The sequence below is a fragment of the Crotalus tigris genome, unplaced genomic scaffold (genome assembly GCF_016545835.1).
Source record: "Crotalus tigris isolate CLP2741 ecotype Arizona unplaced genomic scaffold, ASM1654583v1 scf7180000017536.10889498, whole genome shotgun sequence".
NCBI classification, from domain to species: domain Eukaryota; kingdom Metazoa; phylum Chordata; class Lepidosauria; order Squamata; family Viperidae; genus Crotalus; species Crotalus tigris.
Window position 1 is genome coordinate 4,992,957 of NW_024096460.1, and position 72,089 is coordinate 5,065,045.

The following is a 72,089-nucleotide window of genomic DNA, read 5'->3' on the forward strand; positions in this document are numbered from 1 at the left end:
TCTAAAAGTGATGAATATTGGACCAGTGTCTGGAAAAGATTTATTTAATATTGCAATGCAGAGAAATTTCAACTTGCTACAATCATGTTAAATGTGAACCTATGTTTCGTTAGCAAAATGCATATTCTGGACATATTCAGAAAGCTGGAAATTGAGTCTGAACACATACTTGTGTTGATAGGGCCAGCACAGAAAGGTAGCATTTTGTCATCATAAGAAATAGCAAAAATAAACCATGTGTCTGTCTACATGAAAGAAATGGAAAAGGAAAAACTGAATGAAACCCAGGCCAATGTGGGTTTTGTTGCCACTCCATTTGCAGCCTTGCTTAGCTTAGCAACAAAGACCAAGGCCATGAATCAATTGAACAATGATCATTACATAGTATTAGCAAACACTCTGTGATTAAGTTGTTTGGAAATAATCCACCCATTCACAATCCAAATTACAATTACAATTTAGGTAACGTCCTTTTGTTAGACATGTGTGCTTGTCCATTCAGTTCTTGTTGACAAATTTTATTCTGGGTTGCTGTGCTAGAATCAGTAATATGTGTGTAGTGGACAAAACGGGATAGGTAGTAAAACACTTTAGCATGGCTTCTACAAAGATCCATTTCCAGAGTTTCTAGAATTAGGATTTTAAAGGCGAGCATCTATTATTTTCCCAACTGTAGCATTTACTTTTTAACATTTTCTTTCTTGCCTGACACTGGCCATGCCTTTTTAAGCGTGGCAAGCATAATTTCTTATGCATATAACTCCACAGGATGTCCAGTTACAAATCTCAGGCTAATGTAAAGTTAACTTCAAAGTTCGTGGCTTGCTGGTAGATTTTTGTTAGGGATTTGAGGATTACCTTTCTGAGTTGATCCCTACTAACAGAACTGAAGAAACAGAGAGGTGCTTGATTTTCTAACAGGCTAGCAGGCTTTGCTAATATAGCAGTATGGCAAAGATAAAAACAATGCCAATCTATCAGAGTTAAAATAATATCTTCAAGAGGAGCAAGCTTGGTAAATTGGCATAGGGGAATATAAATTGACACATTTCAGTTATTCATTCATTGAGTAGTAATGGCCTAGTGGGCACAGAGGCAGGCAGTAGGTGAGAAGGATCTGTCTCTTTATGGTTCTTTATTCTTAGTAAAGCCAACTTGTGTGGCCTAATCTAATATTAGCCTTAATTCCAGAGGGAATAAAATGAATGTGTAGGGCTTGGTCTAAATTAGCTTTGGCCGCCTATTCCTAGACATCAAGCAATTATTAGCTGAATTATGGATTTCATTCCAAAACAGTAATCTTTTCCTTTTCAAAAATGTGTTTCATAAGATCCTGATCTAACCTTTGGACACTTGGAGACACAATAGCCACTGCATTGTGGCTACTAAAAGAAAACACACTATTAGGTCATCAACATCTTTCTCTTCGTCCTTCCTGTTTATCCTTACTGATTGAGCGTTGAAAATTTTTATGCCATGGCTTTTACTCCACAAAGAGTAACACAAACTTGCAGGGTATCAGGTCCTGGACTAGTCTGCTTTTCCATGAAAAAAGTGCCAAGAGGTGAATTGAATTCCCAGTTGTGTTGACAAGAACAGCGGAGAGGTGTAAGCACAAGACAGAATAAACATAAACATTGTGTCAGCCCATAGTAAAGAAAGGAAAAGCTGAGAAAGTGAATAAAGCTGAAAGCAATGTTTGCCTTGCTATCCCAAAAGAGCTCTGGTGGACAGAGGGTTTAAGAAGTTAATGACTCTTGTTGGCCAATTTTTCATGTCAGTGTAAGAGAGCCTTTCACAACTATTTAACACCCCCTCAGCATTTTCTATATATGGTATTAAAGTTGTAACATTGCCTATTGCCAGCTAGTATTCAATCAGCAGCAGAATAGCCATTGTATGCCCAAATCATTTGTGGGCAGTGGCCTCCATAGCAAGTCATGATGATAAAAAAAATGTCCATACACCAGTCTTGCCTTATGTACTTTGTTCCTGATGTCTGAGAAAAGTATCTATGTTGTGATATCTATTTCACAATGTTGTGAGGCACATTTGGTGTCCCTCCTTTCCCAACACATATAATTGCTCATGATTGTGGAGGTCAACCAATTTGATTCACTGCTTTGAAAACACTCTTTGCTTCAATTCACAAATTTGCTTCAAGGGATGATTTGACCGAAGCTTTGTTAAATCAAATCACCCAGTCAACATATCTGATTGGTTAAAAATGCTAAAAGATGACAGGATATATAAGAGAATGATGTTATCTCACATTCATATTTACTTTATGAAAAAGAAAAGTTTTGACTTTGGGGTGATGGGATCATCTTCTTTTTCAGTGTTGCAAATGTTTCTAAAGTTCAACAAACTTTAGTACAGTTTTTTTTCCTTTTCTAGTTTGATTTTTGAAACTGAAAATTAAGCTCATGTTTTTCCAACTGGCAGGAAAGTTTTGCTGAAAGTAACATGGCAAAATAACAAATTCCTATTGTCAATTAGAGACAAAGGAAACAAAGCTACTAACAGAACTGAAGTCTACTACTACAAATTGTACTTGAATTACCATCACAATTTAGCCAAAAATTTCTGTTGCTAAGCGAGACAATTGTTACATGAGTTTTGCCCCATTTTACGACTTTTCTTGTCACAGTTGTTAAGTGAATCACTGCTATTGTTAAGTTAGTAACACAGTTGTTAAGTGAATCTGGCTTCCCCATTGACTTTGCTTGTTAGAAGGTTGCAAAAGGCGATCACATGATCCTGGGACACTGCAACCATCATAAATATGAGTCAGTTGCCAAGCATCTGAATTTTGATCACATGACCTTGAGGATCCTGCAACGGTTGTGTGAAAAACAGTCTTAGGTCACTTTTTTTCAGGACAAATTTCCTTCAAGGCATGATTTGACCGAAGTTTTGTTAAATCAAATCACCCATTCAACATAACTGAGTGGTTAAAAATGCTAAAAGATGACAGGATACATAAGAAAATAATGTTTTCTTCTTATGTCACATACATATTTACTGTACTTTACTTTGAACGGTCACTAAATAAACTGTCGTAAGTCGAAGACTACCTGTAATTGTTTTAAAAAGCCAGCTCGATAACTGCTATTTCCTTTTCGAAATATGGCAAAGCAAAAAGCACAAAAGGTATGGGTTCTCCTGCTTGAGCAGGGGGCTGGACTAGAAGGCCTCCAAGGTCCCTTCCAGCTCTATTCTATTTTATTCTATTTACATTAACTGGCTTGCTATGCAATGAGCTACACTGGCTTTGCTAGCTGGAAAAAGCTGGATACTGTGACTGGTTGTCTAGATATATTTGTAAATTACAAGTATAATAGATGACTGAAAGAATAACAAGAGGCTTATTAGTCTCTTCCTGACATCTATCTATATCAAAATGAATCTCTTTCACACCTTAACAGGACCATCTGCTTTCAAGGAGGAAAAAAATGCATATGTACTATAATTAACATTTTATATATCCCACCACTTACCTCAGAAACTGGTACAGAATAAGATTTTTCTTCATGAATTTCTTTTACATGAGAGGCAGTGTGAGAGTTTTAATTATCAGATTAAAACTGCAAGAATGTAGCACAGTGTTACTTTTGAAACAAGACTGTACTGGGAGTATTTTGGTTTCCACATTGTTGATTACCTGATAAAGTTCAGCTAATTTAACCACATCTCTGTAGTACACACATCTATCAAAGGAAAAAAAAATTCATTGCATAGGTATAAAGTTTCATTGAAGACAAGACTCTTACTCCCCAGTAACTGAAAGCCAGCTAAGGAATCATAGTGAGACTGGTGAAACCCAAGTCCAAGTTATGTCCTTGAATTATAGTTATCACAGGGTGGCTGGGGGTCACTTACTTTTTCTCGTTAAATTTATGGTTGAAATTTAATACCTACAGTATGCTTTCTTGAATTCCTTAAAGAAAAGTTAGATAAGCATCTGCCACATAACACCACAGATCTGACAATTATTCTTAATATGAAAGACAAAAAAAAAGTCTGGATAGTGGACAATGCAATACCTGGACTCAGGAAAAAAAAGAGAAACAAATGGAGAAAATCACAAAATATAAAGACCTGCAAATAGAGGTAGAATGACTATGGAAAAAGAAAACAAATTTAATACTAATAGTAATAAGTGTCTTGGGTGCAATCTCAAACATCTGGAGTAGCATTTGAACACCATCTGCATTGACAAAATCACCATCAGTCAATGTTGCAGAATCCAATCAGCTCTGGGCTGTTCTGTGTGTGGTATTTAGGTTGTGGCTGTTGTTTGTAGCTTTTTAAATGTAGATTGAGGATGGGCTCCAGCATGAGTCTGAAAGTTTGGAAGACAAAATCTCTGCTCCAGATTAGATCCTGAACATTATCTGGAACATGTATATTTGGCTTCACTTGTGACCATCACTCAGCTTCAAAGGCAGCTTTACTTGGACAGCTTATATCCCGTATCAATACCTTTAATATTATTAAACAACATCATCTGCATATCCCAGATCCTTGCCAAAGGATTTGATAGGCAGACAAAAATGTCAAATCCCGTCTAAATGTCTGTGATCGACCATAATAACATGCCGCTTGTGGTAGGACTTCATTTTTGATGTAGCATGGAAAATTGTTTACTTTATTGGCACCTTTATCTCTGGGTTACTGTTAAAGCCATTGCTGAAATCATTTGCTGCTGAGTGGAAAGCTGCTTAACACCTAAGGTGTTATAATAGGTAAAAGAACATCCTGTCAGATTATACTATAATTATAATTATAAGACTCTTTTTATGGATACAATACTTGCTACACTTTGAAAATGCCAGGTGGACAATCTTATAAGAGTCATGGACTCTTGAACTACTCTCACATTTGTAGCTATTCATTTGCTGTCCTGCCAGGTATCTGAGAACTCAGGGATATGCATGGATTAATGGAACACCCACTCACTGTTTCAAAATGATTTAATGAGCAAAAGACACTTTCCAACTCTTGCCCAGCAATCAAACATTTCTGTGTGTGATTTTAATGAAATCCAGCAGGTTGAGTTCTTAGTAAGATCTCAGGAGCACCTAATTAATATTTTCTGCTCAATGCTTATAAAATATTAAAAAGAAAGAAATTGTTAAAAGCAAGTTTATACAGCTGCTTTAGTCCAGGTGGATGTTCACCTCTGAGGATTTATACCATGTTATGGCTAAAAACATATTAATCACCTGATAAAATCATATTTGTTTTTTTTAATGCTCCTCTAACTTCCCTATAACTAAAAATAACCTCTGCAAATGTATTAACACAATCACTTCTGATTTGTTCTGACCTTTTAATAAACCTGTGAGTAAAAATAATAGGTTAAATCTTGGCGTTCCTTCTACCACCAACCAGTATGGCCTCTGAAAAGGCAAAGTACTGTAGGGATTCTAATAGAAAACCTTCATATAACCAACTTCTTTCAAGTTGGTTATATGATTGTTGATTGCTCCTTAAAACCAAAATATGTATTTGCAAAATGCACATGTACAAAAAATGAACAAAAATACCATTTTTGAAAAGATTAATATGATACAATTGAATTGCTTCTATGAGTGATTTGTGATTTGTGATGAGTGATCAGGGGAAATACAATCCAATACCCTCCAATGTACATTTGCAATACATTCGCTCAACTTTAGAACGTTAAACAAGGAGAGAGTGAAGAGAAGAGATGTCTTGTTGAGTATTGTCTGTGTTAGAGCACAGAAGAACTAGGAGTTCACGTGAATGATGATCACCTCATGTTGGAGCATTGAGTTAGTAACCCTGATATTATTTATTTTGTTCAAGGCCAGTGGTTCTCAGACATTTTAGTCTCAGGATTCCTTTACATTCTTAAAGGTAATTGAGGCCCCTTCTGATCTTGCTCTACTTCTTTGACACTCTGCTTGGTGTCCAGCCACCATATTCTTTGGTGGCCTGGTTTCCTTTTACCACTAACTCTTCCAAACAAAACTGCTTTCTTCAAATGAATTCCCTCACATAACATGATCAAAATTAGAGAGACATAGTTTTGTGATTCTGTCCAATGGTCACTGAATTAGAAATTTAAACTAAGACATTTTTAAACTATTTATTAATTTGACTTTGCAGACTTCCTGAAAGGGTCTCAAGGATTATTATTATTATTTTTTATTATTATTTTTAAAATTTATAAGCCGCCCCACTCCCGAAGGACTCTGGGCGGCTAACAATAAAAAACACATAAAACATAACAAAACAAACAATGCAAAGACAGTCATCCAGGGGTCAGGTTTTATAAACCCCAGGCCTGCCGGAAAAGCCGGTCTTAAGTAGCTTACGGAAGACCAACAGGGTGGGAGCGGTCCTAATCTCTGGGGGGAGCTGGTTCCAAAGCGTGGGCGCCATCACAGAGAAGGCCCTCCTCCGTGGCCCCGCCAAATGGCACTGCTTGGCCGACGGGGCCTGAAGGAGGCCCAGCCTGTGGGATCTAACCGGACGTAGGGAACTATGAGGTAGTAGGCGGTCTCGCAAATAGCCTGGCCCCCAAGGATCTCCACCATATTATGAGAACCTCTAGCCTAGACCAATTTTCTAATCCTAGAATAAAATTTGCAGTGGTATCTGTGTTCTACTCATCAGTAGAAGCACCAAGTTCTGCAGAATATTTTCTATCTAATGATAATCTTATTCTTAAAATGAGAAGTAGCTTTTCTAAGCATGGAAATGTCAGTATGCCTGATCTTCTGGAGAGTTTTAGTATTACAGCACAGGTTTTGATATTATCAAAAGGCTTTAAAAAAAAGTGCTATTAGTTTCCAATACAGGAAATTGCACTATTTTTAGCAGTTGTAGATCTGGGGCAAATACTTAGCTGTTAACTTGTGAATTATGGATAACATACACTTAGATGTTAACTTGTGAATTATGGATAAAACAATAAAGCTAAAGATTCTGTTTATCATTTTCTGCCATAGAAAAGATGGTCAGCTTTTAAATCATTACAAATATTTTAAATTGTGGTATATCCAATTTTAATAATTTTCTTATGAGAAAACTGTTGATCAATTTAAATTTAGAGAACAATTTATAGAAAAGTCAAAGAGAATGATTTTCTCAGTCTGATGTTAAAAATGTTAATTTCAAAATTAGTCTTTAAAGCTTTGAATGGTTTACAACACAAACACACTCAGAAGGATTCCACCAAGCTTAGTTGATTTATTCTTTGATTGGTTGAATATCATGAATAAACTAGATCTTAAGAATATCTGTTATGTATCAGACTTTTTTCTATAATTTTATTTCACTAGAAACAACTAAGGCAGAAAACCTTAATTTGAAAATATCAATAACTGCAAAGACAAATTCTTTGCATTTTGCTTAGGAGATGTTCTGTTAACAAACAAATAAATTGATCAGTTAATTTCACATTTCTTGGGGCAAAGGCATTCTCTGCACTGCAGAGTTAGTATTTAAATGCCATCTGTTAAGAAGTTAAACTAATATAGTCTGCATAATATAAACTGCTGTAATGAAAAGGCAGTTCATTAAAATTGCTTTTTCAATTAATTGAATGCTAGTTGGGACTCTTTATGTTACCATGATTTAGAAAAAAGAATTCTCTTGGTCTTGTGATAAATCCAAAATTAATTACAATTTTGGGGAGGATAAAATGATAGGATGAGCAGTGTCATTAGCCAAATGACTCCTATTGTTATTCTATCAAGGACGGGTTAGTTCGAATATACCAATACACTGAAAGTGCACATTAATTAACAGGTTTTTTATTTTTAATAAAGAGAAACTTATTCAGATTATATTTGCTTTGCTTCCTTGTGGCCTCCTTTCAGAGCTGCTGGTCTGCTGATTCCAATTGAGGATCTGGAAATGACAGCTCTGGTTCATTGTTATATTAATTAATTCAGCAACAGTGCTCATATCATAGAATAGCAATGCAAATGAAATTCCTTAAGCTTTCCACTAATGGTGGTGCTCCATTTCTATTTCCATTGCAGTGTCTTAATGATGCACATTATTATCATGGGGCTAAAGTCTGATATCTGGTGAAAACTTTGTGTGAGCTTGCAGAGTTATTTGATATATAATCAGGGATTATAACTTCAGCTATATAGCAATTGATTCAAAATTTTTCCTTTATTGTCACAAACTTTTCAGGGACATAATGTAAACTCTCTCTCTCTCTCTCTCTCTCTCTCTCTCTCTCTCTCTCTCTCTCTCTCTCTCTCTCTCTCTCTCTCTGTGTGTGTGTGTGTGTGTGTGTGTGTGTGTGTGTTTGTATATGGGGGGGAGAAGGGGTGGTGGTCAGTAATGGAATACTTAGGTAACCATAGCATACATGACCCCTCCCCTGGTGTTCCTGAGAGCCAAACATTTATTACATGCCCATTTAGGGAAACGTTGCCAAATGTCAAGATTAAGTTCCCGTTTGAAATTCTGCAAAATGTTTGGCAAAAATGCCAAAATACACAATTGAACACCAATATAAATAAAAGCAGAGGGAGGTTTTATGTTCTGCACAATGTTCTCTGATTAAAAATAAAATAAATTTGATTTTATGACCATATAAATAATGCTGATGACTACATTGAAGTACTTGAACCAAAAGTTAGAAGAGCAAAAATGAACTTTGATATGAGATACTCATGTTTAAGACATATGTTCTATCCCTTCTTCAGGCTACATCTACCCTATAGTTCTTATATAGAAGCAACAAGCAATATCCTAGCTTGATAGCTTCAGGTTAGTGCTGCAAAGGCTGAAGTTGACAGGTGACTAATACATTTTTAAATGTCCTGCAGGAGACAGAAAAAAAAAAACAGACCTCCTTGTTTTAAGGGAGATTCCTTCTTCCATTACCATTATCCTACAACCAAGATGGATTTTCTTACTGTTTAGAAGTAAGCATGGGAGAAAGCTAGATCCTTTAAAGTACAGATTTGATCTCTGATGACACCTAGCAAACCTATTTCAAAGAAAAGCAAAACTTCAAAGCTGTAATGTCTGTAATAAAACAATCCATTATATTGTATTTCACACTTCGATGAAAAAGACATTTTTAAAATAGAGGACCCTGGCATCTTTTTAATGGAGCAAGAAAAAAAGTATATAGCTAATCTAAAAATTTTCCTCCTTGTTGATAAGAAATGTATTTTAGAAACATATTTTAATACATACTCCTTTTTGGAAACAAAGTCAAATTTAAAATGGCAATAAAACATCAACAAAACAAGGGTGAGATGAGAAAGAAGAAAGAGGAATTACCTCCCCATTAGTGACTTGAAGTATATTCTAGACTCATCTGCACATTTTGGCTCAAAATAATTGTGCTGATGACAATTATGGTTGGGTGAACATATGAACACATTGTAAGTTGTTATTAGAGGATAAATGGTCAGAAGCAAGACTTGGTCCCACTTGCACTTCAACAGTACACAATTGTTCCTTAACAATAGCAATATTCTCCTTGTTCTCACATTTTGAAGATATGGATAGAGATACTTGCATGGTTGACTTTTGCCCTTCCTAATTGATTAAAACAGCCAGGTTGGGCCTGGCCTCAAGTTTAAGACAGGTGTTATATCCTTTCTTTTAGCATACATGCATAATGATTGTTTTCTTAGAGCTGAAAAGTGAAGTAATAAGACCATTGTTAAAAACACTCTGCCTTGTTCCAGATTATTTTTCTAATTACAGGCGAGTCTCAAATATTCTTTTCCTTGGCAAGGTGATTGAAAAGGTGTTACCTGTCAGTTCTAGATACAGCTATATGAAACTGATTTTCTGCACCAATTTCAATCTGGATTAATTATTAGTGCAGCTTGCTTGAATAAAAGACAGATGTGGGGAGCACAACTCTGGTGGTTCTCTATCTTCTGTACCATTGATCAAGATATTCTTTTCAGCTGTTTTGCAAGATTGGAATTTGAAGGCACTATTTTGTTGGAGTTTGAGTACTTCCTGTTGGGATATGCCCTGAAGGTGGTTGTCAAGGTTCCGATTGACAGAGACAAATAAAACAGAACTCGAAGGCTTGCAAATTCCTCAAAGAACATGTTTATTGATACAGAGTATCAGTACTTCAAAAATGAAACCAAATCTGATGCCTAACAATTTCCCAATACAGAGTTAAGAAATCTCACCCCAAAAACTATGCAAGCAACTATGTTTCCCCACTCAGTTTGTTAGTGGGCTTTTCATGAAATGCCCAGCCTGCAGTCTCAGGAGCAGCCGATGACCTTGGTTCCCATGAGAGAAAGTCTGAGAGAAAAAGTCTGTTTTGTCTAGCACCTGCCAAACCCCCTCCTTCCATGCTATGTGGCAACTAAGAATGAGAAGGAAAAAGATGGCTGTAACCATGCTCATTCTAAAGTTGACAGTGGTACTGGATGACTACTATTCACTATTTGGGCTGTTCCACAAGGTCTCTTGTCTTTCATGTTGTTTAACAGCTGAGGAAGGTAGTTCAGACTGTTGAGGGAGATACCATCAGAAGGCTGATAGTGCCCAGTTTTACTGTTCTTTACCACCCAACTCCAAAGAAACTATCTGTATTCCAAAATGTTGCTTATTCTCAAGAATGGACTGCATGGGTGGACAGCAAGCTAAAAGTAAATCCAGAAAAGATTGAAATATTATTGATAAAGGAAAAACTGGAATCTGGAATTGAAGTATATAACCAGTTCCAGATGTTTTAGCAGAAAGAACAAGTTAGCAGTTTGTGAATACTCCCTAAGGTCCCATCATTATACTAACGAGTAGAGTAAGGGGTGTGTTACATAATTGCCAAAATACAGCAACTGTATTTCATCCTAAATCAGTCAGACTTAAGTAACAATTATCTATATCTTGGTTAAAACTTATCTTGACTGATGCAATATACTTTAAATGAAACCTTATTTGAAAATTATCTGGAAAATGTAATTGATGCAATTAGATTTTTGATTGGGATAACTTATCTGCACTGCCTGCCTACCAGTCTGCTGATTTTGCTGATTTTGACCTTTAAAACCCTAAAATAGCTTAAGGCTTGATTATCTGCCATGAACCTGGTCAGTTACTAAGATCAAAAGGAGAGGGCCCAGTGCCAGGAACCCTTGTCTGGCAAGAGATGAAATGTGCCTTTTAAGCAGACACACTTGGTTTCTCTTCCCATTTTACAGAAATGGGAAAAGGTGTAGAGACTGCTTGGGGCAAACAGGTCAATATAGGAGAAATCTAATTTAATGAAAACAGTTCTACACAAAAAAAATAGGGTATTGGGAGCCCTGGTGGTGCAGTGGTTAGAAGGCAATATTGCAGGCAAACTCTGCCCATAGCCTGGAGTTTGATCCTGATGGGGCTCAAAGTTGACTCAGCCTTCCATTCTTCCAAGGTCATTAAAATGAGGACCTGGATTGTTGGGGGCCATATGCAAATAATGCTGACATTTTAAACTGCCCACAGAGTGCTGTAAAGCACAATGTGGCTGTATAAGTCTAAGTGCTATTTCTATTAGGACAAGGAATTGGAATAAAATGCAATATTGTTTATTAATGTCGGTGATAAAAATTAATATGCCCTATCTCTATCAAAGTTCAGCAAGGATATCTAATGCATGCATTACCACACATAATTTTATATTGCTCAATGTACATGTTATGCTGTTTCAGATATAAAAACGTTTCTTGTTGTTTCATGCATGAATTTGTTCAAATGCAGAAAAAGAATTAATTTCTCCTTATAGCTTTAGTTCATACAAAGGCAGAAGTAATCTAAGATGGTTGTCTAAGTCAAACTTTGTGTTGCTGAGCAACCAGGTAGAGATAAGTTTTTTTTTTTTTGAGCTTCCTTGCCGCTGCTTTCCTTTTGCTCTCAGTGCTATCTTAATTGTTGAATTTTCAGAGGTTTTAAAAAATGTTTTTGTGGAAACTGCTTTTGTTTTAAAAAAGGGGGAAAGAATTCTTTCAAATGACTGGATGTGATTGAACTATATTTCTGGTCTTATTAAAAAAAAAAAAACCTACAAAAGTAGATAGCTCAGAAAAAGAAAAATAACAGTTCAAAACAGGTTTTGCCACATTTTGAACCAGCAAAGATTCTTGTGCTAGATAACTGTTAAAACAATTGCACTATTGTAAGACTATTAGTAAAGGTGGTAGCTCCGGAAAATATTAGACATAATGATAAGCTGAGCTCCTCTGTCTGCAAAGTAGTCAATCAAAGTGCAGGGACTAGCTTAGAAAAAGAAAACAATCACTGCAAGCAAAATTAACAGCAGCATTTTAAGTGACAAAAGCAGGATAGCAGAATAGGAATACATACCTGGATGCCATTTTTTCCTGCTATAATACTAGCAATGGGGCAACCTGACAGAGTAGATAAGTCATAAGAAGCTAGTTTATATTGTCATACAGCTTACCATTGCCAATACTGGATTAAATCTAGGTCTTCTGTATGCAAGGCATTCACTGAGCTACGATCTTTCTCTTTTTGCCAGTTTTCTTTACTGCTAAGAAAGAAAGTCTATTTATTTGGGAGGAACAACAAGTTGGCAGGAATATCATCATTCCAAGGTTTTGGTCTGCAGCATTTACCAGGCCTCTAAAAGATAGAGGCAACTCTAAATGGTTGAATTCTTGATTATTTGCTATGAACCTAGCCAGTTTCTCACTGAGAAACTTCACATTATTTTAAGTTCTTGTATGACAATTTTATTATCTGAAAGAGATTTCTCTATGGGGTCAACCTAAAATGTTTGGAAGGTTGACACTTCCTGATATTTCTTTTTTATCCTTGTTTGGACAACATAGTTGATGAAGGGAGCCTTGGGGGTGTTTAAGGCTAAGACTAATCCCTTCTAGCTTGCTACTGGTTATGTTATGATGTTCATAGGATCTACTGCTGCAAACTCACGTTCTTACCCAGTAAAGCTGTTGTGCAAACAAGTTCAATTTTTAACTTCCATAGGTGGACATGAAAGGCCTGTGTTGGATTGGATCAAAGAAGCAACTCTTGCATTCCAGAAAACATCTGATGCAGCCCAAAATACAAACAGCAAAGCAAGCTATGTAAGAGCCAGTTCATTTGAAAAACCTTGCTGTCAGTTTCTACAGCTGCATATACACCCTTTTTCTTCTTCCTTCTTTTAATAAGCTGGCATTAAAGATAAGCTCCAAAGTCAGGGAATTAATTTAGTACCTGTTGGATTGTAATATATTTCTTGGGATAGTGTGTATTCTTTCATGTCCTTTCTATACAGAATTGTACACTACAGTCTAACTTACTCTAAAGTCAAATGTTCATTTCAATGAACTTCTGTCCTGTAACTGTCTGGTGGCCAGAAAATAAATAATTTATTATTCATCAGACAGGATAAGCATCACTTTTAGAATGATGTTTATCTAGTTTTAACAACATTATTTTCCAGGCTTTAACATGATGCACAATTTTTTTTCTTCCTGTATGTATGAAGAATTGTGCATGGTAAAATGTCATTCAAGTCAAAACACTGATTTAGGTTACTTCAAAACCCAGTGGAAAAATGTGAAACCAGCCAGAATTCTGAGTTTCTGAAAAATGTTTGTCTTGGATCTCCTTACCACTAATGGAAGAAAGATATTTCTAAAATTACATTTTCTCTAAGATGCTGCGGAATAATTTTAGTTAAACAGGCTAACTGCAGGATCACTTAATTGAAAGAACATCCTAAACTGTCCATCTTTTTTTTATCAGAAACATTTGCAAGATGAAGTAAACATATGTTTACTTTGTGCTATCCTTTGCCTCAATACCCCATTTTTGGGGCTACATCAAGAAGTTTCATTCCAAAAAGAAAAGTTTTGTTGCTAAACTAAAAGCACCACAAAGCATACATATGGTTTTTTTTGTCTATAACCAGTAACTATTAAGCTTTTATATTTTAAATTCGTATCAGCTTCAGTTCTCAAGGTCTCTGATACTATATCACATAAGTATGTAATTGAAACTTGGAAAACCATAAATGACAGTAGATGTAGATTACAATAGTCCCTTGCAGTATTCAGCAGAGACACATATTTGTCAAAACATCCGCTCAACTGCCATTGATTGACATTCAATGAAGAGACACATAGCTAAGAATCCAGGAAGGGTTAGGGTTAGATTTCCATGAATTTGAATAGCAAAATAGACATTTCCAATGGATTTTTCATGTGTCAGAGGAAGGAAGAAAGGAAGTAAGGAAAGAAAGAAGTAAGGAAAGAAAGAAGGAAGGAAGGAAGGAAGGAAGGAAGGAAGGAAGAAAGAAAGAACTTGGAAAAAAGGATAAAAGAAATAAATGCTGTCCACCTAAGAGCACATACACATGTCCAATACATAGCCCACAATTTCATTTATCCAGACAAGCCCCTTTTATCCTTTTTTCCAAGTCCTTCCTTCCTTCCTTCCTTCCTTCCTTCCTTCCTTCCTTCCTTCCTTCCTTCCTTCCTTCCTTCCTTCCTTCCTCCCTCTGACACACGACAAATCCATTGGAAATGTTTATTTTGCTATTCAAATCCAATTATATTTCATCTCTAGTTATCAACTATAGAAAACCCCATTTCTGCCTTCCCTGGATTCTGCCATACAGTGAAGGGAAGGGGGTGAACAAAGGGGCTTTATGGCCCTCACTTCCTTCAGTACACTTCAAAGAGACTGAATGTGGATATCGCCAAAAGGACTAACCACAAGAATGGGGCTATTACCTTTCATGTAGTTCTCTCTGAATTCTCCATCCAGCCGGCAGTAAGGAAAAGGGGGTGGTAGTGTAATGCCAGAGACTGTCGCTGGAAGAAGGGGGTGATTGGGTGGGGCTACTGGGGAACCCCTTAAAACCTTGAATGGGAGAGCTTGGATCCCAAGTCCTGTCTAGAACGCCTGCAACCATTTTCTCTTAATAAAGGATGCCTGTTGGAAGAATTATTCCAAGAGTTCTGTCTTCTTAAGATGCAAAGCGGGGTGGGTCCTTACACCCTTGCTGGATTCTTAGCCATGTGTCTCTAGTTCTGAATGTTAATTAGAGAGAAATATAACCTACCTTATTTTGAATTTGCAAAAAACAACTTTCTGGAGAAAACAGAATGACAAAACAAAACAAAAAACCCAACAACTTTGCATCCATCAATTTCATTTAATACCATTGAGCCCAGAATTTATGTTGCTAAGTGAGAAATTTGTTAAGTGAGTTTTGCCCCATTTTATGACTATTTTTGCTACATTTGTTAGGTGAATCACTGCAGTTGTTAAGTTAGTGACACAGTTGTTAAATGACCCTGGCTTCCCCGTTGACTTTGCTGGTCAGAAGGCCGTAAAAGGGGATCGTATGAGCCCCCCAGGACATGGCAACCATCATAAATATGAACCAGTTGTCAATCATCCAAATGTAAATCACATGACCCTAGTCATAAATGTGAAGCATGGTCATAAGTCACTTTCTTCAGTGCCGTTGTAACTTCAAATGGTCACTATAAATAAACTGTTGTAAGCCGAGGACTGCCTGTACTGTTTTAAGCTGAATTGTTTAAAATGAATCAAAATGGGATTAATATACATGTCATCTGAATGTGAAAAAAGATAAGAGGATGTGCCCTTTATTTCTACTGCTGCATTTCTCTCCCCCTCTCTTTCCATCTTTCTCTCTTCATCACAAAGGAAATAACCATGTAATGCAAGGGATAAATATAGCAGCCCAAAGAAAAAAGGAAGAGCAAAACACAGATTAGTCATTTTCTCCCATTATGGCTATTTTAAGAAAGTCTGTTCATTTAGAAATAAAAATTAGCTATAGTCCTTGCCACAGTTTTCGTTGGGTCAGCCCAATTTACTGGGGTTTATTTTCATGGAAGTTAGTACTCCTGATATGTGTATTTATAGATATTTATAAATTGCTATTCAAGCTTTTAGGAAAAAAAACCAGCTTTCCCAAATGCCTTTTTTGGGATGTCAACATTCCACATTTCTACTGTAATTGTAACTCTTTGAAGTGCTTTAAAGCTGAACTATTTGTCCAGCTGGCGTTTGTCCATGCTCTTTCTTTATAATACTTTGAAGTAGAGAGCCTGAATTCTTTCCTGTTTCATTTTGTCTTGTTTATCACTCGTTATTTGGTCTTAGTAAAAAGGGACTTGGAACCAACGTTACATTCCAGATGTTGCAAGCATGACTGCATTTTTATTCTTTTTTATTTGCTAATCTTCTTCCCCATTTATATTTGTTTATGCTTCCTAAGCTCACAACCACTAGTCCACTCATAATACTTCAGGTTAGAGAAAGCTTACATGATTGCTCCAAGTTCGTTTCAGGTGTGTGAATCAGAAAGAAGTGAAACTGCTTTACTCAGGTACAAATAAAACACATTTGTTATAAGTGTGTGTGGATGTGTGTAAGGATAGTGTGTGTGGATGTGTGTAAGGATTTTATTTGTTTCCAATAAAATAGAGGATAATTTTAAAAATTGATGTTTTTAGTTATCTCCTAAATGAAGAACTACTTGCCAGCATATAGAAGAATTCATATAATACTTCAGTTGAACTTCAAATAGTCCTTGACTTATGACCACTTATGACTACTTATGACCTATTGAGCCCAAAATTTCTGTTGCTAAGTGAGATATTTGTTAAGTGAATTTTGCCCCATTTTATGACCTTTCTAGCCACAGTTGTTAAATGAATCACTGCAATTATTAAGTTAGTAACATGATTGTTAAATGAAATTGGCTTCCCCATTGACCTTGCCTATCAAAAGGTCACAAAGATGATGACATGACCCCTGGGGCAGTGCAACCAAATATTGTCAAGTGTCTGAATTTTGATCATGTGACCAAGTGTGAAAAATGGTCATAAGTCACTTTTCCAGTGCCATTGTAACTTCAGTCACTAAATGAATGGTCGTTCATGTAAAGTGTTATATTTTAGGTCATTCCCAAAAGGAAGGCCACAAACAAAACCTTCCCTATTGATCTAACACATGCTGCTATTGGAAAAGATACTATATGAAGTGTCTGATTCATAAATCATTGTAGTATATCAGACAGTGACTTCCAAAATACTATTTTCTGATAAGATTTCTGACATTTTATTCATGACCCTACCTTCCTATAGGCATGGGTTGTTATTGTTTACTGCAAAGATTCTCAAGTGATAGGTCTGTAATCTGGGGACTTTTCTGAACTTACAGCTCTGGTTACCATTTGCTTAGCTTCCCCTGGGCCATCTGTTTTGGTGTTTGTGGATCAGAATACACTGACCAGAAGAAACTCACTTGACAGTGTAAAGCACCAATGTTCTGGAAGCTGCATTGGTTGTTGGTAAGTCCCACAGGCTTAATTCAAGGTGTGGGTTACTATAAAGCTCTTTATATCTTATGATTTTGTTGCCTCCAGAATTATCTATTCCACTGCTAAGATTTGCAAGTTGAGATCACATGTCATGGGTTTCTACCTCTGGAAAGTTATAGAGTAGAAGCTTTCTAGAGGCACCCCTCTCATGTTATATAGCTCCCCCTCCAAAATTAGAATGCTACCCCACTTATTTTCCAATTCACTTAAGTCAGGGGTCTTCAAACTTGGCCCTTTTATGACTTGTGGACTTCAACTCCCAGAATTCCTCAGCCAGTGGGCCTGGCTGAGGAATTCTGGGAGTTGAAGTCCACAAATCATAAAAGGGCCAAGTTTGAAGACCCCTGACTTAAGTGGGCCTTTTCATCTGAAGGAATGCCTTTTGTCACACCTTCTGCACTTTCCCTCAAACAAGTGTACTGTCCTTCTTTCCCATTCTGCTCCACACTACTCTCAAGATTTCCTTATTTGGGGACTGATGGGTCATCTTTTCTTTGTTTGTCTCACCAGGACAGAATGAATTTTGCTAATGTCTTTCACAAACATTCATTAGTCTGGCTAAACCATTAGTCTGGCTAAACAAGAAGGGGTCAGGGGAAAGAATGGGAAAGTGGTTTCAAGAAGCAGTGGGGAAAAGACAAGGCCTCTACCCATATAGGAGAGCAATACAATGATCTACCACTGAGTGACCATATTATGATACTTGGACAGTCAAAGCACATGCAGCAGATCTTCCTTTAATTCTCTTCTTTTGTGATAGGTCTTTATTTGCAAAGACGACCTGTTGAGCGTTTTGATGTCAAAACTATTAAGGGACAGAATCAGAATCTTTGTATCCTAATTCAACAAATGATTCATTATAGTCCTTATTGGACACCACTTTCCTCCTGAACTAAAAGCTCCCTTGCAGATATTCAAGGGCATCCTGGTGAGAAAGCTATAGATGACACAGTCACGTTCAGCAATTTGCTCAACTCCAACTGTCCCAGCAAGTCTGCTATGGAAATGCTTCCTCTCTGGGATGGCTGGGTATTACTCACTCATGCCTGTTTTGGCTTCAGTTGCAAGAGAGACCAAACACCTGACCCTCTTCTCTCTATCTTGGAATGTGGAACCACTGGGAGTTTGATAGAGATATTAATCAAGGGATTCTGCTATTTGACATTTGTGTATAGGATGTGAGCATGTGTGTGTGTCCATGTGCACACATGTGTGTGCTAAGGAAATATAAAGTATGGAGAGCATCACATACACCCGGTTGTGAACTATAGTGGATGAGAGAAGAAATTTTTGCTGGATAAAAAGATTCAAGGGGGAAATCGGCTTCAAGAGGAAGACAGGAGAAAAAGACTGAGAGGCACAAAAGCACTGAGAGTCCCCTGGTTCAGCTCTTCAATAATCTGAAGCAGCTCTTCAGATTATTCAGGCAAATCAGTTGGGAGGGGAAGGGAAGAGAGGGAGGGAGTTGCTTGACAGATGTTTGGCATGTCAATTCTCCCAAGAAAGCCTTACAAAGCAGTTTCCTGAAGGCTGCCATCTACAGATTGCTGTTGAGGTCCAGCAAAGGTAGACTATGGGCCAGCACAATTTGCCGCTGCACACTTCTGGATTAAAGGAGGAGGGAAAGCACATTATCGTAGCCTTGTGGAAGAGGCCAGAAAAGCACAGATTTCAAACCCTGCGAGTTTTCTTTTCTCCTATGCGGGACATATTCACTGAGGCATCCAGTATTCCAGGTTTGTGGGTGCTGGAAAAAAAAACAGAAAGAAAAAAGACCTCAAAAGGAAGCCCAAACTGTGTAAACTGCTTTACATTTTTACTATTGTGTGATAAAATGGACTTTCCAGATAATACTGGGAAAGAATTTTCTCTTTTCAAAGAGCCCAGTGTTGTTGCTGTGCTGGCCTTTTTTTGTTTTTAAAAACTAAATTAACTTTTAAATTAAAGAGAATGTTCAAGCTCTTATAAAGCCTCCATGTAAGTATACATGGAATAAAATGTTGCTCAACTCTCTGAAAATATGTCCAAACATCCAACAAATGGAATATGTACAAACCTGTCCACTAAACTCTTTTCTAATCTCTTCCACCATTTTAGCTGCTGCTTTTTCGCTACTCAGATCATCTCCTCTTCCAGATTGCATGTCAACTTCTTATTATTTGGTCAGCTGAATAAAATTTTTTGCCAAATTCTTACAGCCTGATCCTTTGTGCCCTAAATGATAGTTTCCTCATCTTCAATCATGAAGTATGTGGAGGTAAATTGTGTTCATCCATGCCTACCTTTACTGCACCTTAGCAACAATCAGTAGATGGCAGACTTCAGAAGGCTTTTTAGGGAAGTTTCTCTCCTCCTCCTCCTCCTCCTCTTCCTCCTCCTCCTCCTCCTCCTCCTCCTCCTCCTCCTCTATGAAATTAAACAACTAGTATTCAGAAGAAAGGAAAAAATAGTGTACATCATAGGAAATCATATTTCCTTTTGCAATAAAATTATACATGTTGTCCTTTCTGACAATGCAGAACATAATTTCTCATTTAAATACTAGTCCCTTAAGAGAACACCTAATACTTCTACCGAGTTGATATAAATAGGTTTTATGTCTATGTCTATTCAGTGACTATATCTAGAAAGTCTATGTTCATAAATTGTACAACTGGAAATGAACGCCTTTCAATACCCCTCATTAATTATATGGAATAAAGCTTCAACAATGCTTAGAAACTGTCCACAGGAAACAGCTCTGCTTTCCACCCCCACAGATCCATCTACAGAACATTTCCTTGTCAAAGGTTTGTGTGGGCAGCTGTTGTATTTGGATTAATTTGATTTTCAAGTCTTTCATAAAAGCCGTCAGGCAAGGACAAAAAACAAACAAGGGCAAAACATCTTCAGCTATTCCTTGCATTAAAAAAAAAACTCTAAATGATAAGGAGATATTAGTAATGTACAAGGACAAAAGATAAAATGTAAAAAACCTACAGCACTGCTTCGGTGCTCTGAAAGCTTAATAGTGCAGCAATCAGATCACTTTAATATAGAAGGCTCTTGGTTGAGATGAGCTCATATTGTTTCTGCTTTCAAGATAAGAACTGAAGTTTCAAGGAAAACATTATAGTATAGCTGTTGTTTCTGTGCCTGGAAAAGGCTCTCTAGCCTGCATTTTATCCAACAGTTCTCAGATGGCTTAATCTTCAAATAATGTAGCTTGAAATAAATGTTAGAAGAAAGCAATGTTCATCATAAGCAATGGAAACCCAAAGGGCTCTAATTCATTATCATCATAAAACACATTTATAGGGCACCTCATATTTATTTGTCAATCTTGCCTCAGCTTGAACCTTTAAACAAGAATGATCCTTGACTCCATTTGTTGAGAAAGTGATAGTTTATTAAAGGTCAAGTGGATTATAGTAAAGCAAAGCCAGAACTGAATTTCGCCCACCAAAACTCTAGGTGTAACTTTCCTCCTCTTAGGCACCTTCCATTGCTAGTCCCACCCACCCCCATTGTCCAATCAATTTCAAAGAAGATTTTTTTTGTAACAGTCACTCTGAATGTAGGCTGTCTTGCAGCTGCATTCTCCTCCTAGGGAAGTGACCTTGAAGCGCTGTCTGGGAGAGGCATATTTATGTCTGTTACTTTCACTTTCCCCCCAAGCATTCCCTCTCCCCTTTACCCTCCCCCCCCAGGATTCATGACAGACTGGCACTGAATGATAGGAATACGCAGGCGTGGGGTTACAGTTCTGACACTTTTCTTCTATCTGTGAATTTCCTAACTTTCTTGCCAATCATAAGAAAGTTCTTTGTTCCTCCACTCTCAGATCAGTCATTTCCCTGCTACCTGCTTTTTTCTGATCACATGCTTGTGTATATACAGAGCCTTGATGCACACAACTTTTTTCCATTGTGGTGGGTCTCTCCCTCTCTATCCCTGTCTCTCTGTCTCTATCTGTCTCTGTCTCTGTCTCTATCTCTCTGTCACACACACACACACACACACACACACACACACATATGCACACACACACAGAGCAAGCGAGCAAGAGAGAAGCTTGAGAAATATTTTTCCTATACTCCAGCAATATGATTTATTAACAGTTTTTCTTGTTATAATAATAGCAGTTCACAAGCTTTCTTTCTGGCAAATAAGTCTATCACCTAGATCAGACATTTCAAACACAAGGCATGGGGGCCGGATGCAGCCCGCAAAGTGGTTTCATGTGGTCCGCGAAGCCATCCTGGAAGCAGTGAGGGAACGGCCCTCGCTGCCTTGGCCCTGGCCCAGGCCAGCTGGGAGCCAATGTACAATTTTGTGGTGGCCATCTTGGCACTTGCCCCAGTGGACCATGCCTTGGCATTTGCCCCAATCCCACCCCCTTCTGCCAGAGACCCTCAGATCTATACCACTCCTGCCCAGGCCCCCCTTGACGCGAATGGTGTAGAACTTGCAATGCCCATCCAGTAGGCCACACACACACCATCCACACCCACCCAGTAGGCTGCACCCACTCTGGCTACACCCACCCGGCCCCCCAAGGGCAACCGCAATGTTGATGCGGCCCTCAGTGAAATTGAGTTTGACACCCCTGACCTAAATGTAAGTCTCATTTATCCATATCAATATTTGCTATATTTATGTCTCTTACATAATCATTTTCTGTTTAAAAGCTCCTTAATATTTCTGGCCATTAAATTTATCAGTAACTGGAAAATAGAGTCAGATGGATTTGGTTACTTTCTTGAAGATTTTTTTTCCTCCAAAATGGTGCATTAGCATTAGTACGATAAGGGAATAGATAACTTCCAAACATCTCTTTTGTGGGAGGAGTTAAAAACTTTCAAAGTCAGTGCTGAAAGATGTGGGAGGGGAGGAGCCTAGATATTAGGATGGGGAATGGACCCACGACTTCAGAATTCTAAATGACAGAGGGTCTTTCCATAGCACATTTAATCCTTGAAAACATGTGTTTCTAAATTTTAAAATCATGCCACCAGTTCCCCAAAACTGGAGAAAATTATACGGCCAACCAATCACCACTTAGAGTCTGAATCAACAGGAGCTCTCCAGCAAGACTCTTATATCATCTTTCTTTCTCTTTCTTTCTTTCTTTCTTTCTTTCTTTCTTTCTTTCTTTCTTTCTTTCTTTCTTTCTTTCTTTCTTTTTCCTTCCTTCCTTCCTTCCTCTCTCTCTCTCTTTCTTTCTCTCTCTCTCTTTTTCTCTCTTTCTTTCCCCCTTTCTGTCTCTATCTCCCTCTCCATTCTCCTCTTCTTTCCACTTTATGTCCTTTTCTCTCCTCATTTCTTTCATGTATCATCTATCTTTTATTCTCCCTACAATCAACGGCTATACAAACAATTCAAATTTCTTTGGGAAGACCCATAGGTTAGTCTGCATGAGTTAAGCAACTGCAAGTCATTTTTTTAAAAACTTGAACTCTGGGACAATCTGCCTGATGATTTCCCCTTCCCCTTCTTTTATAATGAAAGTATTTTCTCTTGCATGAAAGAACTTTGAAATTTACTCCAGATTATATATTTTTGTGAAAATAGCTGGCACAGTGAAGAAATATATATATTTATATAAACTAGTATAAGAAATGTGCACTGGGGGATGCAGAGATGCAGCAAAAAAAAAAAGATGGAAAATCAATCATGCCAGCAAATCACTACCAGTGTGTACACTTTAATCCATCAATGGGAGATATATCTGTGATCATAAAAGCAGGTTAGAGTCAGCCTGAAAGCTTATAGGTGGGCGGGGGAGAGTGAGAGGGAGAGAGAGAGAGAGAGAGGGAGAGAGAGAGAGAGAGAGAGAGAGAGAGAGAGAGAGAGAGAGAGAGAGAGAGAGAGTGAGTGAGGGAGGGAGGGAGGGAGGGAATAAAAGAAAATAAATATACTTGCTGAATTGCTGAGAAGCATTAGGACCAATAATGAGAGATCTCAGAAGACCTGCTGCTCAGAGTATTCTGCTTTCTTTAGAAGAGTGCCTTGGTTCTGGATGATCCACACGGTTTGTTTTGTGTTTTTTTTTTTTTTTTTTAAATCACCCCCTTTGTAGTTTAATGGGCATTCCCATTGCTTTTTGTGCCTCTCTCTAAAAAGCATTGACGTGGAAAGAAGCAGCAGCAGGGGGTGGGGGGACTGCAGCTCTTCTAAAAATACGGAGGGCATGCAGGAGTGCGAGCAGGCTGGGGAGGAGGAGGAGGGTGTGAGAGTGCCTCACACCATGTTTTCTGGATGCCAGCTGGGTGCAGTTTTGGAAATGTTCCTCCTGTGAATGGAGGCATCATGAACATTTGGGAAGTGATCCTGGCTTTCTTGATTGTGGTGCTCATCCTTGTATCGTTGCTGTCCAATGTTTTGGTGCTGATCTGCTTTCTGTATAGTGCAGATATCCGCAAGCAAGTCCCGGGATTGTTTATCCTCAACCTGACCTTCTGCAACTTGTTGATGACTGTTTTGAACATGCCCCTCACTCTGGCTGGGATCATTTACAAGAAACCACCTGGAGGAGACCATCTTTGCCACATAGTGGGGTTTTTAGAGACTTTTTTGACTACCAACTCCATGCTGAGCATGGCAGCTCTCAGCATTGACCGGTGGATAGCAGTGGTATTTCCTCTGAACTACCATTCCAAGATGCGCTACAAAGATGCTGCCCTCATACTGAGCTACACGTGGTTACACTCAGTATCCTTCCCAATTGTGGCAACTTCTCTTTCTTGGGTAAGATTCCACCACCTTTATGCCTCTTGCACCCTGTGCAACAAGAGACTGGAAGACAGGACCCAGTTTATGATTTTCACAGGAATCTTTCATTCCTTTAGCTTTCTTCTCTCTCTCATAGTCTTGTGTTTCACATATCTGAAAGTGCTGAAGGTGGCACGCTTTCACTGTAAAAGGATTGACGTGATTACTATGCAGACCCTTGTGCTCCTTGTGGACATCCATCCTAGGTAAGGAGATGCCTTCATCTTTTACTAACAAGATCACACACTACTATTTTGTTGGACAAAATTATTGTCTGTCTGATTCCAATTATTTTAAAATGCAGCTCTTCCCTGATTTTCTTCTGCATGTTTCTATTCCCAGATTGCACTGTAGCTATAAAATTTATTGCCAATAATATTTTGAAAATGCGTTAGGGGTGTTAGGGGTGTTTGGCAGAGAAAGAAAACTCATCTAGGAATGTGTTTTGAAGGCTGTTTTGGAACCCCAGAGTTTACATATGAATGCATTTCCTTTAGAGTAGTGCATTTCAACAATTTTGCTAGTAAATGAATAGATCCATGTCTGTTCATTAATGTTAATCAGTGTTATTCATATATGCTGTATGAACAACATCAAATTGAGATTTCTGGTAGCCCTTAAGATATGTCAGTGGGAAATAGCATACTACATGCCATTCTGGTTTTTGTTTTGTTTTGTTTTTATGCATTTTGGAATGTCACTGTAAAGTCAATAACTTTCCTTGAAGGAAGGATGCCCAGAGAAATATTTATTCCAAAAATAAACACAAGCAACCAACTAGTACAAATGCATCAAAAATAGCATTAAGATTCAAATTTATACTGACAACTAAAGAAAGTTAAGTGTACTCAAGAGTCCTTAAATCAACCCACATTTTCTATGCACAGTAAGATGAATCTCAAGCTAGAGGTGAAAGAAGGAATTGTTATGATAAGAAAGCATAAACAGTGGGAAGCTAAAAACTTGAGAATGAGGAAATATAACTAGAAGATCTGTGAAATAGAGACTTACAAAGAAGAAGTAAGGGGATTCAGTGGGAAAACTGATCTAATTATCTTAGTTGAACTAGATTTTGCTGGAGGGAGATGAAGAAATATTTCAAGGGGCAAAATCACAGAGCAATCTGTTTAGTTTACTGACAATTCAGAGTATTTGTGTGTTATGTGTAGAGCTGTGTGTGTGGGAGGGATCATCATAAAAAAGAAACGTGGTGGATAATATAAAAACTGACTGTAAAGATGTCACTGGAAAAAATAAATAAAGGTGAACACAAGGTGCAATTATCATATATGAATAAATGAAGTAGAAGTAATGTACTCTAGTAGCTTGTCACCTCTAACAAGAAAAAATAATTTGGGATTATTAAAACTATAATGATATTAATAATACAGAATATAAAGAAATAATAGATAACTATGCAAAGAAAAGAATAAGGAGTAATATCATGCATTTTTACAATGGGTCTCTACTTTTAGGGGAGTGGTAAGAAGATTTTGAATTCTGAGACCATGCTGTGGGTGTTCTCACAAAATGGCTGCTTGGGAACTTTTCTATTAATAAAATGGTGGTCATTGGGGCATTTGTATATTTCACTCTTAGTTTTAATAGTATTAATTTTAAACCCCAATTGTTATATATTTATATTATGGTTGTTACACAGGCATTATCTTATTGTATTATTATTCGCCACCCTGAGTTGCCTTTGTGAAATCGGCAACTATATAAGCCTAATAAATAAAATAATAAATAAATAAATAACCAATCAGAAAACACTAACTTATTAGAATGCCAAACATCCTAATCCCATCTCTTACAATGTTCCTAAAGGGCTTGCCCTTTTATTGGGCAATTGGGAATACTTAAAGCATAGAGTCACTGTTGCCATTCTTTCTTATTTTCTAAGACAAAATTGAAGCAATCCATAGGGGAAGAAAATTGTGCTGAAGTTCTATGCTTTATTATTAGTTGAGAATCCCATTTTTAAAATTAAGGGTACTGAAAGATTTTTTTTTTAAATGATATATAGAACTAGAAACTGAGGGGTTGCCAAAGTAAGTGGCATATAAACTGACTAACTGAACAAACGAACAAACAAATGAACAAACAAACAAATAAACAAACAAACAAATCATCCCCTCCCCCAAAAAACCTTCAGCCCTAGGCTAGAATGAGACAGGAAGTAAAGGTCTATCATTACTATGGGAGTCGGTGAGAAATGAAATTCAGACTAATGCCCAATCCATTGCTTGACATCTTAAGATCACTTAAAATCAAGGTACACAAACTACTAGGAAGTTTAAATGTCCCAATATACATTTATATTTAAAAATAACACAGGACTGTAATTTAGACCAAGGTTGCAGCATTCATGGAAGTGAACCCATTCCAATGGCAGCATTCTATAAAACACTATAATTTAGTAACCTAGATTCCTGAGACAACTTTAAGAAGTCTCATATATATCACAACTAGTTCATTTTGAATCATTTTGAGGCAAATTATTTTGAATGCTTTTTCAGAGGAAAATGAAATTTCAGTAAAATGGAATGAAAATTATGTGAATTGGGAACAAGGAAATTATTTTATAGAAGAATTCTAACACAATGTAAAACACGTGATAGAAATTTAGAAAGCAAGTAGTACAGTGGTGGGATTCAAATATGTGAATAACCAGTTCTCTGTGTGGATCCCACTTCCGCAAGTCCATTCTGGCCTGGGCAACAAAAAATTAGCTACCGGTTCTGTTTAAGTCAGTGGTTCTCAACTTGTGGGTCGGGACCCCATTTGGGGTCGAACGACCATTTCACGGGGGTCGCCAAACAACGCAGTCTGCCATTTTTTTCCCCTTTTCCTTAGCTGTGCTACTCCCTTTTATTCTATTGGCTTCTGAAAGCCAATAGAATAGATTCTCTTGAATAGAGTCTAATTCTATTGGCTTTCAAAAGCCAATAGGAATTGTCCAGGCTGTCTCTGCCCTGCTGAGCCCGCCAAAAGTCCCATTCTGCAAACGGTGCTGAGTTGAGTAGTCCTCGACTTACGATAGGTTAAGTAGTCCTCGACTTACGACCGGCTGGGGGTCACGGCATTAAAAAGGTTGAGAACCACTGGTCTAAGTGGTGAGAAGTGGCTGAATCCCACCACTGAAGTAGTACTAGAAATCCATTTGGTTACAAAAGGTTGCATAAAGGGGACATGTATTTCTATCAGAAGTCAAAGTATTATGGGATAAGCACTTTAATTGATGCAGAGTCTCGTCATCATCAGACACCATGCCTGATATTGATTTGAAAGTGGGGTATTCCCTTTATTTCTAAAGTGACAATGTGCTTTTGGACAAATTATAAAACGGAGTATTAGAAATCCAGTACAAATCCAAGATCTGAAACCAATTTCATAAACACCAAAAGGGCCTTTTATTACTGTAGTTAGAATGAATATTAAAATTAAAATTAAACATTAAGTTAAATATTTTTCCTATATGTCCTTAGTTTGGGCTGTTAATTAAGATGAGAGAGAGATTAGTATGTAATATGTAATATTTGATATTTGATTCTATTTGAAAATATGTCTGGGTTGTTTGTGATTAATCAGTGTTTAAATATAAGTGAATAATTCAGAAGTAAAAGAACTACACTCTGGAAGATATATATATATATATATATATATATATATATATATATATATATATATATATATATATATATATATTTAAATATCAGTGTCAGTCAACTGATCTCAAAGTTATAGTGATTCTACAACTAAGATAACTTCCAGGAACCACCGCTATTTCCCATAACTATTATCAATTGCATTCCTTTGTATTTCTTTTTTCCTTCATACTTTACAATTCATGAGATAAAGCTTCCTTCTGAATGTGATGCTTATTACAGAAATATGGATTATATTTGGGCATTTGAAGGAATGGTGCTAAATAACCAAATCAACACTTCTCGATGTGCTATATAGCAAGTTATAAAGTCACATGGGACTTCTATTAGTGACTAAAAGAGCTCAGAATGGCACTTGTACTATTTTAAGTAGGAAGGGAGAATCTCTGGTGTTTCACACTTGAATGATTAAAGATCTACCTCTAATTGTAAAAGAAGTGGAATGTCCATGTATCTTTTGAGGATGCTTTAAAACTTCTAATTTGTTAATTTTTGTGAAGGATTTACAGAGAAATTGAAACCCTCTAAAGCAAAGGTGGACAACTCCTTGCTGCATCACTGTTTGTTTTCACATACAGCTGACTTAAAACAGTTAAATTTTAATTTGCCTCAACAATTGACAGCACTTAGCTAACATTAATTAATTTCAGAACCTAAACAGGGTCAGCCCCGGTGAGTACTTGGATAAAGGTGGTTAAATACGAATCAGATGGATTCATAGCTAGCTCAGATGGATTCGTAGCTGGCTGACCAGCCATACTCAGTATCTGGTCCTCAATGGAACTGCATCTATATGTAGGGAAGTGTGTAGTGGAGTGTCCCAGGGCTATGTTCTTGGCCCAATGCTCTTCAACATCTTCATCAATGATTTGGATGAGGCGATAGATAGGGAACTCATCAAATTTGCAGAAGACACCAAGCTGGCAGGAATAGCCAGAAGATAAGCTTAAGATACAGAAGGATCTTGACAGACTGGAACATTGGGCGCTATCTAACAAAATGAAATTCAATGGTGAAAAAAGTAAGATCCTACATTTAGGCAAGAAAAATCAAATACATAAGTACAATATAGGTGGTACCTTGCTCAATATTAGTAACTGTGAGAGGGATCTCAGAGTCCTAGTGGACAATCACTTAAATATGAGCTAGAGTGTGCTGCAGCTGCCAAAAAAGCCAACACAGTATTAGGCTCTATTAACAGAGGGATAGAATCAAGATCACGTGAAGTGTTAATACCACTTTATAACACCTTGGCAAGGCCACATTTGGAATACTGCATCCAGTTTGGTCACCACAATGTAAAAAAGATGTTGAAAGTCTAGAAAGAGTACAGAGAAGAGCAACAAAGATGATTACTGGAGGCTAAAACATATAAAAAATGGTTGCTGGAATTGGGTATGTCTAGTTTAATGAAGAGAAGGACGAGAGGGTACATGTTAGCAGGGGTTGCCACAAAGAAAAGGGAGTCAAGCTATTCTCCAAAGCACCTAAAGGCAGGACAAGAAGCAATGGATGGAAATTATCAAGGAAAGAAGCAACCTAGAACTAAGGAGAAATGTCCTGACAGAACAATTAATCAGTGGAACAACCTGCCTCCAGAAGCTGTGAATGCTCCAACACATTCACATTCTTTTAAGAAGAGACTGGGCAACCATTTGTCTGAAATGGTATAGGGTTTCCTGCCTGAGCAGGGAGTTGGACTAGAAGACCTCAAAGGTCCCTTCCAACTCTATTATTATTATCGATCATCGCACAGTCAGCCAGATGTTCAGACTGGATTTGGCATTTTGTCTACCCATCGAGTCCTTACCCAGGACCTGGGATAGGCAGATGTGGATGTTTGATGGTATTACAGATATCGTCGCAGGATTTTTTATTATTATTATTATTATTATTATTTAGAAAACAAATAACAATATTGGAAAATGGTACCATTGCAATTATTGTTGAGAATGAAGTTTAACTTTGATGACATCTTTGCCTTCTAGCTAGAATTTTTTAAAAATCATATTGAATAATGTTCACATGAGTGTGGTAGCAGCTGAAGTTTTAGGTCTTTTGAGGATACATCATTGGCTATGGTTAGAAAGAGAATATTTACTATCTGTATATTTCATTTGTGAAGCTTAAGCTTAAAATTACATTGATAATTTTAATAATTATAAATAAATGGATTAATTACATGAAAAATTATACTCAGGATTCTTTGTTCTAATCATTTGCCCTTTTGGCTCAGCCTTCATTTTCTTTATCTCATTTGCTTTTTAGTGTATAGTACTGAACATGATTTTAATTACAGATTGTGTACCTCCACATAATCTTGTAACCTTAGATGCCTCTGATTTAAGGCATTGTTCAGATTAATTTCCTACATCACAGCTTTTTTGAACATCATGTTAAGTAAGGATGGCAGACAAGAGGGCAATTTGCTTTATGTGTATATAATTGCATTTCTAAATTGTATGTATATAAAAATGCACTCCAAATTCAAAGCAAAAACTCAATTTTACATGGAATTTTATGAGTTAATTTTGAAAGACTGCTCTACTAGCAAACTACAAGTTGGCTTGAGCATCATGTTCCTAGCTTTCCCACACTCATAGCTGGCTGGGAAACTTTAATCAAAGTTGCACAGCAAGATTATTTCTGCTAGCTATATGCTGGTGTAGAATTCATTTTCCATGGAATGTCTACATTTCTTAAGCACATTTATATTCCCACTTGCAAGAAACTTGATAACAAAGACTATTAGTGGGAAAACTGATAAAGCAGAAAGTAGTTTATAAAAATAGATGTGTCAAAAAGTTTGAATAATTGTTTAGATAAACAAGAGGAGATACTCAAAATTACTCTAAATAGGAAAACTGCATATTACCAGAATTCATACATAAAGATTTTTATGTACATACAGTATATACTGCAACTAGTAGAACAAATATATAAATGATACAGCATGACGTCTCACATTCTGTTTCTCTTTGATCTAATAATAGGAAGGCTGTTTTATTTATATAAAAAAACGCATTAATCTTGGAGTTTTATAAACATTCTGAGTAACATCTCCTGGGAATAAATTCTGCTGAAAGTAGAGAACTGCTGTGTAAATCCATTAGACCATTAACTGAGCTATATAACCAGTGAAAGCCTAAGTATTAATATTGTGATATTTAAAAAGCTTGAGCTAAAATGCCAACCACCTCATCTTGGTAACCAGTACTTGTTTCTTTGGAGCAAACAAATAACCTTTGAATAATACTGTAACCAAACAAAGGAAGAAAGTATTTTAAAACTGAAATAGTTGAGCCTTGGCAAAGCAAAGTTCAATATTTTATTTAATTCTGCACACTGAAAGAAGACTTTGGCAAATCTCTTTCCTACGGTTGCTAGGGAAATTACACAGAAGTGTCCTTGAAATCTCTAGAAATTTTTATCAACAAGTAGCTATGTTTTTTTCATCTTTAATACCATTATTTGTCATAAATACTCTTATTCTTCAGTCACATAAATAGTCTATTTTGTTAGTATAGTATTTTAGAATATTGTGTTCGCTTTATTATTTTCTTTTCCCTCTCCAAAAACATCACTATATTTCTTAAAATCCTTTCCCTTTATCCTTCCATCTGCCAATTTGCACTTTAACTCATCAAAACTGATTAAGGCATGAAACTTTCATTTTTGTAAACAGGTTTTGGTGACGTTTGAGACAGGTTAGATATGGGATATTCCACAATAGAATAATTTAACCTTATCTAATTCCAGAGCCAAGTGATGTGCCCTTGTTTCTTTCTGTCCTTCATCTACTTTTTAAAATGACATTTCATCCTAATGGACTCTGGGCCATGAACAGTAAAAAAACAATATCATTAGAATTAAAATAGAATATCCATTTTGGGAGTGCTCCTAAATACCTAAATGTCATTGGATCTGTAGTGGTATAATAAAGAGTATGTTTCTACAGCAATGATTTGTTCTGGCTCCCAATCATTTATTTATTTTTTATGACATTTACTTGACTTATTCTGTCTTTATTTTTTATGAACTCAAAGCAGTATATGTACCCAATACTCCCACCTCCTATTCTGCTGGGCACAATTTTAAGTGCTAAACACCCTTCAATTTGGTTGCAGCTAGTCCTCGACTTATGAGCACAATTGAGCCTAAATTTCTGCTGCACTTAACAACACATTTGCTAAGTGAGCTTTGCATCGTTTTACAACCTTTGTTGCCACAGTTCTTAAGTGAATTACTGCAGTTGTTAAGTTAGTAAGACTGTGTGAAGTGAATCTGGCCTCCCCATTAACTTTGCTTGTCAAAAGGTCCCAAAAGGTGATCACATGAACCTGGGACACTGCAACCATCATAAATGTGAGCCAGTTGCCAACCTCACAATTTTGATCACACGGCCATGGGGATGCTGCAACAGTCATAAGTGTGAAAAATGGTTGTCTCTTTTTTCAGTGCCATTCTAACTTTGAACGGTCACTAAATGAATGGTTGTAAGTCAAGAACTACTTGTATCTGAGAGACTGCCTTTCCTGCTATGAACCAGTGTGGTAACTTAGAGGACCATGTGAAGATGCCTCCACTGACAGAAGCTTAGCTTTTTTAATGGTGTAGGAGAGGGTGAAAGCCTTTTCTCTTTTAAGTATTTAGGAAAGTTGCCAAAATGTATCTGTCACCAAGCTCTTAATGTTAATTATTTTATTGCATTTTATTGATCATGATCTTAATTTTTGATTTTTACTTTATGCTTATATTTGACATTCTTAAAATTCTGTAAGTTGCCTTGATTGTTTACTCAAACACAAATATGGGATATACATTTTATTAGAGAATAAATTCATAGACACTCTTCATGGCAATATGTGACTCCGAAATTCCTCAAAAAGGTGCCATCAAATTATAACTTTTCAATGAGATGAAAAGAGATAAGATGCAGAAAAATCTTATCAGTTGCAACTGAACTTAAGATGTTACATTTAAAATGAACCCATTTAATGATCATCTTTGCTTTTTTCCTGTTTTCGTCTTTGTTCCATCTACCCCTTGGGATTTGATCCTTGACCCAGTATTTAACGGCTAGTTCAGTCCTTGATTGAAAAGAATTAAATAGCTCAGATATAAATACTATTCCTCTTATAGCACTGAAATTTGTATTACAGTCTGACAAAATGTCAAGAAGTACTATAGCCTGATATAATTTACCACTATGATAGGATCAATACACACTGGAAAATTCAGCACTGGTTACACCCAGCCTTTTGATTTTGGTACCTATATTTTTATAGTACTGTACTGATTGTATATTGCAAATTTACGAGTGGGAGAATTTTCCCCAAAATAATTCCCAAAGGCCCTTTATATCAAGATAATGTAGTAATTTGGACTCCGTGATGACTGAATGCCAAACCAGGATTGGAAATAGAAATAAGGTATATAGATCCAGAGAGTTTATGAGAGAAGGAAATGGTCTCTGTTGTACCACTTATAAACTTTATCAGAATATATTCATTTGGATACCATCACTCAAGCTTCCCCTGCTTGAGCAGCAGGCTGGAATAGAAGACTTCCAAAGTCCCTTCCAGATTCTATTCTATTCTATTCTATTCTATTCTATTCTATTCTATTCTATTCTATTCTATTCTATTCTATTCTATTCTATTCTATTCAACATGGTGAGTTAAAGACATCAATCCTATCTCGGATGACTAAAATATTTCACCAAATGTCCTATTCCACACTGACTTGGCTTCACATCAATTGAACAAACAAATTTACAAACATAAATTATATCCCACCACAGTTACTTTTCTAAACTATGTACAAAAAATAAACTGTTTTATCAGGCTCTCACGGTTATTTTAGGAGCCTGATGGCTTTTCACATGGCAGAAAAAAGCCCAGAGTTGGCCCAATTTTTCAGTCATTGGGATCCAACTGCATCTCATGCAGATTTAATCATCCCCTTGCTTTAGCCCATTCCCAGACACAATAACTTGAATCCTAAGTTTGCCATGCAGCTTACAAGCCATTTTTGCTTTTGGTTCTTTTTTTTTAAATGCCTTTGAGTCAGTCTTGACTCCTGGTGACTCTCTAAAGAAGACTGCAGTTTTCTTTACAAGATTTCAAAAGTAGTTTGCCATAGGGTTGAAAGAGACTGACTAGCACAAGATTACCCAAACAACCAAGGTGGCATTGGAAGTCATGGTCTCTCAAGTTGCTAACCTGATAGCAATAGCACTTAGACTTATATACCGGTACTGCTTCACAGTGCTTTACAGCCCTCTCTAAGCGGTGTACAGACTCAACATATTGCCCTAACAATTTGGGTTGTCATTTTACTGACCTCAGAAGGATGGAATGCTGAGTCAACTTGATGCTTTAACCACCACACAAAACTGGCTCTTATTATTCTCCACTTATTGATTCTTCCTTATTCTCCAAATAAGAATAGGAAGGATAGGAAGGAAAGAAGCCATATGCTTGTTGCTTTGATTAACAATTGTTATCACATATATTTAACAAAATATTTTTTAAATATATGTATAATAGCTTATTTAAATGTATTAACATCATATGAAAATTAACATTGTATGGGCAAATTCAAAATATATTGTGCTCAAGGCAGAATCAGTTATAATTATATCTGGCTTGAGCAATTTATAACCCAACAGCTGGATCTCAGTTTACAAGTCATTTATGATGTTCCAAGATAACTTGATAAACTTCATAAATGTTTTCAGCTCATCTGGACTGCCAGATCAGGATAATATTTCACATTTTGTCAGATGACACAACAGGACCTACTAATTATGTTCTTATACTGAATTATACATAATTTTTGTCTGAAGGATTGATGTTAAAAATTCACTTGTATTTCAACTCAGATAAACTCAGACAACACGTTTGTTGAATAAGCACTGTTGAATTGTATTAAAAAAATCAAGAAAAACTTATAAAAATAATTTGTATTTCATGTGAAGTTTTCCATCTTTCCATTGTAACAGTGAAATAAGGAAGATCCAGACTGGATTGCAAATCATGGTTCATCTAAAGTTTACTGAAACTGCTGTTAGTCCAAAGGGAAGGTTCCCAGAGATGTTACTAGAGCTGTATTTAATAGTAGTTGTCTTTTCCATAAAGTGAAGCCAATTTTTAAAGAGCCATCTCCTTGTGGAATCCCTCTTTCTAAATAACCTGCTCCTCTAGTCTGCAAGCTTACTTGCATGTTAGAATGTTTCAGATTAATATTTAAAAGTTATTACATTAACTTTAGTTAAACTTTTGGTAATGGCCTGAATCAATAAGGGCTCAACATATGATTTATCACTTATGTCAGCTTTACAGGTCATTGTCAGATTGCTTATTATTATAATTGAATCCATATGTATTGTTTGAAATGTCAGACCAAAGGAAGAAATCTAATGTAATGAAAACTGAATAGGAAAATCTATCACTTGGATCCTGCTGCTTAGAACTGAAGAGGGGGAGGGGGGAGATCGTTTTTTACTCCTATTATATTTCCTTCCTTCCTTCCTTCCTTCCTTCCTTCCTTCCTTCCTTCCTTCCTTCCTTCCTTCCTTCCTTCCTTCCTTCCTTCCTTCCTTCTTTCCATCCATCCATCCATCCATCCATCCATTGCCTTGCTATACTCTGAAAACATCCCTTGTTTTCTATCACTACCATAAACTCCACAAGAAATAAATATAGAGAGATAGAACCTTACATCAACAAACTGACATTTCAGGGTCTTTGAAGAAACCCACCCACTGCCTTGATGCTTAAGTGAAGTTGCAGATAAATTATTGCCAGGAAATTTTTATAATTTGAACTAGATTAAAGGTTTGTTTTATCAATGTTTTGATTTCTACACATCATCCATGTAGAAACATGTAGTGTTGTTCATTTTCTGAAGAAAGGCCATGCTTTCAACAAGCCAAGTTTTGTCTAATATTTCTGAAATAATTTAACCCACTGTGATTTGAAATGCTGAAGTGGATTCTAGCACTTTTTATTTCCCTGCACATACTGTGGGCTTATCTACACTGCTTGTGGTCTTGTTGCCACAGTACACTAGCGACTGTTAATGGAAGGCGGAAATGGAAAATATCTTCCTGTATATACTCTTTATCATGAAAATGACCTTCAGGCTCATTTTTTTTGCCAAGAATTTTAAAAAAAACATTTTTCCTTTATGTTGTCCTGAATGGTCCATTCTGTTTTATCTATGGTGTTTTAGTATCTTTCAGGGTAACTCTAAGAGAAGTTGCTTGAAGGAGTCAATAATTACTTTGATTTTTTTAAAATGATTTTCTAGAGTTTTCTTTTAACTAGGGGGTTGAAATAGCACAGTCGCTATGATCTTGCTGAACTGATCCCATATTTCAAAAAGTCAGCAGATTTTTTTTTTGAAATTGCTATTTTACTTTTCTTGATCTAGCTAGATTTTCTTTTCGCCCCTCCCCTTAAAAATAAGTCCAGGGCTGCAGCATTTCATTGCTTATTAAGTATTTTTTTTAAAAGGACAAACTTACTGATGTAGAAAGAAATATAATTCAAATAACAAAATGTTCCTACTAAATTCTGAATTGGTAAATTTCTATATTTGAGGCAAAGATTATAAGCATTATGTTTCTTCAGCAATATTGTAAAAAAGGAGGCATAGGAACTATTAAAAAGCAACAGAGTGATTGAAACAACTTTTTTAATAGTGATTGTTGTGCCTGTTTATACATCCAACTGATTTCCATTATGTTGCTGCTTTAACCTGAATATATAAATATATAAACTTAAGGAGGGAGGGAGAGGCAGATAGACAGTCAGACGTATAAAAAATATGTCCAGAAAGACCCATCTACCTCAAGTAAAATGCAGGCAATTGCTTTCATGGAGAAGAAGGTAAGAGGACTAACTACAGAGGAGTTGTCTAATGGGAGGACGTAATGGTCTCTGGTCAATATGAATTCTCTGGAAGATATTATAAAAGTTTCTTAGTCAAAATGAGATTTTCTTGAACTGGTTTACAGGCAGAAACAGCTTAAATGGTCAATGCAGATCTGCACATAGTTACAGGATATAAATAACTGAACTGCCAAAGATCCCACCATGCTCTATGCCTCTTATTCTTGAATTATTGATTGATTGATTTAAGAGACCACACTTGGAATACTGCACCCAGTTCTGGTCACCATGATATAAAAAAGATGCTGAGACTCTAGAAAGAGTGCAGAGAAGAACAACAAAGATGATAAGATGGTACTATGAACAATTATTGGAACTAGCTATATCTAGTCTAACAAAGAGAAGGACTAGGAGTGATATGTAAAGTCTTCCAGTATGTGAGGGGCTGTCACAAAGAAGAGAGACTCAAACTATTCTCCCAAGCACCTGAGGGCAGGAAGAGAAGTAATGGGTGGAATGTTATTAAAGAGAGATCTAACCTAGCACTAAGGAGAACTCTCCTGACAGCGAGAACAATTCATCAACGGAACAGCTTACCTCCAGAAATTATGACTGCTCCATCAGTGGAGATTTCAAGAAGACATTGGACAGCCATTTGTCCAGAATTGTTTAGCGTCTCCTGCTTGAGCAAGGAGTTGGACTAGAAGACTTCCAAAGTCCCTTCCCTTCTTTTTATAGTTTCTTCTGAAAGCTTTGTTAGTTCCTTTATTCCTTATTCTCATCTTGTTATACCTTGGGTTTTTTCTCATTTCATTCCAGACTTAAGAACTCAAGTATATGTGGGATTGTACCCTTTAGACTTCAGATTGCTATTGCTACTTCTTTTCTGCAAACCCGCAAGGTTCTGAAAACTAAAATTGTGCAGCCCTATATAGATTTTGTAGTACATGTATTTTATGCACACATACATATAGAGACATATTCAAACTTTATTTTTTCCAACATGAATATAAGCAACATGGGATAAATTAACTTACAATATATCTACTTATGTAGGATCTCCATAAATATAATTTATATTATAATATGATTTGTTGCAAAGGATACATTTTCTTTAATGTTTTATCAAGAAATATTAAGATCCAGAAAAATAATCCTACACAATTTGAATGCCTCTTGGAAAAATGCATATTGAAATGGCTAAAGAAAAATGTGGAAATACAACCTCAGTTTATAATTGACTTTTCTGTTTGTGTCAAATGCTGCACAGTGTAAGAGAGCGATGTCTAGAAGAACAGAAGAGACGGAGACAACGAGCAACCAAGAAGATCAGTACATTTATTGGCACTTTTATACTTTGTTTTGCACCGTATGTAATCACAAGGTAAGTTTTATGCCACTTAGGTCCCTTCCAAACAAAGATATACACAATGTTCACTTGGCAACATTCTGCTCAGGATTTTTTTTTTTTTCACTACACTGCTTGCATTTTGTTCCTTGCATTATAAATATTCCAATAAACGCTGTGAAGACTGGAATGAGATTCTCACTGAAAAAGATCAGAAAGGTTTTAGAATGTTGACCATAAAATGCAGCAAGTCTATTATGTTCTGTAATGCATAAATACTTGTACCCACATTTATTTGTGTAATGATATTTCAAGCCATAGCAAACATCTTGAGGAAGATGTCATGTCATATATTTCCATAATGCTTATAGACCTGTATTTTATGATGTTCATCTCTAATAAAATTTAGCATTTTGGCCATTTAACCTTGGATAATTTCCTGACACTCTCTCATCTTTCTTTGCTCCCGTCAGTTGTTACTAGTGACAACTTTGCTCTGTGCCATATTACAAATATATCACTGTAAAAGAACATTTCAAGTGACCTCCACATGGTGATGATTACTAATAGCCCAGCTTTATCACTTTGGAACCTCAGCCAGGATTTATCACTGCTAAATATATTAAAGATTAGAAAAATGCTCCTAGTAATAGTAACATAATAGGAAGGGAGTGTATAGCCAAAATAGATGCATAGGTAGTCCTTGCTTAGTGACGACATTTGAGACTGAAAACTCTGTTGCTAAGCTCAAAGGTCACTAAATGGAAAATCCCATGACTGTGACAGATTTATGTCCTAACTTCCCATTTAATCATTAAGGAAGTCACCATGGTGAGGCAAATCATGTGTCTATGACTTCTTATTTTATTTCTGCATTCTCTATTACAGTAAATCTGCTTATCACAAGTTGATTGGGAAACACACAAATGGCTGCTATGTGATTTCAGGATGCTTCAATGTTTGTAAATCTGAGAATTGGTTGCAAAGTTGTTTTTTTATAGTATTGTAACTTTGAACAATTGCTAGTTCAGGCAATTTGTAAGTAAGGACTGCCGGTGATAGAATTATTAATGAATAAGAATGTACAGTTTAACTAACACAGGATCACAAAAATCTCAGTTCTACCACGATTGTCAAAACAGTTCACTACTACTGCAAAATAAAGACTGAGGGGAAAACTGTAATCAAAAACATCATTTCAAATTGTTCTAGTTGAAATAAATTATTGAAATGTTGATTGCGGTACTTCAGAAACAGCACAAGAGGCAAAAATCTGAGAGATTGTGCTGGTTTTTATGAACATTTGGAATGTGTAGATTTATTTTTAACAAAACAGTTGATGGAAAAAATGATAATATCTTGGCACACATATGAAACTTAAAGCAGTATGCATAGTGATGTTAGTTTCCTGGTGCTGATAATTAATGTACATATGTCCAAACATGGGGAGTTTATCAAATACAGTTCTTATCTTTCACATCTATATTTTGACTCATGAATCAAAATGTTTATCTGATACATGTAATAGCTCTTATCCAGCTTCAAGTGTCCTTTGAATAAATTGTTTATCCAGCCTTGGTATCTCCATATTGGTAGATTTCAAATATTTTCAGTATCCAAAATTTTCAGTTATAGTAGTCTGTGGTTATGCCTATTGAGAATTCTGGGTGTTGTATTACCGATACATTTGCAGACACTGAGATCAGGCAGGCTGATTAAAACATGTTAAATCAAACTCCAAATGTGAAGAAAAAACAACTTTGGTCCTGTTGATCAGTAATTTAATTATAGCCTCAAAGAGACATACGTGCAGTTAATCCAGTTACCTCAGCAGGCCTTTAGGATCATGGAAAGTCCTCCGGGGAACACCCAAAGCCCCTGAGTTACTACCAAATGTCCTTGGAATGATACCAAAGGAGGTGGTTGACTATTTCTGTACTTCCTTATTTTATCTGTAGAGTGCCAGTTCTTCTGAGTGGTGAAGTAAGCAACATAGCAAGCATATAAATATGAGTGTCACAGTGTGTTCAGGGTTCCCTCTTGCTTTGAGGGGCCCCTTCTTTATTCAGCTGAATAAACATGTATTGCTTAAGAGGCAAATATCGGGACTCTGTCTTTATTTTACTGAGCAACACCTGAAAACCAACAAAATGGTCCCTGGAAGATAATCATTACATCATCCAGATTTATCTGAGGCATTGTATTAAAATAATTCTTTCCTTACTGCCCCAGTCAATTTCAGAGACTAACAGTGATGTAATATTGCTTGATCTTGGCAATTGTGCTGTGAGGCCCCAATATTTGTTCTTCCCCTAAAAAATTTCATATTTGCATGAAATTAAGGCATTTAATAGAGGATTTAAGATGAGATACTCTCAATATGTTGAGAATATCTAGTGGAGTCTCTTTTTTTCCCATCATTATAAGGCTAATCTATCCTGCTATTTGATCAGTACTTGGAAAAAACAAAGTGTTGGGACAGAGCAATATATTTGGGAGAAAAAAGATAATGGATTAGTGTTGCAAGGTATTGGAATGAGAGATAGCTTCCTTTATATTCTTCTCTGGAGAGTAGGTATATAATCATATTTTTTATTTTTATGGTTACTGGCTCAAAATACATAATAGTACAAAATGACTATTTTTCATTGTAATACTTGATTTTTTTATTTGCTAATTTGTCAGTTGACATATTGATTGTGAAATATTCTTCCATTACAGCTGGGATTCATGCCCATAGTGATTAGTTTGGGGCATGAGGTAAACATAAATAGATGACCTATGAGTAGAAAAATTAGATTAGGATGGATAGATGGAAGGATTGATGAATGGATTTACTATTATGTAGCTAGGCTTATATGACCAAATAAGATGGTTAAGAACAACTTTGAAAGACAAAAATCTCTTCTGCCTGATCACTTTAAAGTGTGTTTATAAAGTATAGATAGATAGATGGCACAGAGAAAGGGAGAGAAAGATGATAGACAATAAATAGATGATAGATAGATAGATGTAGATTCTGATGGATCAATTTAAAATGACAAATATAATTTAATACTGTCTAAAATAAATCAACATACATATCCAGTGAATACACACACACACATACATATGTAGGTCTTTGGTTATTTGGGTTTTCTCCCACGTCAAATTGGAAGTGTCTTGGCGACGTTTCGACAAAGTTCATACCCCCACTGGCAGTTAAAAGGAAGAAACAGCTATGATCACACATTGCTCCTAGAAGCACGAAGCCAAAAACACTAGCCTGAAGATGACGAATGAGACTTTGTCGAAACATTGCCAAGACACTTCCAATTTGACGCGGGAGAAAACCCAAATAAACAAAGACCTATATACAAACACCCGCGAAAACCTCAGAAAACAAATATACATATATACATATGTGCATATGTGCATATATACATATATACATTGTCTCTAATTATACTAAAAATGCAAATCCTGGATATATTCGACTATTTTCCTCAACATATATACATATATACACTATGAATTTGTGTTTAGCAAAAAAGTAATAGCTTGATCTTTGTCATTTCTACATAGTCACTGGAATAAGTATAAGGTAGCTTTCTGTTCTTATAAGCAGTACTCTGCTTGTGCATGTTCTGAAACTCTTCAAAATCAGCCCTAGCCAGTAGCATCTTGCAGGGTTTTGTTATTACGTATTTTAATTAGTGTCTAATATTTTTGTTTCATGCTTAGTTGTTTTCTGTAGGCATGTGATAAGCTAATGCTTGAATCACTCTATTATCTGATAGCAGTACTGATCAGCTAATGTTAAATGTGCTTTATCAAATATAATTAAATTTAAAGAACATTTCAGCTACCAGTACTGGGAAATGGTTCACTGAAACTATTTTCCTGAACAAGAATTGGTTTTATTCTTCTAAATATATGTCTCACTTTTGTCTTATTAATGATTTAGGTACCATTACATCATGTCAACTCTTAGTAACAACATAGATTTTCTCCTTGTATTGGGCAATTGCTTGTCATCCAGCAATTTCTAAAAATATATAAACAAATTTACTTATATAGCATTTATACATTTGAGTGTCTGTTAATATTAAATTGCAATATTTTGTAGTCTTATTTTTGTCTTCTATTTAATGCTGACTGTTTAAATACTTTTTTTAGAAGGCAAGATTGATGACAATTGATCTGTCAGTAAGTTCAAGCACTCCTTTCTATAAAGAGACCAAGATACCTAATGTCAGTTTATAAAAACATGATATAATGCAGAAGTAGTAGAAATAACTATGTAATGTAGAAGTTTTAGGAGAGAAACAACAAAACATACGTACATTCCAACAAGGAAATGTTTAATGAAGTTTAATGAAGAGAAGGACGAGGGGGGATATGATAGCAGTGTTCCAATATCTCAGGGGCTGCCACAAAGAAGAGGGAGTCAAGCTATTTTCCAAAGCACCTGAAGGCAGGACAAGAAGCAACGGGTGGAAACTAATCAAGGAGAGAAGCAACCTAGAACTAAGGAGAAACTTCCTGACAGTTAAAACAATTAACCAGTGGAACAACCTGCCTCCAGAAGCGGTGAATGCTCCAACACTGGAAGTTTTTAAGAAGAGACTGGACAGCCATTTATCCGAAATGGTATAGAGTTTCCTGCCTGAGCAGGGGGTTGGACTAGATGACCTCCAAGGTCCCTTCCAACTTTACTATTATTGTTGTTGTTGTTATTAAAAATAATAATCAATAACCTATTTTTTTAGCAACCTTATTTTTTTTAGCAACTTATGGATCTTTTTGGTGTTCAAAAGCCACAGTATATCTGATACTGGCAATACTAATTATAGTAGTAGTAGAAGTAGTAGTAGTAGTAGTAATAGTAGTAGTAGTAGAGCCATGGTGCTGGTTAGGCTAATTCAACCAACTGCCAGGAGTTCGATCTTGACTGGCTCAAGGTTGACTCAGCATTCCATCCTTCTGAGGTCGGAAAAAGGAGACCCAGATTGTTGGGGGAAATATATAAATATTCTATTTATATATAGCACTACAGAACAAACAAAAGGTAGTCACCATGTGCTTTGTGGCTTTATCTGTTTTAACTGTAACAGGAAACAGGAAACTCTACCTAAGACAAAAAGAACATAGAGTATATACCATAGACCCAAACTTGTAAACACTGCCATTTACTGTCTAAATACTACTGTAGTCATTGCACAAACTACATTCCAACAATGAGTTCCAACGTATGCTGACTTTGTAAACTGCTTAGAGAATGCTGTAAAGCACTATGAAGGGGTATATAAGTCTAAGTGCTATTCCTCAATACTTCCGCACACCAGTATCTAGTATTTAAAAATATAGGGGAATAAGGGCAGGATTTATTGGGCATCTTTTTTGTAGTGTAGAAATCAATGCCTAATTTTTCCAAAATTGCTTAGTGATTTAAACACTCAGGAAATAAAAAAAGCAGATTATGTTTTCAAAAAATCATTAGAAAAATAATTGGAAAAAATAATTGAATCAAGTACTGCAAAATATTTTTTATAATTGTTTTTAATGTCATAGTAGTAAACTCTGATTTGTTCTTTTAAACATTCAACCAGAAGGGTATAATGAAGCTTGATTCTGTCATCGATTTAAAGCATACATTCTAAACATTCATGTGGTACCAACTTTTTTGTACCAGTTCTATGAATATATTGAGTAATAATTATATGATAAATGAGTGTATGATTACTACAGTTACAGTTTGGTCTAGTGGTTAAAGCACCAGGCTAGAAACTAGAAAACCGATCTAGGTGACTTTGGACCAGTCACTCTGTCTCAGCCCAATTCATCTTACAGGGTTGCTGCTGTGAGGAAAATAAGAAGAAAAAAGAATGTTAAGTATGTTTTCTGCCTTGAATTATTTATAAAAATAATAAAGAAGGGAAATAAATAAATTAACCACCAGACAGTCTCTATACTATTCTGAGGGCTTTTAGGACTAATGTATGGTTAGTATTTTCTAAATTTGCTAAAACAATTTCTCTTTTTAGAAAGCAAGCATGCTAGGGAGTTGGGTTATTCTCTATCTGATAAATTCCAGATGCAAAGATCTTTTTGAAAATGTTGAAACCTCAAATTTGTAATCCCGTGCCTGGATCAAGAAATGGTCTAGACCAGAGATCCCCAACCTTTTGGGCACCAGGGACCGGTTCTGTGGAGGGAGGTTTTTCTGCAGACCGGAGGGTGCGTGGTTTTGTGTGCTGCCTGCATCTCGCAGATGGGGCTTTGCTTGTTTGTGTGGCCCAGTTGCTGGCATGCCGTGGCCGGTACTGGTCCACGGACTGGGGTTTGGGGACCCCTGTTCTAGACTAATGTGTCTCAACCTTGGAAACTTTAAAAACTGTGGACTTCAAGTCTCAGAATTCAATTCTCAGCATTCTGGCAAGTGAAGTCCACATATCTTAAAATTGTTAAAGTTGAGAAACATTCATCCAGACTCAGAAAGGCACAATCTGATAATGATAACAGCTACTCTAGAGTTTATTCTTAGATTAATGGTTAAAGTTATCTTTTGCTGTCTTCTTCATGTAGTTTATGTAGACTTTTATTACTCTCTCCCAAAAAACAGAAAGGGAGTTATATTCCCCCTTTTAATGTTCAAATCATAATTGCACCTAAAATACTTGCTTGAGTCCCTAACAGAAAAAAAAATGCCAAGCTGTGCAAAGGTCATTATTCTTTATTTTCAATATTCATTGAAATATTTATTTCCGTATGCATGGAATGAGTCCCAGTGGCTCATATCTACTTTTTCAAAGCTATATATAGACCAACAGCTCAAAGATAAATCAACTGACATTAATGTATGAATTATATTTTTCCTATAATGAACCACTTTAGTTTTTCCTTTAAAATCTCTTGTTCCTTTTCTTTGATAACAATACTGTAAAACCTTCTGAATACTGAAAAATCTAAAATGGCCTGTATACGTTTAAATATTTTTAATAGAGATCTTACAGGTAAGAGTGGCACACACTGCATGTGAAAATTCTGAAACTGACAGTTTGACAGAAATTAATTGTAAGAAAGTGGAACTAATTGTTCCCTTGAAGGTAATATATGCTACAGCTTTCCAATGCTACCTTTATATTGTAGTACTCATAAATATTCTTGGTGTATTGGTTCATTCTGCAGATGCAGTTGTGAGCATGTTCTTTGACTGTTCTTTCTCTATGAAGGAAGATTTCCCTAATCATGCTCTCTCTCTCTCTCTCTCTCTCTCTCTCTCTCTCTCTCTCTCTCTCTCTCTCTCTCTCTCTCTCTCTCTCTCTCACACACACACACACACACACACACAGAGAGAGAGAGAGAGAGAGAGAGAGAGCAATGTGCTTTCCTTTGGTCCTGAGAGTTGGGAAGAAAGTATGTTGATCTCAGGAGTGAGACCAGTAGAATCATGGTCCTCACATAAGGGCAGCAGATTTCTGTTCCTGCTATTACTATCACTCATTCTTTGATGACAGAATGCAGTGGGGGTGAGGCATGGGAGCTTGAGAACTTTTCCTGTCTCAAAAGACTGACTCTCCAACTCATAAATTTAGGGTGTACATTTAACCAGAAAGAGCATTTGTGAACATCAACCAAAAAAGAGGAAATAATGAGGTTCCATCTGGATGGAAACTCAAACCAAATGCCTCAATAGAGTAGGAAAGAATTTGCTTTTCTTTGAAGTTATCATTCCCAGCACACTTTCTTCCACTACCCTTTTGTACTTTTCTATTTCATTTCCTCCTAGGATTAGGCTAGAGCCGATGTCTTCATTTCAGCTAGAGGAGAAAGAAAAGGAGAGAGCTCATATTAAAAATTAAATGAAAGGTCACTAGGAGATCAATATCTTTGGTATTGCTATCAATATCGATATCTTCCTGCTCTCCACTAAAGGGAACAGTTATTAAACAAGTTTATGTTCACTCTGTTAGCCAAAACGGTGCTCTGTGGCTGGATAGAGAGGCAATCCCGAAGTAGGCCAGTTCATTGAGCCTCCACAGATTTCGTCTCTGTGCAACATGGAATATTTGTATAGAACATTTTTCTATTTTGTGATGAAATATACCAGATCCACTTGATTGGGCTTCAACCTGCCTCATAAATGGGCTAGTATCAAGGTCAATGCTAAGTGGTTCAGACATATCATCAGAGATGTTGTGTAGTGTTTTTGGTGAACTCAAATTCCTGTTTGATCTTTCTTCCCCTCTCATCTATTTTCATGGGAAATTACACTCAGGAACTGAACTAGGACAGGACATTTATTAGTACCGATAATATGGGGCATTGTGCGCGTTCATCATTGCTCACTGAAACTGTGCAAATAATCTGTCCACATCAGTAGAATTCAGTATATTTTCTCATCAGATTCTCTGGGAGCTGTTGTAGAACTGCAGAAGAATATTGTTATTTCAGAAATTTTAATGACTTAATTTTGATTGCTGCTTCATATTAAGAAAAATATGTTAAATAAGTTTAGAGCTCATTCTGAGTTAACCAGTTTGTTTTTCACTCTTCTTTACTAAATAATGGAGTCAGGAGCAGGGATCTTCACATTCCTGTAAAGGTCTCAGACTTTCAATTCCCATTCCAGAGTCATGTGCCACCCAGTTAATTCAGGTCTTGCAATCTCATAAGCATAGCAGGGCTATGAAGCCATGATAACAGATTTTAATAAAATTTTGGGGTGATTGTTGTTTGTGGGAAACCTCTGCACAGAACCTAGCATGGGTACTATGGAAACTGGAAACTGGCCACCTTCGGGATACCTCTGCTATTGTTATTAAGTAGCTCCTGGCAGTTTGTAAGAGATATGGATATTATATTGTTTTGTTTGTATGCTTTTTATGTTATGCTTTTTTATGATTGCTTGACATAAAAAGCTTAAAATTCCTTTATTTACTGTGTTCACTGATCACTTAATTGGCAAAATTGTGCACACATACATACTCACAAACTTTCCCTAGACATTATTGCAAAATCTTTAACAAGCCTTGGGGATGCTTTCTTTCTCTACTGTAATTCTATCTAGAGTACAGACTTTCTGCAATCAGTATGATGGTCTCCAAGAAAAAAGTTATCTTGCCATTCATTCATTCATTCATTCATTCATTCATTCATTCATTCATTCGTTTAGCATAATCCTCAGACCAACCATTGCTTATTCAATGGGAAAAAGTCCTTGTAGCCTTTTCATTATCTTGCTGATTATCTAGTTAGCACTAGAAAGATTACAGGAGGGAGATATAACTGTCTTCTTTGCCCAACAATTTTGACCTCCCCCCAAAAATCATCTGTATTAAAAAATATCAGTTGGAAAAGAAATCTGCTTTCAAGCCACCTTTTGTCCACTTCTCTGCAGCTCAATGGAAAGTGTCTCCACTAATTGTATAAATACAATGGATTTAATATAGTTTCAAGAATGAGGTTACCCACCTCATTTTGATATAAAACAGATGGTGTATTTCTTAGAGACTATACATATTGATTGTGCATAAACCAAGTGGCAGTTTTATTTATGTCCAGTAATAGTTTGTTACTTTCTTATGCATATAAATTTCTCAGAGGTTATGATGATAGAGATAGAATTATTGAATGTTGTTTTAATATAGAACATTCAAATGCTTGATATCTGACACTAATTTTTTTTCTTTCTCTTTTTTCTTGGCAGATTAATAGAATTGTCATCAATAGTTCCCATCAGTGCTCACTGGGGAGTTATTTCCAAGTGTCTGGCCTATAGTAAAGCTGTTTCAGATCCCTTCGTTTATTCTTTGTTACGACATCAGTATAAGAAAACATGGAAAGACATAATAAATAAGATGCTGAAAAGAGGCTCAATAAATTCATCTGCTCTCACAAGTGAATCACAAAGTCGGAATTTTTTGCAAGGGAATGAATGAAGAGGCAAGAACTGTTTTTGAAATGTAGCATAATGCTGGTGGACAAAAGCTGAGGGATGTAGGCTGGCATCTCTGGGATCATCTTCCAACAATATTTTGGAAAGCCTGCCAGCTGAGTGTTCAGCAATGTAGGTAATTAATTTCAAAGCAAAGTTGAATGCCTTTTAATTCTGGCATACAATATAGCCTACAAGGTCTCCTTCAGCTTCATGAAATATGTCCATCCATATCCACAAAGACATAATCTTGTCTTTATTTAAATATGGATTTGGTATGGATTATAGTAAAGGATGGTGCTTACATGCCTACCATCCCCTTGAAATATAAAAACACTGGACAACTTTGTGACACTTTTGATATGTAACATCAAATTGACACCTGATAAAATGTGATTACATAAACTACACAATCTGTTATAAATAGATATAACTATTCTTCCTAAGATATGGCCATACGAGGTCATATTTAATTGCACATAAGCTTGTTGGATGAGAATCAGGGTATCTCATCTACAAATTCTTAGTTTGAGGTACTGCTTTCATGATGTGCAAATACAAGAAAGATACTATTGTTGGGCCATGTCTTTGCTTATATTTTTAAAGTGATTCTCATGCCCCTTATACACTAAAGCATTTTCACACATCAAAATGGGGATGTTATGTGGTTTTCAAATATTAACTACACTGCTTCACTATTTTCAGTCAAAGATATAGAATCTTTCATGGCTCACCATCTCAGTGGTTGAGAAGGACCACCACTGTATGAGATAACATCTTCTGCAATCTGCATGTGTCCATTGGAAGACAGGTCTAGTCTTTTCCTTCTGGTCTTTCTCAATTGTATGCTACACTAACATCCCACAAGAGAGGAAGCTATGTCACATTTCACCTAAATGGTTACCATATTGCTATGGTTTTCTGACTATGAAAAAAATACCTGTGTGTTTTGCATTAATGTGAGTCTGCAGTACACTGGCTAAATACAGGCTGCTGGCAGTCTAGAATGTAATCTTCTTCACAAAAAGAGTCATTGTGAACATTGTGTTATGTCTGGTCCTGAAGCCCTGACTGACAGCTTCAAGAGGTGTATACAGAAATGTTGTACAGGACTCCTTTGTCAGTGCTCAGAACTGGATCAAAACATTTGCACAGATTCCACACAGATAGTTCTATGCACTCACTGTATTCATTTAAGAAAGTATTTATGTTAAAAAAACAATATATGAAAAAATGTGTTTAAGTCTGAAACTATCATCAAGTGAATCTGAACAACGTTAGACATTTCTTTCCAGTAACTGGAATGGTTAAACCAGAAGAATCATTGGGAATTTATTAAAACTAAATTCTAGAATAATAATAAGAAAAGATTCAGACTGAGTAATGTAAAATGAAAGGATATATTATTCAGACTTTGATTGATTCTTTCCTCTTTTGTGAGTTATGTTGGGATGGACTTGAGAGTTGAATTCTACTGATGCTGAATCCCGTTCACTTACTGGTATTCCACCTGTATCCAGTGTGCTATTTGTGCCCATTGGTCTACATCAAAAAGGCTGGACAGGTTCTAAACATTTTTTTTGTGAAATAAAAATGCCACACCTAAAAAAGACCCTTTCTCACTGTTCTGTACAAATGTATTTAAAACTAGCAGCCATTCTTCAAATATTCCAGAATATGTAATTCTTATTTTAAGATAAGAGTTCAGGCTTAACTTTCTATCCTGCTTATTGATTTTTTCAACCTTTGGTGCATTGATATTTGGGTTTGGGAAGAAACTGTAGGGTGATAAAACTATAACTGCAAGAAAATGGTCTCTTAGGTAAAAAATATAAACACTCTATTTGGGGGAATAGAAAGTATGGATACATATCTATAAGGCAAGGAAAAATTGGGAGGAAATGGCAACAGTTTTTCTTTTTGTCTAGATATAAGTAAGGGAAAGGAGAAGGGAAGGAGAGAGGAAGGAAGGAAGGAAGGAAGGAAGGAAGGAAGGAAGGAAGGAAGGAAGGAAGGAAGGAAGGAAGGAAAGAAGGAAGGAAGGAAGGAAGGAAGATTTATGCAAAGTGATCTTTTTTCAGAATGAGGAAAGGTCATGAAACAAAAAAACTCTCAGCTTTGATTAAAAAAATATGCCTTCTGAGAATTTCAGCTGAATTTAGAATCATAAAAAGGAATATTTATTATCTGAAGTTGCGTCCTCTCTCTCTCTCTCTCTTTCTCTCTTCATTACACATGCCCACACACCAAATGAATACTATACTTTTACCTATTAATGTGACACCCACTCAGAATTGGGGCATCTAAATAACTTTCTTTAAAAATTACCATGTTTTTGTCCTCAATGTATCATTCAGCAGACGAACCTTCCCTCGTTTTACATCTTCTGCAAACATCATTGCTCAAAAACATGCATGCATGATTTTCCCTATTTAAATCCACTTCAAGCATTTAAAACATAATGTAGCCCTTCCTTAGAAAAAGAATTGTAGGGAATGAACAGCCAAGCATAAGATTCCTGCTCCTGTGAAAGGTTATAACTATGTCTATCTAAACATATTTATACTTTCCTCATAGATCTTTTTGATATCAAATAAGATATTCATTTACACAAAGAACTACTTTTTCCTTAGAAATGAATGAATGAATGTCCTGCAATGAATTGGGGTTAACTATGTGCAGTGCTTTTTTTCTTAAAAAAAAAAAAAAAGTGCCGGAACTCAGACATGTCATACAACCTGCCTTGCCTACCCTACAAGGTTCCATCCCCAAAAGGTGCTGGAATTCCATTCTGGGCGTTCTATGAGAAAAAAAGCCCTGACTATGTGTGGATCTAATCAGTGGTGGGATTCAAATATGTGAACAACCGGTTCTCTGTGTGGATGCCACTTCCAGAAGTCTATTCTGGGTCTGGGCAACAAAAAATTAGCTACCGGTTCTGCTGAAGTGGTGCAAATCGGCTGAATCCCACCACTGGATCTAATCCAAAATTCTCTCACAATCATATAAAACAGTATTGGCATCTTTTTCCTTCCTTCCTTCCTTCCTTCCTTCCTTCCTTCCTTCCTTCCTTCCTTCCTTCCTTCCTTCCTTCCTTCCTTCCTTCCTTCCTCTCTCCCTCCCATTTAGTTGACATATTACTTATAATAAAATGACTTGATATGTGATACAAGTACAGTTTTCAAGTATTTTAACTGATAGTTTTTAATTTTACTTTTTAATAACATTAATTTGAGGTCAGCTACCTTTTCTATGAGCATGCTTCCATGTCATTATTATTTTATTTTTAAACTATTAAACAAGAGAAAGACATAATAATTTTCAGTTAATTTGTATTGCTGTTTCTAGATAACTATCATCACTGCATTTAAAAAAAACATTTGGTTTCAATCATTTTGTTTTTGCATTTATCCTTAGGCCTGTTGCAAATTTATCTGTTGCCAAAATAACCTTTGCTCAAACATAATAATATAATGTTCTCCTGAAAAGAAAATAATTGTGCCCTCATAGTTTGTTATGTCTTCAGGATGCAGTTCAAGAATAGAATTTGTCTATCTGACATGATTGAATGGAAAGCCAAAGGGTTATACTAATGTTCAAACAATAAGATTGTTCTCACTCAGCAGCAAGGTATCAATCAATAGTGTAGAAAGTGGTGAAATGAATCTGGTTTTTAACTCTCATTCCATATTATAAATCCCAAATCTCTACTTGATTCCTGAAGATTTATGGGGAACAGTTATATAATAGGCTTGTTGGATGCCAGTATATTAGTTTCATCATTTGACCATATGCTGAGAACATCTGTAGATGGATAAGTGATTCCCTGATGAAGGTTTCTGCCATATGATTTTTAAGAAGCTGAGGTAATTTTCTGGTTATCGTATTAATCTTAATTCTTACATCTGGAGGAAAAGCAACATCTTTATTTGGCTAGTTATACTCACTACCAAGATCCAATTATGATATATGAATTCATCTTCCAAACAGCTTCATATGATTTAAAAAAAATGAGATGACAAGCATGCATAGTGGGTATCCAGCATGGAGAGAGATACACAGAGACAATTTCTGATTTTTACACCTTGCATTACAGCATAGTATAAGGCAAGAACTTCATTCTCTATTATATGTTGGCGAACTATCTTCTTCAAATCTATGAATTGTCTTCATTCCATGGAATTCTATATGCTGACAAGCCTTCAGGATTCTTTACTGACCATTCTAAAGTAGTATAAGGATAAATCCTGCAAGATTCTCCAGAGGGCTTTTGTGAAGTTTCTGAATACCTTCAGACTTGCTGTTATTTTAACACAGTGAAGTATTTTATTGTACAATTAAGATCAAAGCAGAAGATATTTAGACTGGAATCAAGTTGGAAGGCGCTCTTTTATCTGTGCATATGTAATAAACTGCATATATATATATAGTGGTATATATGCAAGGCCCTCTAATTGGACTATAATTCTGGCATTCTTGACAAGATCTCATGGAAGTCAGAATCTAACAACATATTCAGGGTTATTTATTTTGATCTTAAGTCTTCCATCAACTATTTTAGCATAACTGGACATTTCCATTTGAATCCAGTATTCTTTAAAATAAGTATGCTAAAATGCTAATGCACTGGTCCAATCTGACACTGGAAATTGACTATCTTGCTATGAATGACCAGCTTGAGGCTGAAATACATTAGATCCAAAAAATTTGAGGGTATCACAGGTTCTCCAATTTAATGTGTTACCATTTGTTTCATTTTTAACAAACAAGAGCAGATTTCAAGTATGGTATGCATGTTTGCCTAGGGTGCATATTGCTTAATTCTTCATTAAGTAATAACTAATGTAGCTATTTTAGTCCATCTTTCATTAGTATGTAGTATATTAAATATTACTTTAAGCAATAAATATTCCATCAATTCTTTCAGAGTGCCTTTTCCCCAGAGTAGATTGAAATAAAATAGCCTTACCATGTTGGGGATCAGACTGAGACATTATATTAGGGGAAAGTACAACATTTTGTTGATAACTGCAATTCAAATTATACAGTTTGTTTTGCAAAAATGCAAGATAATTAACTTTTTCAAAATGGTCATCTAAAATTTTAAAGATAATCTTTAATTGATATTATTCATGATTCTATTCCTCTATGACTTTTTTAGGTGAGTAGTTGTATCAATAGATGTATTGTATCTTTAACTATTTTATTATACACTAAAATGGAATCAGAAAATAATTTTGAGGAACACCCCTTCCACCCAAAGAATATCTATTTTTTAATTATTCAGAAACAGAGGGCTCTGGACTCTTATTTTGATTGTAAGATACATAACTCAGCACTAAATTTGTAATTTGATTTTTAGAAAATCACTCATGCAAACCAATGAATTGATGCCTGCTATTATGTGTATGGTCAATGACATTCTAGCATGGGAATTAACTTGCAGGGCTATAAAAATTGGTCATAAAGTGGACATTTTATTAAAGTTATGTCAATGGTAATTATCAAATTTATTATTATTTAACATGATACCAGTTAAATCCATTACTTATAATGAATTATTTAATATGTAATTGTTTAATATGTAATATGTAATTGTTTAATATATAATGTAATATAGAGTTCCTGTAATATATAATTTGATAAATATATAATATTCTTTTTTTTCCAAAATGATCTAAATCTATATGTCACTTTGTAAATTCATACAATTTGTATTTTAGTCACCAGGTTTTTTATACAATCATAAAATCAGTCCCTGTAACATGACACAATAATCATAATGTGATTGTTTAATATTAATCTTAATCGTTAATCCCAAATCTTACTTGCAGTTGCTCATTCGTTCTAAATAGATTGGGCTTATTTTTCTAAGTTTTCAAACTAAGCTATGGTGAAAATCAGGCATAATAGTTTCTCAATAGCTTAGTTACTTCTTTTGATTTCACTATACTTTCAGTTCTAATACTTGTGGAAAATGTTTATTTTGTTCAACCTTTGTGTAATTGTAAGACTTGTAAACTGTGTTGAGTGATTTCATATTTAATATTTCTGTTAGCAAAAATGTTGTAGATTGACCTTTTAAAAAGAATCTAAAGAATACAACAATCACGTGCGAGTAAATAACTAGCTGCCAAGACTTTATGTCAAAAATTCTCCGGTGCACTTTGTCCATCAGTCTAAAGTCTGAAAATATTTGTAATGCTATATAATTATTATTGATTTGTTTGTTTGTTTTGTCTAGGAAGATAGAAATCTTAAATAGCATTCAATTTACCATTTTAAGAATATGAAAGTTCAATTCCATTTTTTTCCATTAGATTTCAGAACATGAGATTTTATTTATTTAGAAAAACAATAATATGACAGCCCATTAAAAAAAAAATCTCAGTGGCAAATAATCAACTGACGAAAATGGAGACATAACAATTCCACAAAATTAGCAGATATATAACAGCAGTCTGGAAGATAAAGTGGGTCAGAGCTGATCAAATCTCAGGGAGAATATGAGGTTTTCCATTTTTGTATACCTTCTTTTGTTTGCCTGTTAATATAATCCCAGATAGAGCAGAAGCAATTAAAAACAATTGATTTTTGAATCAGTGAGACTGATTGCTATCATTTTATTGCAAACAAGGAATTCCATTGGTTCAAAAATCAATCATCTTGTTAATACTATTGCACTATTTGTTGTCACATTAACAGGCAAACAAAAATAGGAAAATAATAGAAAAAAATTAATTTCAGTTTCATAATTTAAATATTTAATCCATAAAAATACGCAATTATGTTTGACTAAATGCCCCAAGTCTTAAAATTTACCATAATTAGTTTTGATATATGGACTTCATGAAAGCAGTGCATTTCAAGGATGAGAAGTTTACTTCCATATTTTAAAAATTCACAAGAGTGGGATAACTGTAACTATTGCCTGTTCAATTGTATGTTAATAGAATTTATACTAGATGTGAGAATAACCTGGCTGCAACATCTATGACCCTAATGATCACAAAGGTTGATTTGGCCAATTTTATTTTAATTTGCATTGTCTGAGCAGTCTTTTCAATTTGCTATTGGTGGATGTTCTTTGGAAGAAAGGATTGTGATATGTTTACAAAACAGATTTTGTAGCAGAGGAGCTGTAAATTATTTTTTTAAAAAAATAAAGGAATGTGCACACATTAAGTAAAGTTATAGAGGATATGTACATACATAAATTAATGGACTTGAGGTTTTTTTACAGAATGAAAATAATATAACAAAAAGAAAAGTATTGATCCAATGAACTACAGTACAATTGCAAAAGTTTCTTATGAATATATTTATGTGAGGTTGTCATCTAGGTACTCTGTCAATGCACTTTATTGAAAAGCAAATAGGCAGTTGCTCTTATAACCCAAATAAATATAACACCTTGCATGCCAGTTTGCTAACTGTGTATAATTAAGCAATTCTTGTTTTGGACAGAAATGTTATTGTGTCTAGTTTCAGTATATTCAAGAGTCGACATTTATGAATCAATGTGCTACAAAAGAAATTGTAAAAAAAACCACTGTCAATGTTCTTGTCAGAACACTAAATCAAAATTGTCTGTCTTCACACGTTTAAATCTGAGTCTGCTTTCAGTTTTATTCTGTTCTCCTGAAACATATGAACATTAAAGGAATAAAGACTGCTTTGATCTCACTGCAATATTGTTAAAATAAGAAAAAGAGATAGCTGGAGAACTAAAAAAAGATATCTGTTAAATTTAGTAACCACCATTTCATTTCCTGCCATTAACAAGCTAATGGATTTCTTTTACTGTGTGTATTTTGGTCCATAATTCTGGATGAGTGAGAGAGTATTGCAGAAATACTGGAGAAATTCTAAGGTAATTTGTATAGTAATAAGAGTCCCCATAATTAGATGTGTTTCTTTTTGCCCCTGAGTGTCTCTTTCTACATTATTCCATTCGTCTCCTTCTTTCACGTAGCAGTTTTACTGGAAAGCTCATCCATATTTTGCATTTCCACAATTCCTTGTATTGATATTCTAGGAAATTGAGAAGAGGCTATGGCAGATGTAACCCCAACACATGGAGAAAATTCTTCAAAATCTTCCCTTTTCCTAAATCAATCGATCTCAAAAGTATACTGACTCATCTCTGTTTCTAAACTCACTGCTTTCAGGGACTGACTGTTCCTGTATACCTTCTTCTTTTTCCATATCGATTTAAACTTCACTAAGAGAAGGTAGAGAATGTCATTTTATGTAAGAAGCATGATCAGATATAATGCAGGCATTTAGCTGTGACCATCAATTTATTTTCATTTGGCAAAAGCGCACATTCTGTTTTTTTTTTCTTTAAACATGTTTCAGGACATATTATCAATGATTTTGAATTCTGCACACATTATTGAAAGAGCTTCTCAGAATGGGAAGTGAAGAGGTGAGTGAATCCAATTATTTTAGAACAGCAGAAAAAAAATATGACAAACCAGACCAACAAATAACAATAAGAAGAGCAAAAATCTTTTGGTGCAACTGTACAAGACTTTCCCAGTTGTGAAGAACATATTTACAGTATTATAGCTATATCCATCTTGAATTATTGTACTCAGAAGAGCCAGTCAAAGGCAGGATTTGCCAGGAACCTCTTCAAATCTGGACAATTCTTCTCTACAGACATGTGTGGATCATTCATTGATGACTTATGCTGTGTAGCTACCTCATTAATTTTGTATGGATATCATCCCTGCAACATTTTCATTAAATCTTTCCTCCCCTCTTTACCACGACCACTGGCATGGTTGAAATCAGACCTTACTTGTCTTCATGGAGAAAGCCTGAGCACATAAACTGGGTATGCAATGTTTAGATATATGTATGTGTTTGAGAACTAGCATTCATACTGCTTTTCCCAGTTAATGCTTGAATAGTAGTACTGAATCTCTACTAAATCCCTAGAAAGAGGCATTTCATAGGCTCTTACTATTTCATAATATATGTTCATTTTATGGGACACCGGGGTCCTTTCAAGTTATAGTATTGCCACAGTTCAACAACAATAATGCAAAATTATAAGATATGGGGCCTTTTCAGAACATACTTCTCAAATATACATGTGTTTACTTATTTGATTTATAACTTGTGTTTTTATTCAGAGAAAATATTGTAAGATAGCTAATGACAATTAAAATATAACATGCATCATTGTAACCCAGCATCATGCAGAAAGCAGCTCTTTCTGATACATAATACTGATGTATCCAAGAATAAATACCAAATGAGTAGTCTGCAAGTTAACCTATTTAAACAGGATATTCTTAGGGATATTATAACGGCCACTCATATTGCAGCTACCAAACAACAGACTGGTATAGAAGATCTCTAAGGTAAACTCCAAATTTAATCATGTAATTGTAATATTTCACTATTTATAAAGTGTATCAGCTTGTATTTTACACGTTGGCTTGGGAACATATTAGGAGTAGCATCTGCTTTGATAGTAACTCACAAAGTTTTTTCTGTAAAGCCCTGGTGTACTGTATGAACTGATTTCAGATTTACATATTTTTTTAAATCACATGGAGTGCCAATGTCATAGCAGACATTAAGAGAACCATAACTAGTTATATTCTATGTAACTTTTTATCTTGTAGAACACGGGTGTCAAACTCACCGCGTCACATAATGTTTTATGACATATCACAACTTTTTTTTCATTGCCAGAGCTGGGGTGGGCACGGCCTCCACATAATGAAACCGGCCTGCGGGCTGGCTGTTTAACACCCCTGCTGTAGAACATCTAATTAATAGGCGAAGGCAAATAGGGGGCATTCCCATAGGAAAACACATAAAAGGTATGATTGCAAATTGCCTGGAAAATAAAAGAAACTAATGAACAGGTCCCTTGAATTGCAAAGCGCATTTCCTCCTTTCTGATATTTTTTATAAAGATCATTTCAGAATGCAAAACTCATATTTTTGAGTTACTCATCATTCTCAAAGGAATGCAAAATGAAATACTTATTCCAATATTATTTAGTATTTGAATAACAACAAATCCTAGATACTTAATTTTTATTTCACTGACTTCTTCCATAACTAGGAATTAGGCTGCATATCTTCCTAAAACTCTACTATTTATTATTTATTCTGGAAAAATAGCTGGAAACAGCATTTTTCAGATGGAGCATTGCCTGGGTCTTTAAGTGGAATGCTGGAGAACCATTCCCAAATGGAAGAATTCAGGATAAAAGATAAAGTTGATTTTCTAATGTAATGTACTAATAAGTCTTCCTATTTGTCAAATTAAAATTTGCCATTAATGGCAACTTCTATATGGATTCTTCACTCACACCCAAACTCTAGGAGGCCTAATACAATACTGAAGTCACAAATACTATATTCCCAAAGTAAATGGTACAGCAAATCTTCTGGCTAAATCACATAATTATTAGCACATTGAATGATGCTTTTTCCTTATATTTTTAGTAAAAATACTGTATAAGAAAAAGAAGATCAAGAACATACACTTAACTATAGCAAGAGCAAGAGCACTTAGACTTATATACCGCATCACAGTGCTTTACAGCCCTCTCTAAGCAGTTTACAGAGTCAGCCTATTGCCTCCAACAATCTGGGTCCTTATTTTACCGATCTCAGAAGGATGGAAGGCTGAGTCAACCTTGAGCCAGTGAGAATCGAACAGCTGGCAGTCAGCAGAATTAGCCTGCAATACTGCATTCTAAGCACTGCACCACCTCGACTCTTAAATATATCATTCAAGATATGTATCGATAAAAATCTGGGTTTCCTGTAAACCAGGTTGAACAATAATGGCTTTGTGATGAGTCCACTGCATCATTTTCAAACTGTGATAGGTATGTAATACAATTTTAAACTGATAACATTAATGAAACTTTATGAACTGAGTATTACAAATTCTGTTGCTGGTATGTTGGCCCATTCTTCCATGCAGGTCTCCTCTAGAGCAGTGATGTTTTGGGGCTGTCGCTGGGCAACACGGACTTTCAACTCCCTCCAAAGGTTTTCTATGGGGTTGAGATCTGAAGACTGGCTAGGCCCCTCCAGGACCTTGAAATGCTTCTTATGAAGCCACTCCTTCGTTGCCCGGGTGGTGTGTTTGGGATCATTGTCATGCTGAAAGACCCAGCCACGTTTCCTCTTCAGTGCCCTTGCTGATGGAAGGAGGTTTGCACTCAAAATCTCATGATACATGGTCCCATTCATTCTTTCCTGTACACAGATCAGTCGTCCTGGTCCCTTTGCAGAGAAACAGCCCCAAAGCATGATGTTGCCACCCCCATGCTTCACAGTAGTATGGTGTTCTTTGGATGCAACTCAGCATTCTCTCTCCTCCAAACACGATGAGTTGTGTTTCTATCAAACAGTTCTACTTTGGTTTCATCTGACCATATGACATTCTCCCAATCCTCTTCTGGATCATCCAAATGCTCTCTAGCAAACTTCAGACGGGCCCGGACATGTACTGCCTTAAGCAGGGGGACACGTCTGGCACTGCAGGATCCGAGTCCCTGGTGGCATAGTGTGTTACTGATGGTTGCCTTTGTTACATTGGTCCCAGCTCTCTGCAGGTCATTCACTAGGTCCCCTCGTGTGGTTCTGGGATTTTTGCTCACCGTTCTTGTGATCATGTTGACCCCACGGGGTGAGATCTTGCGTGGAGCTCCAGATCGAGGGAGATTATCAGTTGTCTTGTATGTCTTCCATTTTCTAATTTTTGCTCCCACAGTTGATTTCTTTACACCAAGCTGCTTGCTTATTGCAGATTCAGCCTGGTGCAGGTCTACAATTTTGTTTCTGGTGTCCTTCGACAGCTCTTTGGTCTTCACCATAGTGGAGTTTGGAGTGTGACTGTTTGAGGTTGTGGACAGGTGTCTTTTATACTGATAACAAGTTCAAACAGGTGCTATTAATACAGGTAATGAGTGGAGGACAGAGGAGCCTCTTAAAGAAGAAGTTACAGGTCTGTGAGAGCCAGAAATCTTGCTTGTTTGTAGGTGACCAAATACTTATTTTCCACCATAATTTGCAAATAAATTCTTTTCAAATCAGACAATGTGATTGTCTGGATTTGTTTTCTCATTTTGTCTCTCATAGTTGAGGTCTACCTATGATGACAATTACAGGCCTCTCTCATCTTTTTAAGTGGGAGAACTTGCACAATTGGTGTCTGACTAAATACTTTTTTGCCCCACTGTACATATGGCAAATAGAAACATGAAAAAAACAATTTTCATAAGAATTGGTGTATCCCTGTGTGTATGTTTCTATGCATGTGTGTGTGTGCTATATGTGCAGTAATAAATTTCACAGAATATGTGATTTGATCTAAAGTATCTTTCAAATCGTAAACTGCTACTTTTTTCAGGCTTTAAAAGCCTAATGCTTCCAGTATTGAAAGAAGACAAGCAATATTTACCACGTCTAGACTCAAACTATTGGCTTCTGTATCTCTATTGTTACGCATTCCTGAGAGAACAGTACACAAATTATAATAGCCATAGATTTTCACAAAGCAGCTATGTCAAATGTCAACATTGATCAAGAGCTAGATGAAGTACTAATTTTTCCATGGTTTTGGCACAGCTAAAGATCTAATGCAGACTTATTATCTCTGAAGCCAATTTAAAAGGGGATTATTTCTGGGGAAAATGCCCAAGTAACATTCTATTCTCTAACAGTTCTTCCCAACAAAATTAACCTGGGAGACATACAAAATTTTCTTCTAGTAACCTACAGCTTGCAAATCAATTACACCTTTTAAAGTATATAATATGCTTAAAGAAATACTATATGAGGTTTGAGTGATATTGGAATTTCTTAAGAAGTTTCAACGAGAATAACTTGAGGAGTTGAGAATTTAAAAGAAATCTCACAATTTTAATGGAAGCAGAGCTGAAAAACTAATGATAGCACTGCATTTCATTTAAATTCAGGTTTGTTTGGTTAAAACAATAAAGCAGATTTTTTTGTAAAGAAAAATGTGCCTGAACAATAAAGGATTTTTAGGTTAAAAAAAGAACATATCATGTTACAATAGAGAAATACATATTTAAAATAATCTTTATTATCCAACACTATAAACTGAAATGATAGAAAAGCTTTTCCTGCATCTCATCAGTCTAAATTTTGGCTCAGTTTCCATCATCTGAACTGACTGACACTCCTCTCCTTTGCTACATTCTTTGCATCACCTGTGTAAACAAACTTTCTAAGAAAAGGCTAATTTTCATCTTGGAATCTGCTCCTTTGGCAGCTGCCAGAGAAGAATACCTATACCAGGGGTAGGCAACCTTGGCTTTTTTAGGACTCGTGGACTTCAATTCCCAGAATTCCTGAGCCGGCTTTTAATGTTTGTTTGTTCAATTTGCTGAGGTCAAAGCAGACAAAACAACAACTCTCTGAATATTCCAATTACTGTGTGCAGAACTCTAAACAGCTGGCTTTTTTTACAAGACTGCTAAATGGCAACTGCTGAGCATAGAAAAGGAAGACAGTTTATTTCAAAGTACTTAAATCCACATCAAAAAGGCAAAGTACTTAAATCCACATCAAAATCCCTTATCATGAGCACTGGAGACTCTCTTTGTCCAACTGCCGTATTATTTATACAGGAGAAACTCCAGCGGTTGGCATCACTGAGCTCTTTTCAAGAGCCATTCCTATGAAAAGCTACCTCCTCCTATTGTTTCTTGATAAATAGTTGATAAATTAACTGGAAACCTGAGACAAGATCTTCCAATTAATCCTTCCAGGATTTCTGTCAAAAGCTCCATGCATCATCCTATTCCTGCAAGGCAGGTAATTGCTCAATCTTAAGAAGTTGCTGAATTCACCTTCTCCACCATTTCTTATTACATAGTATTATCAAAATAGCAAAAACAATTATATTAAAAAAGGGAAATGCTGCAATGTTAAAAAAAATTTTCATTAAATTATGAATTAAGCATACACAGTGTAGCAAATACTTTTATCTATGAAAAGCAAAGACTACAAAGTAATTCTTCTATCCATCCTGCTCTATGTACATAGAGATTTCTGCATTTTCTTCCTGATTCAAAATAATTTGCATTTGTTTTCATTTAATTCCTCTCTCTCTCACACACACACATTCTCTCTCACTCACTCACTCTCTCTCTCTTGCTCTCTCTCTCTCTCCCTCTCTTTCGCTCCCTAGCCAATTTCAGTGATAGATAACATTAGAAAAAGAAAACAAAAATAAATTAAATAAAATTCTGACAGCCAAACAAATTCTTGTTCGTGTTTAGCAGTTTGTCAGGTGATCCTTGAGGAAAAATAAGAATTACAATACATTAATGCATTAAAAGTGAGAACAATCAACCCAGTGGAACAGCTTGCCTTTAGAAGTTGTGGCTGCTCCATCCCTGGAGGCTTTTAAGAAGAGACTGGACAACCACTTGTCAGAATAGGGTCTCCAGAATAGGGGATTGGACTAGAAGACCACTAAGGTCCCTTCTAACTCTGTTTTTCTATTATTCTGACCAGTGAAAGACACACCTTCCTTGTGAAATATGGTAAAAGAAGAGGCATGAACTCAACAAAGAGAAGGGACCAACGATTGCCCCAGGGAAGCTCAAAACAGTTAAGATTGTATCTGCAACTGCCATGTTAACTTTTTGACACATGCCTCCACCCCACCCCCCATGCTGCTGGGGAGGACATTGGAAACAAGAACTTCAACCTTTGATCTCATAGATGTTGTATGTAGGCATTTTAAAAATATATATTTTACATAATTTAAAGGAACCAGCTGAATGCATTAGGAAACATGGCCACTTAATAGCACTGTCCAGAGAGGATTTTGTATTTGGGAATGGTTAAACATTTGGGCATTATTTCTGCTTACAGCTTGGGCTACATTATTTTAAACTTCAAGTAATGATGCAGGATCCAATCTGAGTCTGTCACAAGAACAAAGGGCTCGTGCTGGAGCCTATCCTATCTGGACACATTCAGACACATTCTGAACAGAGAGAAGTTCTCTTCACACTGAATGAAATCCTCTCTACCAGAATACAGTATACAGAATACAGTATATGGCAATGGTTAGCTGCATGTTACCAAATACTGTACATTCTGATGCTAAAAATGATGATATTATAAATATAAACATCTGGGGAAAATATATTTTGCTTTTACTATAGGCAGAGTATAGTTTCTTAGAGTGCACTAAAAGGCATTTTTTTCTGGCATTTTTTAAATGAGCTATAAAGAACCTCTTTAATTCAACACCTACCCGAAGTCCCACAGGAGTCAATGAACTGTGCAGACTGATCCAATATAAGTTTTTATACACTTGTGGTTTTCTGAATTTAATTAATTTTATTCCTAGGTAGATGTAAGCATGTCTATTATGCCACTATATTTTAGCTATGAAAATTTCTACTGCATAATGTGTACTGTTGAAAGACTGTGTCTCGAGTCATTATTCCAGATGAATGATCCTAGGTATAATCTGGCTAAATCAAGAATTGTCAGATGTGAATTCTCAACTGTGATTGGAAGACTTTAAATTGTTTGGAATTCATTTTTGATCACATTTCATCTAATTGCCCTTTTAATTCCTTGTCTATTGATTGATAGAGGGATCATAACTCCTTTCATCCCATGATATTGCTTTTCTCTTTCCTAGAAAAACATTACTGTCACTGAATTTGTCCTCCCTTATGTTAATTTAAATGCTGACAAAGGATTTCCTGGTGAATATTCATACTGTCTTCAGTAAGGTCTATTTAAATATCTGCAAATTAATTCTGCACATTTTATTTATTTTTAACATCCATTTGCATGCAATGTATTTCCTTTTGATGGGTCCCATTATTTTCTAATTAAACTGTTATGGCATATTATTCTTCAATTGCTGCCTTTGAATGAGATACCCTTGATTTTTTTTCTCTATAATATTTAATTTCTATTCAAATGCTAAAGATTCCATCTCTTGATTTTCATAGGTCTCAGCTGGAAGAAATTCAGTTCTAATGAAAGCAATGAAAACATCGATTTGAACTAAACCTCAATTGTAGAGGTTTGTAGAATTGTAGAATAATGCTTTTAAAATCTACATCTTTTTGCCTTTAAACATTGCTCTTTATCCAGAATGGATGGATGGAAAGGTAAAAAAAAAATCTGGGATAAGTCCAATCAAGTTAGATAAAAGAATCTGCAGCCAAATTATTCATTGTATTCATTTTTTGATTGCACTTCTTGGGATTAATTTACCTGTGTGGGTAGCTTTGAATACAACTAGTATAATATTCCTAAAATAATTTCATCCAAGTCCACACCCTTAAAATTATATTAGATAGTTTGGTTGATTTTCTGCCTTGTGATTCAACAGGGAGAAATCTATCAATATTTCTCATGTCTGGCTGTGGAATTCTAGGAGCTGAAGTCAAATATCTTAAAGTTACTGAGGCTGAGAAACACTACTGTACACATTTCATTTGCAATGGTAAATATCCAGGAGCCATGTAAACTAGACCTATGTTCAGACTGGGTCTGCAAACAAAGACTATTACAATTTCTGCCAAACATGACATAGGTGGTCCAGTTATAGACACTAGATGCATCCTTGTTTCCTGGCAATGAGCTGAAGAAAAATGTAAATAATTCAGGATGCAATATACTGATATAATTATACTGACATAAAAGAAAGTAGAAGAAATATGTTTATGAGCAGATAATAGCAATAGCAATAGCACTAAGCTTCACAGTCCTCTCTGAATAGTTTACAGAGTCAGCAAATGGCCCTGACAATCTGAGTCCTCATTTTACCAACCTCGGGAGGATGGAAGGCTGAGTCAACCTCTAGTCGGTCAGGATCAAACTCCTCCCTGTGGACAGATTCATCCTGCAACGCTGCATTCTAACCACTGTGCCACCATGGGTCCTGGTGGTTATAATATAATATGGTTATATTAAAATATTATATTATAATATGGTTATAATATAACCATTTTGTTTCTAAAGCTTTTGTAGTACAGCCTTATATAGTACTATTTTCAATCTTCTTTTCTGCTTTACAATGGACCAACATATTCTGATAAGTGTTAAAGGCAGATCAAGTAACTGTTGCCTTTTATACTTCCAAAAGTAAAGTAGCTGTTGCTTCTCTGTCCTAGGTTTACATTAGCTTTATTTCATTAACTTAAAAAAAAATCAGACACAAGCTAATCTAATTAGTGTTGCAAATTGCATTTTGAATTCCAAAGGTAATGATGTTACAATTTCCATCATGTCCAGGAACATTTTCCACCCATCCAACCCCTATTTTCCTCCTTTATTTATTTATTCATTGTTCTTTAATATTTAGCTTTAATTTCAGGACAATGCAAAAAAAAAAAAACCTTTATAAAGCTTGGTTAATTTCATGAAAATCTGATTCAACTCTCCCTACATATATATTTTCTCCTAACTGGATCAAAATGACTAGCCATATGTATAAGTGCATTGAATCAGAATTTCCTTATTACTTTGGTATGAAGAAACTAATTTTTTAATGTTCGGTTAGGCCACATGCCACCCAAGTAGAAAATATATTCCTGGCATTTAAAGGCTGTAAACTGCTGTGGGTGTAGCAATTCCTTCTCTTCATCTCATGTGTTAAACAGTGAACACTGCTTTAGCAATATTAAGGGATCTTCAATCTCTTGAAAGAGTAAATTAATTTATAGCAAATGTTCAACCTCACAAATATGTACCATAAATGCCGGCGTATAAGGTGACTTCCGCGAGCGCTGAAATCGGCACCAAAGATGGGGGTCGTCTTATACGCCAAGTCGTCTTATACGCCGGAAATACTGGTAGTTTCCGGCGTATAAGACGACGTTCTAGGAATGCGGCCCGGCTATAAAGACGGGGGTCATCTTATACGCCGGGTCGCCTTGTACGCCGGCATTTACGGTAGGTATATGAAATAGCACAGGCTCAATCTGTATTATTCTCACTTCCACAGTCTCTCAAAATCTTATAGGAAGAACAAGTCCAACTACTAAATACTTAAGCCAATACATCAGATGAGTACTAGCATGAGCCAGGCTACATCATTGTTTTCTGAGTCAGTACTTCTCAGTCAAGATATGGATGGCTCCTGACTCAAATGACAAATACTGTCAAGGTTCAGACTGATGAACCCAACCAAGCAAACACCTTCAAGATATTTCAATCTCTTAATGTAAAACTTTATTGAGTACATCACTTTGGCACGAATGAAAGCAAAACCAGCTCTGGCAAGACTCCTCCCACACCCATATAGTAAAAGCATTGAATTCTCCTTCCTCCTCTGAGGCAGGTCATGTTGCCCAATCAAGTGGAAAATATTGTTACGAGAAAGCATCTCTAGGTCTGGCCAGCCACTGTGGGATGTCCTTGAGTCTCATGATCTGGCTTCTCAATCTTTGAAGTCTGCATTCCAAACCTCTCTCTTCTTCTCAAGTTCAATGGCAAGCTGAGAAGCAATATTTGCTGAACCAGCAAAACAATGCTTCAAAACTTGACAAATACAGCATAACACTTAAACTTAATCCACATATAGCTTGACACCAAGATATTTTTCAGGTGACATCCAAAATTAAATTAAATCTGGAAGTCATTTTGCTGCACCCATGGCCACTCTTGGCCTTTGGTAGTCTATGTTGGAAGCTATGTTTCAAGAAAGGGTTCAAAATACAGAGTAATTTTGATTTCATTTACATTTCAGTTCATATAGTCTTTTTCTTGACTCATTTATTTAATACATTTGTCTCCAGCTACATTAAAAATTATAATTTTGCAACAACTTTTAAAATACTTGGTACCGCACTTGAGGGAAAAAATGTTTTGTCAAATCTAAGGAGCTGGTGCTATCTCTATATAATGGGCTGCCCTCCAGAAATTATAGGATTTGGATATATCTAGAAGATACTACTGTATATTGCAGAGGCCTAGTATAGTGACTATATTAGTCTCATAAGAGATAATGCAAATAAAAGTTCCTGCTGTGCTGTACCTACTGGCAGCCTTGAACTTGTGTAATTCATATTACTAAGTTGCTATAATAAGGTAACCATTTTTCTTGACAACTAAATTAAGCTACCCAACTAAACCAGCAGCTATCAGCATTAACACATTAATAGCAGAGCATGAAAAATAAACATAGTTCTTTGAAAGCTTAGAAACTGAGGTAACATAACCAATAAATAATATCTAGGGTTCTGGAAAAACCCAAAATCAAAGATCTGAGACTTGGGGAAAATGTTTTTTCCAATTTATTCCAGGTTCAGGCCTTATCCCAAAATTGAATTGAAAAATAAGACTATTACTGGAAATTTAAAAAAAAAACTGTGACATTTACTCTCTCTAGGGCAGTGTAACTCAACCTTGGTAACTTTAAGATATGTGGACTTCAATTCTAAAATTCTGAGAGTTTAAGTCCACACAACTTGAAGTTGCCAGGGTTGAGAGGCACTGCTTTAGGGAATAAACAAAAATATGGAATTACATGAGAGAAAACAGTTCTGATATCTTTGATTACTGTTACATCATTGAAACAGTGATTAGGAATAAAGAGAGAGATAGATGAAAATGCTCTCTGCTTACATCAGTCATGTTTGCTTACAGTTTTGGACCTCATTTGAAATAGCTGAAAGCAAACATTACTGATAAATCATTAGAATCCAAATAAGTGAATGTAGAAGAGACGAATGAAGACTGAATCTATATTAGGTTGTGTATTTTCACTTGGAATTTTGTAATTAATATTAATTAACTTCCTCCTGTGTACAGTCTGATAATTCCATATACATTTCATCTATGCAACATTTGAAAGCACTTTTAATCATGTTCCTTAAGTTTGTTTCAGGTCATTATATTGCTTTGTTTTATTAAAAGAGATTTAATTATGGTATGCTCCTTAGCATCAATTATCATTTCATTATAGCTAGTGATGAGTCACTTACCCTTTACTTGATGGCCTCTCAGGTGAGTGATTGCCACCTTCATCTCAAAATCTTATTAGGAAAATCAGTCAAAACCTCACTTTTCCCCAGTTATTCTAATGTAGTGATATTTAACTATTCTCTAAAATGGCAGAGTTGATGCTAATTGCAGTCTGAACCCAAAAGCTTTTTTTAAAAAAAATATTCTTTTTATAAAACCATGGAGGTGATCCATTCTAATCTAACGCAACCATGTTGGCTGGAAATAGAAGGATTTCTATGGAGCTTAGTAGAATATTTTCCCCTCCTCTGTCTAATTCAGCAAGTCCATAATTTGGTGATTATCTTTGGGAGATTACATCATCTCTTTTTACCTATGGGCTGTTTTGACCACTAGAGTAAATGTTGAGACACAGATATGTAAGAGGAACAGTTTTCAAATGTTGTCCCTGTTTCACTTATCTAGGCTACTAGAAAAATGGGTCTCTTTGTTTAAGAGATAGAGGAAACTTTCTCACTCACTACAAGATGTAGCTTAAAGGCAAGGGTTCTCTGCCTTAGGTATTTCTTAATAAACCTATTTTTTTTCTTCAATTGCAATAAATATCTATTAGCATTCATTGACAGACAGGCTAAGCATATACTCTTCAGGCAAAGTAGCTATATGGAGCATTTTTCTTCTGAATGGACTTTCTATTATGTAATTCCTCTGTATTACTTTAGCAGTCTGAAGATACTTAGAATCACATCCTCTAAGAAGGGTTCCTGCTGAATTCAAATCTCATTTGTCCACTTCATTTTATTTCCACTGTCGTTGAATTGTTCCCTTCAGTACTAACTGCTAAATCGGTTGCAAGCAATCATAGTTGTAATGCATTACAAGACTTATAGTCTCAGAGCTTACACAAATTATTGGCGCAGAAAGAATACAAGTTAAAAAGTAATAGGAATGGAGAAGGTTCAAGGATTGAGTTAAACAAAAACAGAGTGCTTCTAATATGTGACCTATATACCAAAACAATGGGTCAGTCAGTGATGCTACTCTGCTTCACCCCCTTCACTCCTTTGCTGATGCCAGACTGCCATGAATCCTGGGGGGGGGGGGTCAGGAGCTAGCAAGCAGGGAGGAAGGACAAAGAAGCTGAGTGTCTGCCATGAGAGAAACTGAGTGCCTGCCTCAACCATGAGAATGGAATGAGGACCATTACCAAGTCCACCAAAACGTTTTGTTTGAATTTAATTAGACACAAGGGAGATAGGTGTATGTGTGGGGGAGAGAACGTAAGTAAGTAGGCAGCTTTTGGCAGTGGTGGGATTCAAATATGTGAACAACTGGTTCTCTGTGTGGATACCGTTTCTGGAAGTCCATTCTGGGCCTGGGCAACAAAAAATTAGCTACCGGTTCTGCCGAAGTGGTGTGAACTGGCTGCATCCCATCACTGGCTTTTGGGCTCAAACGTCAGATCTTAACCACTTGGCTTTAGTAAAGTTATTGCTTTCACTATATATGCAGCTGAAAGCTCTTTCTTTCTGAATGACCAAGTTGGGACAAGCCTGACAGGTTGAGATTTCAGAACACTTTTCTCTTCTGGTGAGCCATGTTTTCCTATTGACTCTTAGAAGGAATTCATAGTGGTAACCTTGAGTGACTTATTCTGCACTTTTCTTCTTCTTCTTGATTCCATAACACCTACATAATTTAAGTCCTGCTAATGTTTCCATGATTACTTCTTTCATAGTGGAGATAAGCAACTGAGTCCCTGCTCTGCCAGGATTTGTTTATGCACTTTCAATACAGAGAAATTGTTTATACTGTTTTCATTTCAACCTCTGATTCATCTGTTGAATAGCTAATCAAAAAATAATTGGAAGAGTGGCCCTCAATAGCCAAATTCCTTAAAATAGGTCCACACTTTTTTATGAAAAAAAGAAAACTGTTGTTACATGTCAATGTGACCTCCAGCTGCAATATTTTGGAAAGAAAATATACAGCATGTGAACTTTATTAATCTACTGCCAGATACAAAAAACCAGATTCCTCTACAATGCATAAGAAAAAGCAATTTACAAAAGGAAAAACATAGTATTCTAAAAGCTCTAGTGAAGAGACAGGATAGGAAGACAGCACCATTTATGTATGTATGTATGTATGTATGTATGTATGTATGTATGTATGTATGTATGCATGCATTTCTGTCTTTTATTATTTTTGCAAATCCAAGGCAGTGAACATATCCAACACATCTTCTTCCTCCTATTTTTCTCACAACAGTCACCCTGTGAGATGGGTTGGGCTGACATAGAATTAGTGGCCCAAGGTCACCCAGCTGGCTTTCATGGCTAAAGCAGGACTTGAGCTTATGGTCCCCTGCTTTCTAGCCTGGTGCCCTAACTACTAGACCAAACTGGCTCCCATACAATCTAACCCAAAGCCTTATAATTGTAATAGCAATCTTGCAAAACTTTGCCTAGAAAGTTCAGCAAATAGAAATTTGGACCAGTCAGCAAAATGAATGTGAAATGGGACTATGACTGCTGTACCCCCAAATAAAACAGAGGAGACAGTAAATTAAATGGGACCTTCTGGTTTGACAAGAGAGCCAGAACAATGCCGATGTTGTTTTACCAAATTTGATATAGGCACAAACAAGTTGCAAATGTAAGGTACAAGTGGGAGACCCCATGACAAAAGATCATAACATCTCTATGCAAATGGCGTGATTTCCTACTTAAATTAGATGTTGGGACAGAAAAATACATAATGGCAAGATTTTCAGGATGTATCAGTATCATTTCAGAAGCATTGCAATCAGTTGCAGACACTTTTGTTGGTGTCCTGTTGATGTTTTGGACACCTTCCATCAGTCCAGCATACATGAACAAAAATGAGTAATAGTAGGTATTGGAAGCAAATTTGAAATGGGCCACAGAAAAGGAAACTGCCATTTAGAGAAGGTTTAGATTGTGCAATTTAGATTTTCTATAATCTAAAGTAATAGATTCTGGTGTTTTTCATTTATTTGTGCTAAAACTCCAATTATATTCAATCCCTACTTACCAGGTTCACTGGGCTGATGATAGCCCAAAACATGTGGATGGCACAAGTTCCATCCTTTCTTTTCTATGGCTTAGTGAGAGGAGGAAAGGGAAGATCAACTCAAGAATATATGGCCAATAGTAATTACTGAGAGGATTCCTCAGTCTGACAATACCCACCTTCAACAAGAAGAGTTCAACAGAGAAAGAGTGAGGCAAAATGCACAGTTTGTATGATGTAATATTTCTGCTACTTTCTGCCCTCATTGTTGTGTACGCCTATTCTGTGAAGAAATCACCAATTCCTGGTGACTTTCTTCATGCTTATGCTATTCAGAGAAGAAAAGTGGAAAGGAAGTACTGCTTTAAACTCTATTCTGTATGATCAACAGCATTCATATTGTGCTTACTAGAAAGAACCCTTTCCTTTTTTTATTAAGACATTCTAAGAGAAAGGGAGGTTGGAACTTCAAAGTGTGTGTGTGTGTGTGTATACAATCTTCTAAAAGAGCAGCAGTTTCAACCCTATGTTTTCCAGTTTCTTTGAGTTCTTAATTGTAAACTAGGTAAGCCTAGAAAAGCCAGTTAAAATTACAAAATAATACAATTTATCTCTGTACTGTCATTTTACTTGGCGAAAGCCCGCTTTTTTGCAATTACCAGTAAGGAAAGAGAGAATTTTTAGAAGACATTGGGTATTAGTGACAAATCCCAGGAAGGTATATGTCACATAGACAAGATGTAAGGTTGTGGGGTAGTTTCTCAAATCAGTGCCTAAGGGATTTCTTAGTTCTTATCTTGTTAGAGAATGGGAAATAACAATGTTTTGTGATTTAGCAAAGATAGTACCTTTGCTAGATAGATAGATTGAAGATAGTATCTACCCTCATTTTAATGAGGAACTTGGATTTTTCAAGACTTTGCAATAGAATACGGATGATTGTGGAAAAACCCCACAAGAATTTTATTGTAGTAAAGATAAACATTGGTGATTAAAAATGACATTTTTATGGTTCTGATTTATTTGGAGAAACCAGTATTCCAGCATGATCAGCTATATATTGCTTTAAGCTGAGGGGGAAAAAGTGTAAATGATACACTATTCTTAAAAAATGGCAGATCAACTACAAAGGTTGTCATCA

At 35.9% G+C, this 72,089-nt stretch overlaps 1 protein-coding gene across 1 annotated transcript; it reads left to right on the plus strand.

The window, feature by feature from the left end:
- Positions 1 to 23,506: 23,506 nt before the first annotated feature.
- GPR26 (G protein-coupled receptor 26) lies at positions 23,507 to 49,882 on the plus strand. The gene is made up of 3 exons (XM_039353210.1): positions 23,507 to 24,315; positions 37,948 to 38,061; positions 47,717 to 49,882. The coding sequence occupies exons 1-3, from the start codon at positions 23,597 to 23,599 to the stop codon at positions 47,946 to 47,948; spliced, it is 1,065 nt and encodes a 354-aa protein (XP_039209144.1). The 5' UTR covers positions 23,507 to 23,596; the 3' UTR covers positions 47,949 to 49,882.
- Positions 49,883 to 72,089: the final 22,207 nt, after the last annotated feature.

Excerpts from the sequence above, each read along its gene's own strand:
- GPR26 (XM_039353210.1), top strand. The coding sequence starts at position 23,597 with ATGCCAGCTGGGTGCAGTTTTGGAAATGTTCCTCCTGTGAATGGAGGC. Across the intron at positions 24,316-37,947 it reads CTTGTGGACATCCATCCTAG|TGTAAGAGAGCGATGTCTAG; the intron begins GTAAGGAGATGC and ends AATGCTGCACAG. Across the intron at positions 38,062-47,716 it reads GCACCGTATGTAATCACAAG|ATTAATAGAATTGTCATCAA; the intron begins GTAAGTTTTATG and ends TTTTCTTGGCAG.